A 72,089-nucleotide genomic window follows, 5' to 3' on the forward strand; every position below is an offset into this window, starting at 1 on the left:
TCAGAGCTGGACTGCACATGAAATGTAGTATGACTATCAGTGACATGGCTGAAGTACACGTAGCTGTTTTTGTTTGAATTGTTCCGATGTGGTTCTTGATATATTGGTTGTAGTTATACCAATATAGTTTGGTTGTGAAACTGCACATATACTGTTTCGTCACCTGGATATTCCTTGTCACTTGTGCAGTTTAGTAGGATTCTTTTAATCATGAGCTAGTGCCAGCTCTTTTAACTTGCTGCTTTACTTATAGTGACCCGCCTAAAAGAAAGGAATGTCGGCAGTGCCTAAACAACAAACAAAATAACTGCTGCGCTGCGGAGAACGAATATTTTATGGCTACGTTTAAACTCAACCTGCCATGTACACGGAGCAAGGTTGTTCATGCGGCAGGTCAAAAGAGTGCCTTTTTTGCTGTTAATTTTGTTTGGGAGACGACAGGCTGAAAAAAACCTGGCCCGAAAGCTCAGCTGCACTGGCAAACAAACTGGGCTGCCAACATAAAACGCCAGCTCTATCCTCATAGAAAGGGCGGTTCCAGCCACAAAGCACATTGCAATAACCACCTGTTCTGAGCAAAGTGTATTGTGGGTGCGTATTATTTCAGGCGTGAACGAGAACGTCTAGTTTTCTTGATGCTTAAGACCTGCATTCATAAATTAAGGAGCATCGGCTACTGTGCAGTGCGTGTGTTCATACTGACAAACTGTCATTTTTGCTGCTTGTAAAGTTCAAGGTTATATAGGATGGAAAAGTGCCATTGTTTTAGCAAACTCTCCAAGTGAATACCTAGAATACATTCCTCTTAGTAGAGCGTCTATCCTTCGTGCTGTTAATCATTTCTGTCATGTCTCATATGTAACTCAAGTGCAGAAATGTTTTTTAGCCATTTGTTAGCAAGAAAAATATTTTTTGGCTTCTTTTTCTAGTAGACTGCTCTTATTTGTGGCCTCTTCTACAGATTTTCAGAATGGGCCTTTTGAAGCATTCCCAACACTCGTTCATTTCAATTGTGACACTAGCGCTTGCAATGACTGTTTCTTGCACCCGTGCACAAGACTGCCAGCAAAGTCCTGAAAGCTGCGATAGCGAGGAGGTAAGAAAACATGAACTGTCTTTTTATTATCATGATAATTATGTGTGTTTTAATATTATTATTTTAGGTTTAAAAAAAGAAATGTGCATTAAAACTGGACTTTACAAACCTCTTAGCCTCTTGATTTCCTCACCAGGGATTAGTGTGCTATTATTTCATTTAATCAACGTATTCAATGTGGTAATCGTAACAACATTTAGCTAAAGATCAAGCATTGTGCACAACCTAAAACCTTGCGCATTTGCATGAAATATAACACTTCGCCTTAACTTCTACCTAATGTTATGTTAGTTAACTGCCGCAGTTTGAAACATAAGGTCGACGAGGTTCCTGCTTTGCTTTCCTTTGGCCAACCGCACATAGTGAGCGGAACCAAATCCCGGCTTCATGAATCAGTCGCCACTACCCAGGTATTTCCGTGTAGTTATGATCTTTACTGCTGTGACAGAAAGTCACTTGGTGACGGTGTTCCCTTTCTCATTAAGGAATGCCTCAAACTTGTGAACTAGCTATTTATTTAAATTATTCGGAATCCACACGGTGCCGGGTTAGAATAAGCTATGGGAATTGCCTCGCTACTGGGTCTTTTTACCGGCCTCTTAGTTCCGGTACTCCGAAATAATTTACCGAGGTATCACGCTCTTTAACTACAGTAAAAAGTATACACTTGAGGAAGACTTTAACATGCCTGCTGTTGTCTTGAACAATTTAAAACCTCCGTTCACAGGTTCGTCTGCCCTATCTGTAGCATTTGCATAGTGTATTACAATTATTGACCTAACCAATTTTGTGTCTGAATGCACGCGACGAGCTAATATTTCTGTCAGCAGTCTCGATTTGTTTTTGCTAGCTCTGAGTCGTTGATCCAAATGCAGCTTTCATTCCTGGTATCAGTGGCCACGATTGCGTTGTTGTCCCGTGCACCGCCTCTTCAGTAAGATAAGCCCATAAATATTCAATAAAGGCTAAAATGAAAACTACATACCTTCCAAACTTTCGACAACTATGCACCGGAATTATAACTCTTGGGTAGATAAAAGATTGGCTAGGATGGATGGATGGAATATAGGAGCGTCCCCTTTGAAACGGGGTGGTAGCAGTAGCTATCATGCTCATTTTTCTCCATTTATCTTAATTATTGATTTAGAATGGTTAACTAACAATCATTCTATTTATTAAATTTTGCTCCTACAATACTAACATTATGTCACTTCTCTGCTTTTAAGCCACCAAACTTCCAGCCGTTTTTTGCTAGTTTCCACCGCCGGTTTATTCACCCGGCCACTGTTGTCTCTAAACCCCAGAGCTTCAGGAACAGTGATTGCGCCTGCATCAACTTCCGGATGGATACCATTGCATTCGAGTATAATATGGTCAATTGTTTCACTGGAGTTTACACATACAGCACATGCGTCATCTCCATTGTTAAACTTCTTTTTGTAGCTGCGTGTTCTAAGGCACCCTGATCTAGCTTCAAAAAGTAGGGCACTGCCTCTTGAGTTATCAAAGAAATCTTCCTTCCTGATCTGCATTTTCCACTTTCGGTATAATTCCACACTGTGTTTTTTTACCATCGAATTTATCCAATTTTTACCTTCTGTGTTTTTCACCTGTTGCTTAATGCTCTTTATTTCTCCGTCCTTGTTACTAGCATACTTACTAGTTAGTTTCCTAGTTCTTTTCCTCCATTGTGAGCCAACGCTTTTTAGGTACAGGTATTTAAATACCTTAGCTGCCCATCTGTTACTGTCCAATTTCCTCAGGCGTTCCTCATATAATATTTTACTCTGAGCTTCCCGTACTTCGAAAGATGCCCAGCCCATATCTCCCTCTACCACCTCATTTGTAGTTTTGCCGTAGGCACCTAGTGCTAATCGTCCAACGGATCTCTGATTTGTTTCTAATGTCGACTGTACCTCTGATATTAGGCACAAAACCGCATTTCCGAAAGTAAGTCCGGGCACCATAACTTCTTTCCAAATACCCCTCAATACCTCATACCTATTGTATCCCCACAATCCCTTATGCTTCATTATCCCGGCATTCCTTCGCCCTTTGGCCTTAAGTGATTGCTCATGCTTTCCAATGTATGCAAATCCTTCGTTTACCCATACCCCCAAATATTTATATTCTGCTACTCTAGGTATTTCAAGGCCTTGTATTTTAAGAACCTGATCAGTTGAGCCGTTGAAAATCATCAGACCCGACTTAACTGCGCTGAAACTGAAGCCTAGAGCGCCCCTTCGTCTCCGAAATACTTAACTAGAGTTTGCAATTCTTCCAGACTCTCAGCTAGCAGCACAATATCGTCTGCATACATCAAACCGGGGAGGCGCTGCTCTACCGCCTTTCCACCTAATGTATATGACAGGTTAAAACCTAGGTTACTGTCTTGTATCCTCCGTTCCAGGTTTCACATATAAAGCATGAACAGCACCGGGGATAGAGGACAGCCTTGTCTTAATCCTTTGCATACTTTGACATCCTCCGTGCTTCTTATCCCTTCCCACGTGATTTCTACTTTGTTATCCCGGTATATTTCCTGTAGGAACTCTATTATCTCATAACCGATACCTTCTTCTTTTAGTATGTTCCACAGGAGTTCCCTGCTTACGTTGTCGTACGCCCCGTTTATGTCCAGGAAGGCAAAATACAAAGGTCTATTTTCCACTCTAGATATTTCGATGCATTGGGTAAGCACGAACAGGGCATCATCTAAGCGCCTACCATTTCTAAAGCCGTTCTGAAGTTCTTCGAGTATCTTGTTACTTTCAACCCATGCTTGTATCTTTAATTTCACCGCCTGTATGGCTAACCTGTACATTACAGATGTTATGGTAATCGGCCTGTAGGGTTTTATGTGCATCCTGTCTCCTTTCTCTTTATAAATCAAATTCATTTTACTCTGCCGCCAGCTGTCCGGAATTTGCTTATTCGTTATGACTGTTTCCAGAGCTTTTAACAACGTTTCCTTACTTTTTGGACCGAGTTCATTAATCAGCTTCATCGGAATTCCATCTATTCCTGTAGATGTGTTTTTAGGAATATTTTTTTCTGCCCTTTTCCAGTTTAGATTGGTCAGTTCTAAGGTGCTTTGTATTCTAATACCTTGTGTTGCTTCCTGATTTGCGGAGATTACCCTATCATCGCTCTTAAATGACTCGGCTATAACTGATGTAATGTAGTTCACGGCGTTGTCTCCCTTTAAACAATTTCCCTCGTTATCTTGAACCCGTATGGTTCCAGGATTTTCTTGCTCCGCCTCTAGAGGCATCGTGTATATCAGCCATCCAGCGATCGGTGGACTGTCTTATTTTACTTTGGACGAGGGCCTGCACTTGAAGTTTCTTTTGTCGATATGATTCCCATTTTGGTCGATTTCCTCCTGAAAGGCCAGTGCTTTCTTTGCCATTCGGTGTTCCCTTGAAGCAGCCCGTCGTTGTTCAATAGCTTTCCTGATTTCCTTATTCCACCAGCTCCGTGGCTTCCTCTTTCCATTCCAGCGGTTTGCTACTTTAACCTCCTGAATTTTACTCCTTATGAGTAGTTCTACCTGTTCATAATCCCAGTCTTCCATGGGGCTTTTCTCTATTGCTTCCTCTATGTCTGCTGCTATCTGCGCTATTTGATCGTCGTTCAAATTTGCGTTTACGTTTTATCTAAGTTCCATTTCTATTTTCATCAAGGGCCCCATCTACAGACTAATACGTTTATGATCACTTCCCAGACTACACTCCCCTTCTTCGTCTATTTCCATTTTTGTGACCTTGCTATAAATTTCCTGCGACATTAGACAATAGTCAATGGTCGTCTGCCTGTTGCGGAATTCCCACGTGATTTGGCCTTCACATTTTTTTTCTCTATTTACTATAACTAGATCGTGTCACTCGCAGAAATCTAGCATTAGCTTCCCGTTACAATCCGTGTATCCATCCAGATCGTCGATGTGGCCGTTCATGTCCCCCAGCAGAATAATATTGGCCCCGCTTCCAAACTGGCTTATATCGTCACTGAGACATTCAACAAGATCCCTGTTTTCTTGCCTGCATTGATGTCCTGTTCCTAAATAAACTACCCCTAGCCATGTCCTTATGCCGGCAATGGTTCCTGAAACCCAGATATGTTCTTTACAAGATGATTTAATTCTTTGCCAGTTTGTTCCCTGGTGTATCAACATACCTACTCCTCCACCCTTTCTTTCCGTTCTCGTTCTGTTGCACCCTTCCCAGACGTAGCCTTCTATAAACGGCGGATCTTCTAGATCCCTGAGATGAGTCTCGCAAAGAGCGTACACACCTATTTTTTTATCCTTCAACTGCTGTTCTATCTCTAGCCATTTCTCTCTTTTTCTACATCCTTGCATGTTTATGTAGCTGATCCTAGTGTTAAATTTCTTTTTTGTACTTTTCTTTCTCGACCTACTCTTTGCCATTTTTGGGGGCTCAGCCTCCATTATTACACTTTCTTCTGCTTCACTTCTAACTACCTCTGTGCACGGAGTCCTCGCGGACCCCCTAAAAAAGCTACAGCCCTGCCTGCCAGGTGCCAGCCGATCTCTGCTCCCACCCTTCTGTTAAAATGAATGCCATCTCGCTGAAAAGCCCTACCAAAACCTGCTTTATGTACCTCCCTGTTTATCTCAACCACTTCGAAACGCTTCTCCAGGCTTAACTTTCTTATGTCCTGATTAACTGTCACCACGTCCTTTTCCATCTTTCCGTTCAATCCTAGCACCTCTGGTACTGTGCATACAACTATCTGCGTCTGCTGTGCTATCTCCCTGATCTCGTCAACTCCCTTAGCTAAACTTTCAACTACTCCTGCAGCGTCACCATTTAGGACATCGTTTAGACCCGCGGCTACTATTACCATACTGCGCTCTGCGGAATTCTTCAACAGCCTATTTTTACTCTCTTTTAGCACAGCCCTCATTGTTCTCCCTGGGAAGGCTCCAACAAACACTCTCTTATCACCCCTTACACGTTCCAAGATATCTCGCTTGCCCCTGTTCATGTTAGAATCTCCGGCGATAAGCACCTGGGCCTTCTCTCTCCCTCTCCCAACTGTTGACTGCTGCTTTCGGTTATCTGTGTCCTTATATCTGGGATTTTCATTCTTCCTTACTTCTTCCTTTTTTTCCGGCGTCTTAGCTGCTTCTAAATAACTCTGACGGTTCGGATCCGCCTGACCTACTTTGCTTATGCCTTCCATGCCAGTGCTGGCCCCAGTCACGAGGCCCGCATTGGAATGTTCGTCCTTGTTGGTTCCAAGGACAAAGTCGGCCCCTTTCTTTTCAATTTGAGTAAGCTGTCCAAGCAGTTTCTGATTTTCCGTCCTTAGCAAACGTACTCAATTCTCTAAATCCTCCACACGAGACACTAAACTGCCCCTTTCTTGATCAAATCTATCTAGACGTGCATTCAGTACGCAACACCGACACAAAAAGTCGCTGCCTTCCGCTTCACCTACAGAGTCAAAACCCGTTTCTTTGAGATTAACCTGCGCCTCACACTGAGTACACTTTACCTTCTTTTGATTGCACATCTTAGGCGCTCATCGACTGAACTATAACTATCACGTATTCTTAGAATATACAAATTGCCAAAAGAAGACACAAGAAACGACTAGCAAACACGCGTTAAAAACAATTCTGCGAATGCCAATAGCCTAGAAAGAAAAATATTTATCTAAACAAGATAGCTAAACAATGAACGCCAAGAAAACCTAGCTGCCAGCACGAAAAACCAGGCCGCTAGGACCAAGAACTAAAATCTATTCTTTAGGCTGCACCTAACCTAACTAGCTGAAAACGGAATAAAGTTAATAAAAGAAAGAACTCATCTATTTGACGCTTCGGAAGCTCCCGCTGTCGCCAGTCCGTCCGTTTCCGGTAGCCACGTGCAATCGGAGGAGCGATGGAACACGCGTCCGCACCACACGGCTGTCAACTGTCAACTGCCACTAATTAACTAAAGCGCCCTCTGTATGCTTCGTATTTAAAGACTCGCTATCAGTCTGTTTTCCAAGAAATGCGTTACGTGAACTATAATATTTGGCAAAAAAGGAAAGTAAAAAAGAAAATGGTATTTCATCGCTTTGACACAGATTTGAGGGTTAATTCTACAGACCTTTCAATACTTGTTAAAATCTATAGTAAATAGGCCACCACTGTCCCTATAGTTTATCAGTTGGCAAGAAAACAGTTCTTGATGATTATGATAAGGCGTTTTCTCCGAAATGCTTTTTTTTTCTGAGACATACATTGGTGAACTGCCAGAAATGCAGAAATAGTCTCCGAGAATATGCCTAGTTACTGGCACATATAACGGTGTTCTCAAGTTACTTTCTAACCTAACCAACAAATTGGCTAGTGGTCCTGATGGCACTCCATGCCAAGTATTAACATCCTGCTTGCAGAAAATTTCGCATTTTTAGTAGCTTTGTTTATAGATAAATACTATTTCGTTACCTGCTGAGTTGTAAGTAGGCCACGTCGTTCCTGTTCATAAAAAGGGTGCCAAAAATGTACTAGAACACTACAGGCCTATTTCTCTAACATGGATATGTTGCAAAGCAATGGAACAGATTGTATAGAGTGCTGCGATGAAACACTTTCAAAGCAATAATTTATTTTCGAATACTCAACATGGGTTCAGGCTAGGCTTGTAATGTACAATTCAAGTGGTAAAGGCCTCCCACGGTCTTTTTTACATATTTAACCTTATATTTCGGCCAGGCTACATACTTATGGATTTCCGTAAAGCTTATGACACCGTTGCTCATACTTTTCCGTTGAATAAATTACAAATTACTCTGTCGCAATGTACACACTTCAATAGTGGATTAGATTAGAAATTACTTGTCTGGAGGAAGACATCATGTTTTAATAAACGGATGTAAATCAACGCATGTCACCACACCCTCTGGCGTGCCCTAACAGTCTATTTTGGGGCCTTTGCTATTAGTCTTTATTAACGACATGGTCGAAAATCAATAATGCAAAGGGACATTGCCGAAAATCAATAATGCAAAGTGAGCTCATATGCATGATTGTGCGAATATACATCAATGTAGGAAGTGATTATGAACATAGCAGTTCCCGCAATGATCTGGACGAAATTCATGCTTAGTTCACTAAGTGGGGCATGTCTTTGAACAGCGCTACATGTTAATTTTAGTCGTTCACCCGTAAACACTATCTTGTGAGATCAATGTATAATTTGGACCCACTACGTCTTGATAAGGTCCAACATTACAAATATCTGAGGGACACTTTTCTAGAACATTAACTATGAACGGCCATATTGAATACTAAACATTAAAAAAATCTCGTATGCTAAACCTCGTTAATAAACTTTTGTTACATAACAAATATTCCTCTGATACTCTAATGCGCTTGTGCGTTAGAGGACCTTCAAAACTTTAACCTTACAGCAAAGCTTGAACGCGTCCAAAACCGCGTTGAAAGATTCGTTTCTGGTAATTATAACTTCCGTAGCAGTATTACATTTGTTAAAGAGAACCTTGGTTGGAAAACACTAGCACACCACCGCTTAAGAAAGGAATTTTAACGTTTTTGCCGAATTTACCCTGGTCTCACTGGAATAAATAAGCACTTGTACATTTTTCCTCCCCACTTATCTCTAAACAATGTGATCACGAGCTGAAAGTTCTCAAAATGCGCTGTCGACCTAAGGCCTACCGCAATTCATTTTTTTCCGCACACTTCCGCAGGTTAGAATAGGCTTTCCAAGAGCATTGATGAATGTAAATCGTGTTCACAGTTTCAGTCTTTATTGTTACACAGTCTGCCGTAGATTCATATCATACCGTGCACTTCATGTATTTTGGCTGGCATTGTGCTTTATGTGACAGTGTATCGTTTCCATTTACTGTGTTGTGAATTACTGTGTACCGTCTTCTGTCAAAATCACTTATCGATATTACGTGTTTTGTTGGATTCTTGCTTTTTGCTAACTGTGCTTAGCTGTTTTAAGTTTTTGGTAAATGTTCATTTAAGACCTATGTTTTCGTCGAATTGACACCCCTTTGCAACAGTGCCATTGAGATGCTGCCGGTACCTCTACAAATAAACAAATATAAATAAACTTTACTATATTGAAATACTGCCTCCCCCCTCCCCCCCAAATGTTGAAATATAAATAAACAGGAGCTGTTAAAGGACTGTTAAGACCAGTAGTATGACAAATAAAGCTGAAAGTTATCACAATGCGAGGCCGGGGGGGACATGATCGTCGTTTATCGCCTTAAACCCGGCAACCTTGACTCAGATGTCATCGCAAACTGTGCCACTGCAATCCCTGCCGATCATGTCACTTTTAGCCGCGTACGGTTCACACTCCCAGTGTCCGTTTTTCGCCATTCCCCTTCGCTCATGGCTTAATCGCTAGAGGGGCGGCCCTGTGGCATGTCATCGTCGTCTCGGCGAAGAAGAAGACGACATCCTCAGCTCCTTTCAAGCACGCGCAATTTTTTTTTTTTTTTGGCGAAGTTTATTGCCTCAGGGCATAAAAGGAATGTTATGATGGATGAAGGGTGTGGTCAAATAAATGAAAAAAGGTTGGCTGATGCAATGAAATCGAGGAGTGAACGATGATGCGGTCCCAGTGTCCAAACAGCATATGACTGCGGATTATGGGGGGAGAGGCCAGCTGCCACCAGGTGCCGGATCCGCGTTGGCTTCAACGCTGGGCAATCCCACAGTAGGTGATGGATGTCAGCTTCTATATTTCTTGACTTGCAGATGGGGCACCCAGGGTGTGGATATAAATACCAAAATTGTGGCCACTTTCGGATCACTGCTGGTGTTAGGGCCACCCCAACTCGAATCCTCCGAAGCGCCACCTCCTCTGCACGGATTAGACCGCGGGGGAGGCTTACCGTACACGGAGGTATAAGAGCACGTGTACGGTGCCGGAGGTGCTCCTTTCTTGTTAAAAGCAGGGTGGCATTGTCCAATTTTATGAGGTTTGGCGATGTCGATGTTGAATTTGAAAGGCGGGTAGCAGAATCTACTTGGCTTTGAGCACTTAAAAGGTCACGTGGGGTCCATTCAATACGAATTGGATTTGGTATGCGAGCCGTTAGACTGTGTATGTTCTGGCAGATTTCCGGGCTACTACTAACTCGTCTAAGTAGCTTTGTCACCTGGAGAGCATCTGTACGTATGATAATATGGGCCGTGGGAAGCATGGGAATGGCGGTCACAGAGCGAAGCGCCTCTTGCACTGCAAGCGGTTCCGCACAAAAAGAAGATGGAGGTTCTGGTAATTGAAATGTTGACGTCTTGTTCAATGAAGATTTGCTAGGACAGTAAACTGCTGTTATCACTTCACAGGCTTTGATGCTTGCGTCGACGTAAATTATAATGGAACCATGTGGCAAGCGGGCGTCTTGTTCCATAATTCGGTCGCGAAGTGACGACGCCGTTTCCTGTGTTCTTGGTCGGCGTAAATCAGTTGGCTTGTTATTGCTCAGCTGTACAAAACGCCAAGGAGGAAGAACTGGCAGTGGCGGTGGTAGTATTGAATGTTTCGAAGCATAAGCCTTCAGAGCGCACGTTGCGTGAGAGAGTGTGGCCTTAAGCTTGCGTGCATCACGTCGTTGTTGCACCAGTTCATCTATTGTGTTTAGTTGTGCGTTTTCTTGGAGCGCCACAACTGGTGTTATGCGAGGGAGGCAGGTGATGACCCTCATTGCCTCTCGATTTATAGCCTCAAGTCGATCCCATTGTGCCCTTGTCAAATGTTGAAATTGGGCTTGATAAACAAGGCGCGGTTGCACAACTGCCCTCACCAACTGTCTCGCAACATCTGAGCGAGCGCCACCCATTTTTGGAGCAATGCGTCTAATTAAACCCAGTGTCTGTAACGCCTGTTTTTTAGCGCCAGACAGCCATGTAGTTCCAGTTCCTGACTCATGAATTGTTAAGCCCAATATTTTTACTGTTGGACTTTCCTGAAGTGGGGTTCCGGATAGATGTAGACGAATAGGAGTTGCCGATAGTTTACGGCGGCCCCAGCGGTTGGCGACTCATATGAACGTAGTTTTACTGGCGGAAAGTTCAAGGCCAATGGAAGATGCATATGTGCACGTAATATCTAAAGCTGATTGCAGGGCCGATGATTGAGTCAGTAGGTCGTTGTGTCTGCTCCACACCGTGATGTCATCAGCGTATATTAAGAATTTAACATCAGAAATTTCATGTAACCGCCATGCAAGTGAGATAAACGCAATATTAAATAATGTTGGTGACAACACCGATCCCTGGGGCACGCCGCGAAGAGGAACAAATGATCCTATGGCCTAGTTATTGAGGCGTATTGCAAATTGTCTACTTTCAAGGAAAGATTTTACAAAATTGCGTACTCTAAGTGGTAAACGAAGCATGCCAATTGAATCCAGAATGGCAGCATGACTGATATTATCGTAAGCCTTTTCTACATCCATGGCGAGGACGGTGCGTACATTGTGGCTGCGTGTTGAAGATAATACGGATGACGCCAAGACAGCCAATCCGTCTTCTGTGCCTATAGATGGTCGAAAGCCAATCTGGGCCGGGTGGTAGAAACCGTGATGTTCAAGCCACCACGAGATTCGTGTGGCGAGCATTTTCTCAGCAATCTTGCAAATTGTTACCGTTAAGGAAATAGGTCGAAAGTTGCTTAGGTCTGTTGGGGCTTTCCCCGGCTTTGGAATAGGGATCACAATAGCCGATTTCCAGCTGTCTGGTACATCGCCGTCTAGCCATACCTTGTTAATGGTGTTAAGGAGTTGAGGAAGTGCATCACCACTGAGGTTCTTGTAAACCTCGTACGTAATGGAGTCCGGACCGGGCGCTGTCTTTCGGTTGGCTTCATCTATAGCTGCAAGCAATTCGGGCATGGAGAATGGGCTCGCGATTCCCTCGGTGTCGGCAGCAGATGGCAGCTTATCGACATGGGCTGGCATGCCCCACAAGTGAGGTCTTGTAACTGGTGCAGGCAACACGTCGTACTTGGGGAAAAACTTGCTTGCTGCTTGTCTTGCGAAATCATTCGGAGACAAGTTTGCTGCAAAGCATGCTGTGGCCGCTGCATCAGGACGACGACAACCGTGCACCATGGCATTGAAAGTTCGCCAAAGATGGGCATTCGATGACTGTATGGAGAACTGCTCGCACCACAGGTACCATTGTCGTCGCGAGAGATCACGCTCATACCTTCGAGCCCTAGCAGTAATGTAATTTAGTCTTGTACGTGCATGCGCAGAAGTTGGGTCTCTGGTTGCAGTCAATTCCGCTTGTCGACGAGCAGCCCACAAGTTGAGCAGAGGCACATCCGGTGTTGGTCGACCAACCTCCACCCAGGTAATGGTTGTAGCCTCATTTAGTGCTCTTTTTATGCGGTCTAGAAGCGATGGTGCCGACTCCACAGAGTGTTTTGAAGAATGGCGCGGAAATTGTCCCAATGGACAACTGTACACTTGGGCGTAATCGTCGGGCCTGTGATGGATAGAGACCGATGACAATAGGATGATGGTCACTGCCCCAGCAGTCCGGCTCTATGTGCCACGAGGGGGTGCCGGTTCCTAACCACCACGTAAGATCTGGAGCGTATGTTCCACTTCTAGTATGAAGCACAGTCCTTGTTGGTGTATCTGGATGGTTCAGGAGAATAAACAGCGCATCCGTAAAGGCGTCTCGCACTCGCCTGCCGCAAGGACTTAAGGTGGGGTATCCCCAGTCCGGGTGAGGCGCATTGAAGTCACCCCCAACTAAAACTGGACATCCCGGGTATTGTTGCCTAACATTCAGTAACCATCCCAGGTTTATGCGGGAGGGAGAGCCACCACCAGGTCTTACATAGACTGACACAACTACAACAGTTGCCTTACCAAATTTGACTGCCACTGCAACAACCTCCTGATATGAAGTACACCAATTTTCCAGAGCAAGGCGTACCTGAGGAAACCGTGTGTCAACATACACAGCCACCTTTCCCGGAGGAGTATCCGTGTGCACACGTCGGTCTTGCATGGAAGGAGACACGTATCCACTGAAACCAGGAATGGGTGGCAACGCGTTCGTCTCCTGCAGTAGCATGGCCCATACATGAAGTTTGTTCATGCGAAGACGGGATTTGAGCTCTCCAACCTTTGTGGAGAGCCCTCTACAGTTCCACTGAAGCACACCGCGATATCTTGTAGTCGCCATCTTGATTATGAGTCCAGATGTCGCAAAAGCACAGATGTCAGGTTAGATAATTGAGTTACCATAAACCTCAGTAACGATTTCGAAGAGTTATCAGGCAGGGCAGCAGAAGACTTTTGGGAATCAGTGAACGGCATGGGAGTGTGGGTCATAATCGTTGGCGAGGCAGCCTTGATATTCGCGGTCTGAGATTCCGTTGCTCGCCTACGACGAGCAAGTAGTTCACGATGTTTGCGGAGCTTATAGACCTCTGCTAAAAGCCTTTCAATTTGGTCGTCAACTGCTGTCACATCGTCCTGCGGAGGTTCCGGCATGTCCTTCCCGTTTGTACTCTGTTTGTGACGACGTTGTGCATTCACATTAGCGCTGTAAGCATGTGGTGTACAGATTGCCGGTGGCTCTGTCTCAGATAGCTGTGGCCATTCATCGTCATCTAATTGGAGAGCCTCGAATCTGTTGAATGTCTGAATCGGTGGCGAAGTACCCTGTTGAGACCATTGCCTTTGTATTCCACGACGGACCTTTTGAGTTGCTTTCTGCTTTGCTGGGCAAGTTGGAGAGGTGATGTCATGGTCATTAGCTTTGCAAAGTCCGCATCGGTAAGATACTGTTTCTTCTGGCATAGCGTCATCTGGTGTTGTAAAAGGACAGTACCTATGCATATGTCCAGGTCGGAAACAGGTATAACAGTAGACGACACTTGGTTTATAAGGTCGAGGGCGCAGAATGCAGCCATAATAGTATAGGCGAGTTGGGGGAGTCACGGGGCCTTGCAAGGTGACGATGCAAGAGCGCCCCTTTCCCACGCGACGAGCTTGAATCACACGATGAGTAGGGCAGTAGAGCTCACGCTGAAGTGTAGCCTGGTCCTCGTCAACGTCTACGTTGTAGACAATGCAGCGTTGTAGATCGGAACCATCAACAAGGTAAACCTGGACTGGAACCGAGACTTCGCTTGTTACTGAAATACATTTAAGTGTTTGAAGACACTCAACAGCAGCCAAACTCGGGAGCCACACAGCAATTGTATTCGACTTCTTCCTGGCCGTGAAACCACGGAAACCCTTGGTTCCAAGACACGCGTCCAGATTCGCCTGAATAACTCTGTTCGGTATCTCAGTAAGGCACTTTGTTGCCAGAGCCTTAATGGTCACTTTATAGCATGGTGATCCGGGTGTAGAAAATACCGGGTGATCAGTTGTTGTACAGGAGCGCTTGCCTTGTGAACTGTTGTTTGTGGTAGATGATCCCGGTGCAATGTCTTCTGAAGGACGCTTCTGAGCACCGCGCTGTGCCGCCCGTCCAGAAGGTAGCGCTGAAGACACATCCATTGGCGTGCTCGGCTGCTCACTCACATTGGTGGAAACTCCATCACCAAGTGGAAGCTGGTTAGCCATTCCCGACCTCCGCCCTCGGGACAGATCACTCACGGGCTGATGTGCATTTTGAGACGGCAGGATATGTGCTGCAGCCGATGCACCAGGAGCAGGAACCAGAAGTTGGGACCCAGGCTCGGATGTCAACTGTGCGGTCGGTAATGCCGTCGAGACAGGCGGCGCCGACGAAGGTACCTCCGCCAGCGTGCCACGGACGGCACTAGGCCTAGTCCCAGAGCGCAGTTCAGCTGCAGGAATTACGTGATGAACGCCACTCTACCAGATGATACATGAGCGGTCGGAACCTCCTCGGACTCTGAGAAGTCAATTCTCTTGAGGTAACGATCGTATTTACGCGAAAGGTAAGGTTTTCACTCAAGCGATGAGCAGCCACCTCAGCAGAGACACTTCGTCGTCTTTCAGATATCTATTTCGCACGCGCATTCAGTCCTGCAGCCACGTAGAACAAATTGCGCACGCGCAATTTGTTCTACGTGGCTGCAGGACTGAATGCCGGTGGTTCGCTGTCTCGTTGCGCCTGGCACAGCGGGTCGTGCCAAAATATATTGATAGAGACCCGATGACGAGTGTCTGTGGTTCGTCTCCACAAGCCTTTGGGCATCTGAGCATCCGGGCCGTTGTTGTTTGAAATGTTTCTGACTGTTGAGTACGGATCGGATTCAGAGACTGGTTGAGGATGGCCGTGCTGTCTGATTGATGCGCACTGCCAAAATTAGGAAGCTAGCGTTTATGGGGCGGAAGAAAGGGTGGCACTTTCTTGGAACTGGGCGAAAATATAAAAATACCAGTAAAGTTACGGAGGCTCGTTTGCTAGAAATTTTAAGGCGAAAGGCTTTAATGTCTCATGACTCGGCAGCAAATCTGTCCGTGCATCAGTGAGAGCTGTTCCTCTGCCTCGCGATATTCCGCAAGATTCCACTTCCCAATCATCCTGAATTGACATCATCAGAAAAATAAAAATCCTGTCTCAACCGGGTTCCAACATCCATCCCTCGGATCCCCTGCCGAACGCTTAAGCCAACTGCGCCACGGCCAGGACCTTGACACGCATGTCAACATTCTATTTGTCTATCCCAAGGATAGCCGCGATATTCCGTGATTTACGGATACTGCGCTTTTCCTTTATTGTACACCAATTATAAAACGCCGGTGAACTTTGATGCGTTCATCGGAACGCTGGTTGTGTTCGACAAGGGGCGCGCGACGTACCGTGTGCAGAAGAAACGCCCAGACTCGCATTTCTCCGCCGCAGATCGTGCAATGCTCTCGGAATTAATACAGTGCTTCTCATGGAACCCAAGCATTCCCGTAACCAAACAGCTGTAACCTCACAAACCAATGGGGATATTGTAAACGGTAAGAAAATGCAAGCGATGTGCCCTGAAATTTGACAACTGTCGTTTTTACACATCCAAGTCAATAAGGCGCAAGGTTAAAAAGTTCAACATTATTTGCCATGCGCGCCGGCACTTGTTCAGCCACCCTAACATGCCCTGAACTTGCCCTCAATGATGAAAGTTGATTTTTATTCCTGCTTTTCTTTTGCTTATTATCTTGCCACTACTTTGTTTTCAATGCGGAAATGCATTTAACAGCTACATTTTCAGCTTGTATTGTTCGTCGCGGCCGGTTCACCACGGTAGACGGACATTCCGACGCGGAATAGTTACTATCAGACAATTTCAAGAAATTATATTGTGTTTTTTAGCTCTAGTCTAAAATACTGTCTGATGAAGTATTTGTACTTACTGCCTAGAATAAAGAGATTGCGAAAGCACAAGAGTGTTAACTTTCAGCCTGTCGCCAAGAATTGCCGCTATAGCCCATTTTCGGCCACCCATTGAACCAGTCGCGCCATCTGCAACAGCTACTGTGCACCGTAGCTTTTTTTTATTATTCGGGTTAGGGCACCAGATGGGTCATTGTGTATAAAGTGGCCGGATACTCCACTATTAAGGTCTTCGTGCTTGAACGATCGTTTTTTGATTCTGCGTATCCTCTGGTTATATGCCATTTATATTGCTAAGACACTTTGATCTAAGATTAATTTAAATAACCCACTTGAATTCCTTACCAGAGGTTCATTTTGTATCGATGGCACCTTGGATGATACGTCGATGTACCTGCACGGACTATCTGTGTTACTTCGGTTATATTCTGTTGTGGCTACTACCACTCTCTTTTGAATAGGCCTTCTTTCCAGCTTCATTGATTATGAACGACTACTTACTCATTCACTTCGGGTATGACATGTCGCCACTCGCTCTCGAGCGCGAAAACACAGAAGCACACATTTGGTGGAAGCAAAGTTTCCCCGCAATCTGTACTTTGCTTATGCCAGCAGAACTTGGGCCAGCACACATGCATTCCTGCAGTGTAATAAGTTAGAAGTAGCGCGAGTAGACCGCATATTGGTCGCGTGCATGATACCCCGTATTCATTATAGGATCCCTGGTTGGAGATTCTTCAATTTATAGTTTCGTTTCCTTTGTACATTCCCTCTTTTGTGTTCTAAACGGGGTTCTTTCTGAACAAAGGATAAATCATTTGCCATGAATACGTACTGACTAGCCAAGCTTCTCACTAGCGGCGAAGCATTCTGCAAGGCGTCGTGCGAAATTCTCTAGCAATATAAGCAGAATTAGTGGAGAAAATATTGGCGCGAAATACTGATGAAGTCGAATGCCGTAAGGAAAGTTCAGAAAACATATCCTTATTTGAATTTTGGTTTTGCATGCTTTCCGCAATATAGTACATTCTTTGGTGAGTGCTGTAGCTTGACCGTGTTTAACAGACACGTAAGCAAAAGTAATTATAGCAGGGACCTTGAAGCTTTTCTGCATTTCAAACAGCACATTCCGAGCGCACAAACACAAATAGATGCCAGAAAGGCACATGTTATTCGATAAGCGCTGAAAATGGTCTGCAGTGTTGTCCCTATATCAGAGTATTTTCTTGGAGTATCTAATTGTTGGCGACAAAATATGGTACGGGAACTTTACAAGGTCAAAATATTCAATCTCCCATTTCAGCAAAAAATATTTATTTCGTCCAACAAGACATATGCATAGAACACTTATGCCTGCGACGTGTCGTCTTGTACTGCCTTGTAAGATAATAAGAAGCAATGCAATAAGTGTGACCCCATTGTAAATACACATGAAGCTTTTGAAATTTTTGTAATTGACAAAAACCCAAACAAACGAAGTACTCGCATAGCCATCTGAGACCGAGTGCACATGGAAGTTTCCTACGTCGACACCACCAAAAGCATTGTTAGGCGTTGGTACCTGAGCCTATGGGAATACCATTGACAAAATAAACTGTGAAAACGAACGAACAGTCACGTTTGTCGTAATGCTCTACTTTATTCATTAAACTGGCCCATTTAAAGCTTCCTGATATATATATATATATATATATATATACACATATATATAGATATGCAGACAATTGAAGGGAAAATGAGGGGCTCATTAATATAGAATTTAAAGGGGCCGACAGTCTACGAGTCCAAGGCAAACGCTGAGGATTTCTTTTTCTTATATTCTATTGTTGTCATTGACAAGAATTAGTCTTTTGATAATTTTCAGGGATAAAGAACATTAAATAGAAAGCGGAACCACCATCGGCGCGTTGCGTTTCTTTCCGCTTTGCATTTAACATTCTTTATACTTGTAAATCCTCAGAAGGCTGACTCTTGTCAATGAGAACAATAGAATATAGCAAAAAAGAACCAAAGTTTGCCTTAAACTCGTAGACTGTTGGCTCAATTTATATATATATATATATATATATATATATATATATATATATATATATATATATATATATATATATATATATATATATATATATATATATATATATATATATATATATATATATATATATATATATATTTTTTTTTTTTAATTGTTAACTTTAAAATGAATTTGCTTGACCTTAATCGCAATTTAAATGCGGCGAAGTATTTTCAGTAGTTACAAAAAAGACATTTTTTTATCAATAGTCCATGTTTCTTTAAAATCTACACCATCACATAACTGTGCTGCTTCATTTGGCAAGGATTCTAATAAACTTTTATATTATTTCTGCTTTACCAATGCGAAGTGGAATTCATAGAAGGCGTGCTTCGCAGTGATCTTGCCTGGACAGCCCACTGTGTAAAGGGTGAACTGAAGAAACATACATCTAACGTTAAAAAAAGATTAAGGGCATGTACATTTAAAACTGAACTATAGACTGAACATTTTATTACCGTGCAAAAAATAGAATTCCCATCTTGAGAAAGTGGGTTATGAAACTGGATTAAAACGAAAGAAGCTCTAAAAGCAGCGGAATTAGAAATTTTCGTTCTCATACATAAATATGTTAAATTTGTTGCAGATTCTTTCAAATTACTTATGGCTCAACGATGTCGCCACTTCCTACCCGGAGAACCCTACTAACTGCGAAAGGTATGAGAGAACGTCGCTGTCCGAAGATGGCAAGACGGCCCACTACAACTTCGTTTACACGGAACGCGGCGGGGACACCACGCCGTGAGTTGCTTTCATGGGATGGCAGGAAGCTCGATAAAAGAATATCTCACGTCTTTATAGAGCGCTTGGATGACCAAGTGAAAACAAAATATGCTACGGGGAAAGAAAATTGCATGCCGCTCAAGATATAAGCTTGCACTGTTTCATATTGAAGGAATGAAACACACCTTTGTTTAAATTATTAGGACAATAAAAATACTGTTACCTCTCATTTTCGACAAACGTAAACCAACATGAACAAGAAACTGGCCCGAAGCTGAAGGACCTACGGTAGTGAAATCTATTTGAAATGTTTGCAAAAGATTTATTCAGGTGCAATATTCAAGACACTTCATTACAAGACAATGAAGATCGATGCGGCAACCAGCCACGTAAAAAAAAAAAAAAAAAACACAGAGGCTGCTTAAATTGATCATTTATACTTGGAACTGGGCCGTAGACAGGCTTACTAATATTGGTAAAACTCGCTGTGTATATTAAAATAGTTTGAATGCCTAGTCTGCAAAGGCAAGAGCAAGGCATATTAACGATTACAGGCTCCCTCTGCATGAAGTTCTCAACAGTCGCCAAAGAGCTTAGCTCATATTATGCACTCGTCTTGATTTCACGCAATACATTTCTTTCCTCTATTTTCTCTTTAGAGTTTCCCGACAATAGCTACGCCTCTGACTATCGAGGCGCACGACTATTCGCTTCCCAGTACGCTGTAGTGACTTCCATGGATTTTTTTCTGCTCCCTTCTTTGCTCACGCTTACGAGGTGTCGAACGAGCATTGGGAGGATTATAACGCTTTTTATTTCTTCAGAGACAATTTTTAGTTTATTTGCACTGTTTCTTGATGCGCGTGCATCTGGACGGACTGGGATCAAATATAACGTCTTAACCGATCATAGCTCTCTTTGCGGTGATCAATATTTCCTTTTTTTTTTTTCGAATACATAAGCACTCTCGTGCTGGCAAAAATTGGCAGTCGTAGCACGTTGGTTGGGGTGATGGCTGTGAGGGAAAAGTAAACAGGATGACAAGGAGATAACATAGATAAAAATTAGGTCAATGAATGTTCGCTCTTGCACCGAACCTCAGTGAGAACCCTTGCATAACTTTGGAAACATTTCTGGTGAGAGGAAAATGGGTTTTAGTTGGGATGTTGGTAGGATTCCAACTCAGGACCTTGCAGTTGTCAGCTGTATACACTGATCATAATCAATGACGTCCTTCTTCTATATATATCTTATTTTCGGGAAGTGAAGCAACACCAGTACTTCAAGTGTTAGTTTAGCAGACCACATGCTGGTAGTCTTTGATACATAGCCTCACGGCATGCAGCTATCATTTATTTGCAGATCAAAACTCAAGGAGACACGTACTTGCATCACGCAAAGACAGCCAGAGAGAAGGCCAATTATGCGCAGCATATTGCCGCGAACGAATGAAATGTTTTATTTGTTCTGTTTCGACAGTCGCCAGCATGCGGCCTTATCACTGTGATTCCAGCGCGCGGTTGGTTTCTTTATTCTTTGTTCACGCTCATTGTCGCGACACGCCGCTTTATCGGTCGGTTTCTTGTCGCTCAAGATGCGCCGAGATGTGTCTCAAAGGTTCCAGCCACTAGCGGGTGTTTCCGCAAATATCCCAGTTGTCCTAGTCACCGTTGCGGCTTTTTCTATATGTTTCCTCACCGCATTTCAATTGAATGTCGACGGGTACAGGGGGCATTCGTAGATCGACGATCGTCGAGCACGCTTGTTGATGTCACCTCCGTCGATTGCTTAGTATATTTAGTTACTTAGTCAAGTAGTTTATTCAAGCCAATTTCAAGCCGCATTTCTTGACAACGGGATTGTCACCAATGCGTAACAATATAATCTGCGCTGAACCTTACAGCTTTATGAACACTGGCTGCTCTGAACATCGACGATGTGTGTGGTGAAACATCACGCGGCTCTACCGTAAACTTAGAAATTTCTGAGCCCATCTTTCGGTCAGATTCAGCTTTGTGAGGAAAAGGGAATTGATTTAGGTGCCCTGCTGGTCTTAGAAAGCAATTTGTTCTTCGTAAAAAAAATTACATCGCGTCGTCTTGTTCATGGCCCAGAGCTCACCAATGCTACCAACGGCATAATTGGGATAAATAAAAATTTACTATTTGGACTTATAACGAGATGAATAATAGGAGGAGTTTTGAAAGATACTGCGTCCGCTGCAACAGCGAGTGGCATGCTCGAAATATTTGTTTCTATACTGAGCACACAAATTCAGAAAATAAAGGAAATCGTCTCTGAAATATGCTGTTTAACAATGTAGTTTTCTATGCGTGCGGCTGGAGTTCCTGCATGTACAGACATGCAAGAAGCACTTTTTATCCTTGGCCGTTGCACGAAATTTTAGTTATCTGAACAGAAGTAATCCTACTATACCGCAAGGTTTGAGCTCCTGAGTTGTTGATAACGCAGGCCTCTAAATATTTTGGTTTGCACTGCTTGGTCAGATAACATCAAAACGTAGGATGACGATGAGACAACGTCATATATAGCACAGAACGGACTAGGAGAGCAGAAGTGTAGTCAATAATGCACGTCAGGTGAACGGCGTCCTACCACTCTCCGAGAAGTCATGCATACGTTACAAAATTTCAGTCTGTGCATGAATGCCGAGGATGTAATCGCACAAAAAATGCCGGAAGCGACCAACCGATTAGGCCAATACAAAAACATAAAAAAACACTAGCCTGTGAATATTATGTGCTTCGTTTGCAAATCTTAGTGTTTACCAGCGAAATACAGAAAGCGGGAGGGGGATAGGTAATCCTCTTCTCTGGATCCGTGCAGTTCGATAGCATTCCAAAATTATTTACAAGGTACCTAGCCATTGATACAGCGAACAGGTTTATAACCATGCTTTGCGAAGATTTCCTAACTTGACCATTTTTTTTTATTCCAGAATCAACGATACGTGTACCTATGAGGCAGTGAGCAAAACTGTCATTGATGTCGGCTGCACAGATTGTAAGTCGGAGAATGCAAATTTTACGTCTGATATTTCACCAGTATTCCTTCTACTGTGACTCGGATTTTGTATTTTGAGCGCAGGCTATTCATTCTCATTTGGGGTTCTTAAAAAACTTGTCAAATTCACTAAGCTATAATGAACGGCATTGCCAGCTTTGTGTGCTACGAAGTTGAAATGAAAAGAGACAACTCTGACTCATGTTAGACGCAAGCATGAATATGGTCTCGCTTCACTCGATTTTCATGTAGGAACGCGAATTGGCTTAAAGTATAAAAAAACGCATATCATAATTGAAATTTCGTCATTACTAGAACTCTACACAGCAAACTGCTAAGAAAACTTAGAAAACGCAAATTAGATACAGAAACTTCTTGCTCTCGTGTAAAAAATATCTGTTTACACTTCATGAATACAAAACTTCGTGTATTGGTATAACAAAGAGGATATTTGGCTAACACTGCTTACTACTGACTTACCAATTTGCCATTAGTAAACGCGTAGCTCGTTTGAAAAAAAAATAGCAACAAAATTGATATACTCAGCGCAAAAATAAATTTTTTCCTTGTTGCGTGCATCTTAGAACCGTGAATATTCATGGAACTTCCCGGCTTCAAGGCACTGTGCAGTGAGGAATGCACGAAGGCCTTCAACTTGACATTAAGCGCTACGAACTAAAGCTCTTCAATAATTATCCATGGATCTTCGCCTTAGGATTTCTCCTGTTTAAGCAGATATTGATGGTGCTGATATCTCTTAACCGAAAACGTTGCTCACAGTAGAGGATGCTACAAAAAGAACCAGATGATGTTTTCCGGCCTAATCACCGTACATATCTCAGGATTTTACTGTACTTGGATAAAAGCTTGCGAACGGGTACTGGTGCTTCTATTTTTGATTGCGAATCATTTTAAGAATCGCGATAAGAAATATAACTTTAAAGCCCAAGAATGGTCATGTAGTGTAGAAGGCTACTTGCTGAAGTTGACGAAGGAAGTTTTTTCCTAAATGATTCTTCTACACTCCGCCTGAAATTTGTGACCGTCTTATAAATTTCTTCATTTTTTTCTCATAGTTGCTCCCACTGTTTACCACCTCACCTTAGACTACGTCAATGAAAACAATTGCTTTGTCGGCCACGCCAACGTGGACGATAGCAATCCGACCCGTAAGTACGCATGCTGCATCTGTGGTTGCAGTAGCGATCACATCAATATCTACAAACCCAATTCACTATAGAGTCTACATTAAATACATAAATAGATCATACGAAAAGCGAGGGACGGTAGCTTGATCGGCATTCCGGATTGACCTCGTTCGATTCTGGAGATCCGAGTTAGAACGGCTATTATATAGACCTACTTTTATGTACCGATGTACAAGCTCTCAAGCCACAGATGTCGCAGCGAAAATGATAAAATAGAGCATGTGGACCCACCCGTAAACGCATTCGAGTGGTTTGCAGAAATAAAATACAAATGAGAAAATAATAACCATCATTTTACTACTCCAAGATTGCGAAGCTCCCAGCGTGCCTTTTATCACCATCGCCTGCATCTCGCACTGATCCAGGATATCAAACATCTGCATTCTATGCACGAGATCATTGCGAAAGTGAAAACTATCAAAGAAACGTTCCTGAGAAATCATTTTTACGAAAGTGGATGATTGTCAGCTGTCACTCAGTTTATAGACAGCCTGGCGCGGAATATTGAGATTTAGCGACTTGAAATTGTTTTTCAAAGAAAATGTTGTGTTATATTCAGGGAACAGAAAACGCTTCAACCAGTCAAAGTTTTAAGATTAAAAAGTTTTCAATACAATAATTTCAAAGGACGTACTTTTCAAATATAGTTTTTGGACTCATTGCCGCAGTTGGAATCTACCCGGCTCAATGATTGAGCTCGTAATTATTATTTTATATTTGTTTTTTCTATAACTGAGACGGCAATTAAAGCAAAGCTGGGATATTTTATGGGTGTACATGTACACTTATCACAAATATAGCGCGCAGAATATTTATGAAAATTCAATAAATCACTTAAGACTGCTGAGGTGCATTGGATCGGAAGTATTTTATTTCTTTTCATTTGTTGCTTTATTCAATTTTATTTTATTTTGTTAGTTTTTTTAGTTTTTAATGTTCTTAACTGTGCAGTTCAATTTATGTACTTTTTACTCGAATGTTTTATTTCAAAATTTATATACCATTTGGCTTCTGCATTGACTGATTATGTTACTACTGGATTGGATTCTGCGCTTCAGAATAGATGCATGACCTTTCTTAATTTGTGCGTGGTTTTTGGTTATTGGCAGGTAATGTTTAGATAATCCTAATTAGCCGGACCACACCCGCTGTAGGCGAAAACTTCTCTCATTTTCCTCCAAATAATCCGGTCGTATGTTATAGTTTCATCCACTTAACCACTGCGATATTTCCTAACCCCTATCTTGCACCCAATTTTCTGCCTTTCATGGTGTAATTTTCGTTCCCTATATCTATAATGGTTTCGCAGAAACTATAGTTCTGTATTAGGAAAATGATAAAATTCCAGTTGTGAAAGGTGTTAGGCATGGCGACACAATCTCTTCAATGCTATTTACAGCTTACTTAAATCGTGTATTAAGACAGAATGGGATCTGTTACGTATCAGGTTTAATAGAGATTATTTCACTACTCAGTGATTCGCTGATAAAGTTGGCTTGTTAAGTAGCTCAGGGGAGCAAAGAAAGGACTGTTTAGTGACCTAGAAAAGAGAATTAGAAAGGTAGGCCGAAAACATTCTGATGAGAAAGGCCAAAGTAATGCAGAACAGCCTAGGAAAGGAACAGCAATTGAAAAAAGATATTCTAGGGGGCACTTTGGACAAGTAAACTGCAATCAGGTGAAAGCCTCTATGAAGCAATGTTTCGAAGACCTCCACTACCGACAATCCTTTCTCTTTATTCACTGCTACTTTCCTCGTTTTCCTCACGGCTCGATTAAGTTGTCCGCGGAAAATTGTGAGAGAAACTGCACCTTTTCGTTTCTGCAAAAATATTTTAAACACAGCTGATGCTTGCTGTACTACGTCAGCTTCTGAATGCTGTTTGGTGCAGCTTTCATTGAAGCGCTAAATTAAAGGCGCCGCACTGACGCTTGGGTCGGACGCCCACTGTGGTCAACTTCGTATGTGCGTAAATCGCTTGGTGACGCCACATTCGGTCATGACGTAAAGAGGCGATGGCGTCATAAGCGCAGTCATGGTTAGGCTCTCTCATTCGACGGTGCATAAAGGGGGCCCTGGGCTTACCAATTACCACATCCACAGAGAAGCTCCTTTCTATGGGAGTGCACAATAGCTGGGACGAAATAGCGGAGGCTGTCAGAGTTTCGCAGCTGGAAAGATTAAGTCGAACGACCACGGGTAGAACTATACTCGACATGGTAGGCCTGCAGACAGATAGGGGACTACGAGAAAAATCAAGTATCCCACAGGATTGCCGAGAAAATCTAATCATTCTCCCCTTCCCTCGTAACATGCATCCCATATTCAACACAGATAGGAGGGAGAAGAGAGCAGAAGCACTAATCAGACGCTTCGATTCGATGAACAGCAAGTCGGTTGCGTACGTGGATGCGGCAAGTGGCAAAACGGGGCGGCGGTCGCCTCGGTGGTCGACGGCAGAGGTGCCCCGGTATCAGCCGCCGCCATTAGAAGCCGCAACACTGAAACGGCTGAAGAAGTTGCAATAGCGCTCGCTTGCGTCGGAGTGCAAGCCAATTTCATAATCAGCGATAGCAAAACCGCTATTTTGAATTTTGGAAAGGGTAGGGTCTCGCCGGAAGCGGCAAAAATTCTGGCCAGCAGACGACTAAACAGGAAAATTCGCCTAATTTGGACCCCTGCACACACGTCCGTTCCTGGCAACGAAGCAGGCCACGAGTTAGCCCGAGCTCTGTACTTCCGGGTAACTGTGGAGCCGCCCGATTGCCGGAACATGGACGAGCGTCTGCAAAATTATACGGAGATTAGTCCAAATTACAGGTTAAGCAGGAGACTGGTGCCACCACCGGATAAAAGTCTAAACAATAGGGAGGCACTCGCATGGTGGCGCCTGCAAGCTGGGAACTTTGTAAACCCGGTCTGGGCATATTATGTCCAAATGGAAGATAGGAGAAACGATAAATGCAAGCACTGTGAGGAGAGAGGGACCCTCGACTATATAATCTGGGAATGTACAAGCTCCCCAGGGGCTAAAACAAATATGAATTGTAGAGAAGCCTGGGAAGCCCTGCTGCGGAACGAGGTCCCTGCTCCACAGCTACAAGCCATCCGCCTGGCGGAAGAAGCCGTGAAGAGCCAAGACCTCTTTGCCTGCCTCTGATAGCGGAGGTCTCTGCTCCCGTCCCTTAGGACTGCGTGCCGGGGGCGGGAATTGGGGGCCTCCTTATCTGGTGTAAAACAAAGTTATAATCATCATCATCATCATCATCATCATCATCATCATCTCTGTCATTATTATATTCAATCTCACTAGCTAGCACTATCATTATCGTTCACTATCTACCAATTACTAGCGGTTGCGGATTCCATGGTAACTGTCCAGGCAGGACGCAAGACAAGGATAATTAAATACGTTTTTCACGTGCCCGGCGTGGCTGTCAGGATGATTGAGAGGTAAAGTGTGACCGAACGGACGAATGTTTGAGCCAATAAAGGCTTGCGCCTTAATAAGTAGCGAAGCACTGGCCGCGGTAGGCGATTATGTCTATCTGTGTATGTGATATGGAGCGCATTTATATCCCGTTTCATACATCAGGTGCAACGCAGCGAAAGCTACGCAAGTAGTCCGTAAGAAACAAAAACAGGAATCGTATCACTACGCGCTCCTTCTGTAGCCGAGTGGTTCCTGCGGAAACGGGCTCTATTCCGAGCATACACGTTTGCAATAACTTGCTTCGCATGCCTAGACATCTTCGCAGAGCGGATCTTATAAAAAACGTGCACGCCAACGAGCCATTTTCTCAAAAAGAGATGCGCAGCGCGGAAGGCACAGCCAGCGCCATCTAGTGGCACAGCTGGCAAGGTTGCGAGGCAGCGAAAACGCGGCACGAACAAAAACGACATATAACATACAAATTCACCGAATCCGACCATTCCTCCCTAAAAAAGGTGCTTTTTATGAAGTTGATGGCAAATGTAAAATGTAATAAGCTTGCAGACACAGCAACTATTATTTTTTCTCGTCAAGAGCAGGCACTATTTTTCATCGCGGATGCGGAGAGCGCAAACAAGAGCTGTAGCTTTGGTACTGTTGCACTTGATGTATCAAACGGAGTATAGACCTTATTCGCACAATATAACAAGCAGCTTATTGGTAACGTTGACAAAATTGTATAAAAGTTGCATCTCATCCATACGCACCACTGGGATTGACATATAGAGGCTAACGGAAAGGGTTTTGCTTAGTTGAGAACAACGCAGATAACTAATGAACGGAAATTGGTAGGTGTATTATTAAGAGATAGCGTGGAGAGTGCTTTCACAAATAGCTTGAGTTGCTCACATTCTGTTCACTATCAAGAAGTGGGTATGGGCAGGTCATATATTGTGAAGAAAACATAACTGAAGATATCAAAGATTAACACTTTCAATTACAAAGGAAGATAATTTTAGATACTTAAGCAATTGAGCCAATATTGGATATTTAGGTTGCTGCTGGATTGCATTCTGCAGTTTTGGATCGCTTTACAACCTTTCTGTATTGGCTTATATTTTTCGCCCATTGATTATGTTTACATACTTTGTGGGGCCCTGCACCACGTATCCGTAAGGCCCGTGCGCGCCGCGCATTCGAAGGCCGCGCCACTATCCCAATGCTCCCTGCGCGCGTGCCTGTTTCCCTCTCCCCGCTCGCGCGGGGATAACCGGTCCCGCGCAAGGGGGCTTTAAAAGAAGGCATGCGCCGCCGTCTCCCCTATCTTGGTGCCTGGCTCCTCGTTCCTGCTTCGCTCCTGGCGCTCTCCACGGACCCGCAGGCTGCAGCCCCCCGGACGACGACCTAGCACCGACTTCGACGATCCCTGTGAGATTAAAGATGTTTGTCATACAGCCCACTGTGTGTTTGTCGTGCGCATCCCTCGGGCAGAGGAATCGCCCACAACTGGCGCCCAACTGGGGCTGAATTAGCACCCCTGTGGACGATTTTTCTGCCAACGTGGCAGCGCACGGCAACACGACGGGCCGGTTCTTTGTATGTTAGGCGCGACGCCATTTTGAGTTTAGGGCTATCGTGTGTGTAGATGACGCGGAGTGTAGTATAGTAGTGTTTGTACAGTGCTTTTTTTTGTTTTGGGTTATGTGTGTGTTTGTTAGTGTCGGGCGGTTTGTGTTTTAATTTTTTTGTGCATATGTTAGTTTTATGAAGTGTTTAGCCTTTGTGACTAGCCTCTTGATGCGGGCTAGGTGGTAGTCGTGCGCGTGTAGGCTCCCGGCCGGCCTTAGTTGTTGAGTGCAATGCCTCCGAGAAAAGACGTGCCAGATAGGGCCGCCGCTTCGGACGCCAGTGCGTCCGGAAGTGAGTTAAAAGACGCGCTAGAGTCTGCGCAGGTTACCGATGCGGCCGCCTGATGAGGCAGATGAACGAAGTGTTGTCGGTGTTCACCCGTCAGCTCGGTTCGGTGGCTAGCGCCAACCAAGCCACAGCTGCGACGACAGTCTCGCGTCCGCGGATAAATGTAGAGGTTCCCTCCTTTTCCGGCTACACGGACGTGAAGTCAGTCCACGAGTTCTTGCAAGAACTCGAAGATTATCAGACGGCACTGGGTTCCCCAGACGACGTGGTGCTAGCGCAGGTAATCCCCGTGGCACTTGTTGAGAGCGCGGCGCGGTGGAGACGCTGCCAGCCGGCCTTCCAGTCGATGGCAGACTTCACAGATCGCTTCCGCGCCGAGTTCTTGCCGCCCGATTACGAACGCCGGATGCTTGAGGAGCTAGCGTTGCGCACACAGCACCCAGAGGAGAGCCTCCTCGAGTATGTACGCGCAATGCAGGAGCTCTACAAGAGGGCAGATCCCACGGCAACCGATCTAGAACAGGTCACGCGCGTGATGAGGCAATGCCATCAGCGCTTCAAGCCGTATTTGCGGGGAAGTGGTTTTACAAACCTCGAGGCCCTAGCACAGGAAGCGAAGGTAGTACAGGCGGATTTACTCGCTGAATTGCGCTACCAGCCACCCCCCAGGCCAGCCGAATCGCTAGAGCCGCGATGCGCCTGGGCCGGAGGCCAAGACTCCGCGCCGCGCGCCAGGGGCGCAGACGTAATGACGGTTGGGCAGGAAAGGCCAGCGCAAGGCTCCGATATTCCTCGCGCTCTTGACCCGTACGCGTTCGAGCAGCGGCGTCGAGCTGGGCTCGCCAGCGACATCCGCACAGGCGCGGAGAGAGGGGAAAGATGTCCCCAGCCGCTTCGTGGAACGCGGCATCCCTCGACCGCGCGGCAGGTGAACGATCGGCTTTGCTGGAATTGCAACCAGCCGGGCCACGTGGCACGAGAGTGTCAAGCAAGGCGTATGCAGGGAAACGCGGACCGCCGGCGGCAATAATTGGTAACACCAGCCTGTCGCCGTCGGCGGGAGAATTTCGTTGTAGCCACGGCGGAAAATGGGAAATGTACTCCCACGCCGCGTCACCGGGCGACCGCCCCGGGGGCGCAGAGGCTTTTGTCCCCCTCGCCTGTAGAGCGCAAGGAATGTTGTCGCGCTCGAGCCCTTTTATGCTAGTGCGGTTAGTTGGTCAAAGCTACTCGGCACTCGTTGACACGGGCTCAACTGTGTCACTGGTCGGTGATGATGTTTTCGAGGCCTGCCGTAGATGTAACATCCGTGTCGGTCCAGCCGAAACCCCTTTGAGCTTACCAGCAGGGAAGACAAAAGCGGCGGGAGCGGTACGTCTGGTCCTGTGTTTTGACAGCAGGAAGCGGAGGCATCGCTACGTCTATCTGCCTGGCTTAACCATACCAATTATTCTGGGAAGAGATTTTCTTTCGAGCGAAGGCATTGTGTTTGACATGGGGGAGAACGGCTATCGCTACAGCCCCTTCACCCCTCTCATTCCCTTTGTTAGCGCACCCAAACAGGAATGCGTCGCTGAGCGAGCGAGCGTTCACGCTTGTGTGGCGGACAGCTCCCTCGCGACACTGAATGGTAGCCCATTAGAAGCAATTATCGCGTCCTTCTCAGGAACCGGTAGTCAGCGCCGAAGGCTCCTGGAAACCTTACTCCCGTTTTCAGATTGCTTCACAGAGAAACCAGGCAGAACCGACTTGCTTCAGTACGAGATCGAAACGGGTGATGCGAGCTCTTTCAGATGTAACCTGCGGCCGTTAAGCGCGCATAAGAGACAACTTCTCGACAGCGCCCTTGACGAGATGATAGATACCGGCGCGGTGAGACCCTCACAGAGTCCTTGGGCGTCCCCAGTGGTTCTACCGCCAAAGAAAGATGGTTCGGCCAGGCTGTGTATTGATTATCGAAAGCTCAACTCGCTGACGCCTACGGTTGCGCACCCTTTCCAGTCGATCGAGGCTGTAATGTACGCGTTAGGGAACGCAAGGTTCTTCATAGTCCTGGATGCAAGCAGATGGTACCTGCAGATTGAGGTGGCAGAAGGTGACATTCAGAAAACCGCATTCACCTGTCACCGCGGGCTCTTCGAATTTACTCGACTCCCGTTTGGTTTGTCTATGCACAGAGCACGTTCATGCGATTGATGGACATCGTGCTGGGCGATGCAAGGTTCAACTACGCGATGGCGTACCTCGACGACGTCGTGATATTCTCACAGTCGTTCGAAGAGCATCTCATTCACCTGAATTCCGTTCTTGAAAGAATGAGACGTGCGGGTATAACGATCAACCCAAAGAAAGTGCAGTTGGCATCAAAGAGAGTGAACGTCTTGGGATTTGTGGTTGATGATGGCACTTTGAGACCGAACGATGACAAACTGCAGGCAATTCTGAACTACCCCTGCCCGACGGACGTGAAAAGCTTGCAGAGGTTTTTGGGAATGGTTGCCTTCTACAGACAACTCATCCCTAGTTGTTCAGAGCTCGCTAGGCCGTTGAAACAGCTGTTGCGGAAAAGCTCGAAGTGGGTCTGGGGCAAGGAACAGAATGACGCTTTTGTTGCCTTGGCTGGCACGATAGCGAATACCGCTAGTTTGCGCCTCCCCGACCTGAACAAGCAGTTTGTCTTGCAGACAGATGCTAGTGATGCCGGTGTAGGAGCTGTTTTGTTGCAGGAACACGAGGGCAAGCTTGGCCCTGTCGCATTCGCTAGCCGCACGCTCACATCGGCGGAGCGGAATTACTCCGTGACCGAAATGGAATGCCTGGCGATAATGTTCGCATTGTCAAAGTTCGACATGTACCTAGACGGAGCGGTTTTCACCGTGCAGACAGATCACCAGGCACTTTCGTGGTTAAAGAGGCTGAAAAACCCCGCAGGCAGACTCGCGAGATGGGCGCTGACGTTGCAACGTTACGCGTACGCCATTGAGTACCGCCGGGGCAGCATGAATAAGGGGGCCGATGCGTTATCGCGCGCACCGTTGAAGGCTGGCAGAAGCGCAAAAGAGGCGCAGACCAGCATTGCTGAAAGCGGCGTCGCCGCTAGTGGAGAGGAGGAGAGGGCGGACGCGAGTGTCGCGCCCTGTGTAGTTAAAGAGAGAAAGGAGGCGGACAGAGTTGCCGCACTGTGCTGCGAGAGAGAGAAGGCGCAGCAGCTGGTGGCGGCGACTACTCGCCTGCCAAGAAGCGAGGCACAGAGAAATCTGTTTTGGGGAGTAGCGGTCAGTGGGGAAGAGCTAATTGATGCCCAGAAAGCAGACGGTCCATGAAAGCGGGTGCTGACAGAGCTTGCGAGTAGTGCAGCTTGCACCGGGAACGCTGATGGCAAGTACGACGCGTATCTGCTGGGCGATGATGGCTTACTGCTCCGCTACATCCCCCAACTTGACGAGGAAGAGGCGATTACATCCCCCTTCCGAATCGTGGTCCCGAGGAAGTTGCGGAAACGTTTCCTCCAGTACTTCCATGACTCAGCGCTGGCAGGCCATGGCAGTGGCAGTAAGACTTATGACAAGTTATGCCGTGTCGCGACCTGGCCAAGTATGAGAAAGGATGTGCTGGGTTATGCCCGTTCATGCCCTGTTTGCCAGGTAGCCAAGCCTCGGGCGGGGAAACCCGCTGGCATGATGAAGCCGGTAGTTAGCAACTATCCGTAATTAGTGGTCGCGTGCGATATCATGGGACCCCTCCCTCGCTCCGCGCGCGGAAACCAATATATCCTGGTAATAACGGACCACTATTCCAAGCGGGTTTAGGTTTTCCCCCTTAGGAAGCTTGTGTCAGAACGGATTTGGGAGAAACTGTTGGAGACATTCACTCGTTTCGGTTTCCCTTCCGACCTGATTACAGACAATGCCTCGTATTTCACAAGCAAAGTCTTTGTTGATTCCTGTCGGGCGCTTCAAATCCGCCACAGGAAAACGAGTCCCTACCACGCTCAGAGCAGCATAACCGAGAGAGTGAATCGGAATGTTAAGATTATGCTGGTCGCGACGACCGAGCAGCACAGAGATTGGGACGCACGGCTGTCCGAACTGGCTTTCGCCACTAGAACAACCGTGAACAGGTCGGTGGGTATGACTCCTGCTTACTTGAATTTTGGGAAAGAGATCGCTTTTCCGCTAGAGAACGCCCTACTTGACGCGACGGGGCCCGCGCCCTCTCCGCTTACGCAGTACGCGGCAAAGCTCTGCGAGCGCCTTGAGGCAGCGCAGCGCGCGGCTCGTGAAAACCTCGATGTCGCGCGCATGGAGCAAGCGGATCAGTACAACAAAGGTCGTCGTCACGTCATTTTCAACACGGGCGACTTGGTACTGAAAAGAACGCACCCGCTTAGTAACGCAGCGCGTGGTTTCGCCGCGTCGCTAGCGCACAAGTGGGTTGGACCGTTCGAAGTTACGGCACGGACTACGCCACTCACCTACCAGCTGCGGTTGCTGGCGAGCGGTGAAACCGCTGGTCCGGTGCACGTCGCAGCCTTGAAAGCTTACCACCTTCGCAAGGACGATAACTGCGAAGCGGGGGAAGCTCAAAGCGATGCAGCGATCTCCCCCAAAGTAAGGCGTACAGGTAGCAACCCGGTTCGCAACCGACGTTATAACCTAAGGCCAAGGTAGTGCACTACTTTGTCTAACGTCTTTGCTTCTTTTAGAATGCATTCTGATAAGATTTTGCAGCAGTGAGATGAACCACCGTCGCTGGGGCGGGAAACCGCACCCAGCGCTTGGTTCAAGGAGGGGCCACTTAAACAGGGGGTACCCCCCTAGTTTGTAGTGGTTTGTGGCCCATTATTGTGACCAGCGCGGCCATGCTGGCCGTCTTCACCGCGTCTGGAGTGGAGCCCGCTGCCCAGGCCTGGAGTACAGGCCCAGGAAGCCAGGTGTGCCCGGGCCGAAAACGCCTGCTGAAATGTGCATCCAGCATGGCGCCACGTGGAAAGGGGTCAACGATGTAGAGCAGCAGCTCAGGGCCGCTGCCAGGCGTATCCGTGGCCGAGCCCAGCTGCGCTGTGACCCCGAGGATGTGGCCGCTGCCGGAGAGGGACCAGTCGGAACAGTCCCGCCATGCCTGCTGCTTCTCCCGTCACACGAACCAGCTGAGAGGGCATCCCGCCAGAGCCAGGCGACAAGCCTCCCTATTTTACACCGACCCGGGCTCGGACATGGACATGGCCCGGCTGTTGGCGTAGCCCGGGTCGGACGCTGAGGGGGGGGGGGGGGAAGATGTGGGGCCCTGCAGCACGTATCCGTAAGGCCCGTGCGCGCCGCGCATTTGAAGGCCGCGCCACTATCCCAATGCTCCCTGCGCGGGTGCCTGTTTCCCTCTCCCCGCTTGCGCGGGGATAACCGGTCCCGCGCGAGGGGGCTATAAAAGAAGGCACGCGCCGCCTTTTCCCGCTCTTGGTGCCTGGCTCCTCGTTCCTGCTTCGCTCCTGGCGCTCTCCACGGACCCGCAGGCCGCAGCCCCCCGGACGACGACCTAGCACCGACTTCGACGACCCCTGTGAGATTAAAGATGTTTGTCATACGGCCCACTGTGTGTTTGTCGTGCGAATCCCTCGGGCAGAGGAATCGCCCACAACTTTAACCAATTTAGTCAATGTTACCTTGGTAAGTCGCTACGATTGAATCTGCTAAGAATTTTTTTCGTTTGACACATTCCTCTGAACGCTACTCATCAGCTAAAGAAGCTTTTGACTAATAAAGTTTTGCTAGTGTCGGACTTACTGAGAATTCGTGCTCTTTCGAGCTGGAACGATAAGGAAATGGATTGCAGTATTACCCTGACCCAGTTGACATCAGCCGTCGTCGAGCCACCGAAGCGAATAGTGGGACCGCGGCGCGCACAAATATACCCCTAAGACCGTGCTGTCTCCTCTTGTCGCGTCTGGCACGACACGTCCTCAGGCAATGCAACGCCTCCGTGTGGCACAAAATATTTCCTATTTCGACACCTTGACGCAATCGCGTTTATGGAGCGTTTTCAGTGGCGTCACAGAATTTCGCGGCCTACCAGTCATGCATCATTTAGTCTAGTTTGCTCTAGGCATTTCAACTGAAGTATCTACGTCGACTGCATGCCTTATGAACTTACTATATAGCGTAATCTAGTACAGCGTACATTATCATACGAACAGGAGTGGAGTGGGCGCTGTTAAAGGAAGGACAGGTCAATTCGTGGCTCCAGGAGGTCGCCCATAGTTAGAACCCATGAAGGACCCTCCTGCATATTTTCCGACAGATGTGAAAAGTTTGTTTGTCTCTATCTATTTCACTCGCTAACTGTTGGGTAGGGAAGCTTGCCGCAGGAGGAAGAATGGGAGCGGCGTCGCGTGTAGCCAGCCACCTTTAATCTTTTTGATGCAGGTGATCCTAGCACCCGTGCTAAATTCTGAAGCCAATGTGGTGTGATTACATTTCTGCAATCTACCAGAGACGTCTCTTCTGTTCATTGAAATTATAAATGAGTATACGGGGTACGTCTTTCATGCTTTGGAAAGTTTTTATCGTGTCTTTCAGTGCAATTACGAGTGGGGTATTTTCTATAACTCCGTAATAATAAGTTTCGTATTGCGGACTTCTGGTTACCGCATTTCATTTCTAAACTTAACCTGGTCTGTGATGTGCACTTCTCCCTACTGGCGTTGTATTTATTACTTACTAGATGTGAAACGAAGTGCGATAAATTTTTTCGACGGTCTTGATGCATCCGAAGTTTTAGGCACTTTGGAAATTACCAGGGCCGAACATCAAAGTTTGAAAATGCTGTCTTCTTGTCAGGTGGATTCGATCCCGTTGCTAGTGATGTGACAAGGAGCTTTCATTTGTTATTGTGAGATATCTTCATATTATGATTGCGTGGCCATAGCCTCGTCTGCTTAAGTATTTTGATATTTGGATACCACTCCCAAATACAACTAGAGCACACGTACCATGCCTCCAAATCGCCTTGTCGCTCCTAGGTTGCTTAGATATATCTAATGGCAGAAAGGAATTCTAGAACTGAATATATTATTTTGCTAATGCCCCGAAGACCGACCAAAGATGATCAATAATGGGGGCTAATTGATGCAGCTTTTTTACTCTTATATAGCCCAGGTGCATTCAATAAGCTCTTGTGGCTCGCAATAGAGAATGCAAGTGTAACTGGGCGCATATATATATATTGAATTTGTAGGCATAATATAAAACACTGCCCAAAAATTAGTACTTTTTATTTATTTTGAAGGCTATAAAGCGAGGTATTCGGTTTAAAATCGATATGCTAGTATTCCATGTGTTCGGTGGCACTCCAGTTCTTCTCTCAGGGCCGAGCGGCATACCGTTATCTCTGGCCACAAAGATGTTCGCAAAGGACACACCGACCCATAAGCACCGGGAGAAGCTGTTTATTCAATTTTCTCAATAAACAGCTCATGAAAATTGATTATTCCGAATTACGGAATCAAACCTCATTTCTTCGGTTTTCCAAACATGCACGCAACCACTCAGCCAATGACACGCGTTGCTTCTGTACAAAATAATGTGGAACTAATGTAAGCATTGACTTACTCCTGTCAGCTAACGAGCACGTTCTTCGTTAGAAAAAAACTGACACACTCGGAATATTTTTTAAAGTATCCAAATATATTTCGACTGGTCTACTCGGTTAACTAGGTTTTTATGAATGAGACTGGGTGCTCACCATGGAAATCCCTTGAAGAAGTGGAACAGCCGCAAACGGTAGCGCACGAGGAATCTTCATTTAATTACGCGAGGACATTTCTTTTGCTCCCTGTAATAATTACAAGGTAGAGAAAACACCAGTACCATTTCCACCTAATGCTCCAAAGCGAAGTAGACCGGCCTGTGAGTACAAAGCGAAGCAGGCGGATTGTGAGATAGTAAAGGCAATGGCTTTGGCTGAAGTGCGTGAGAAGCGAATGAGAGCCAGTGCTGAAAAACAGCCGGTGGTGCTATCGCGTTCTGCTCTTAAAGGCTAAGGCTAAACATCGTTGTAATATTTCGCTTCGGCTCGTGTCTCAAAATGAAGAAATAGGCTTGCAATGAAATTGAGCAGTCACATATAGCCATTTGGTCGTACCCATTAAAGCTTGATATAATATATTTGTTTAAACATTTTCATTGACTGACTTTTCGCCATTTTCTTTTCAGAGTACTACTTCCTCTTCACCAATCCTGACTCAAACGAAGAAGAATACGAATCTTGCTATAACAAGCTGAACGACTACACTGGCGGCAACTATATTTCTCTGCGTGACGAAGAAAAATGCAAAAATGTCCCTCCTAAGACAGATTGAACAAATTCAGTTTACAAATGTATAGCGATGTGTTTGAATCAGCGAAACAAAAATTCATTGCAGAGAAGTTCCTGTATTTTGCGATACAGAGCTGCATGAGTTTAGTGAGTGTTTTTAACGATGCATATTTCCGCCAATCTAATCACATTATCGTTTGAGGAATTATTCGTAAAATAAATAGTTCCTCTTCCAAATGAGCAATTGGTTAAAATGTGGTGGTCTAATGACTGCACACACAAACACACACACACACACACACACACACACACACACACACACACACACACACACACACACACACACACACACACACACACACACACACACACACACACACACATATATATATATACACGTGTGTGTGTGTGTGCCTGGTTTTCAGGTCTGCAATAAAACCTGATCCCCCAAGTCCGACCTAGTGTTACTTTACGATATATATATATATATATATATATATATATATATATATATATATATATATGTATATGCTTACCAACTGCCGACGGTGTTGGCGAAGAGTTTTGTACTTTGGGCTCTCCCGATCCCGAGATGCTGCTGCTGCCCTAAATTATGAAGGCAGCTTATTTTCTCTCAGACTTCATGCCCCAGTATGACCGGAAATCCCCGCAAGGTTACGGCCTCGTAGCCGTTACCCACCGCTCATCACGTTTTTGGTACAGGGTATAAGCAGCATCGAGGATACCGAGGGTCCCTTCATTGTCACAAGGTTTTGGAAACTGCTGTGCTTATGCAAAAGCTGTGAAATTTCTGTGGTTATTTGTGAAGAAAGTGAAAGTAATGTTTAACTTGGCTACGACTGCACCAACCTGATTGCATGTGAAATATGCATCAACTCGTTCTGAAACTCAGCATGACACAGAAAATCAGCTTTTGCGGGTTTCGTTTTTGTTAACGTTTTTCTTAAGTTGAATACAAAAATGTGCAGCATTAATACTTATCCGATGCAGGAACAGGGCCGCTGGCTTCAAAACAACTAGAAACAAAACACTGTGCTAGCTTCTGGTTTAACCGATGTGATTCAATAAATGTCGTTTGTCATAACGCTAATCTAACAACCTTGTCTTTGGACCCATTGGGTGTAACACACAGCTAACGCCGTTTGCCTTCAGGGTCATTTGAGCCGTCTCAGTCAAATAAATATAGCGACACTAGCACCAGAGCGCATATTGTCCGTAGCGATTTTTGCGATCTCATTAGACTTGATCAGCAGTGCAACGCAGCGCAACTGCTGTCTATTCTGAGTTGTGAACAATGTTACCCTGGGTAATAGTGCCAGCACGTGTAAGAACGCGATCTTTCGTGCATCATACATAGGCTGAGGTAAGTACAATAAGTGGCATTGGTTCAAGGGAAGCCTCCCTCCTGTCATTGTGACTAAATTTTCATAGGTGGTCTAAGTACAAGGCTTATAATTTACACTACTGTAGTAAGGTAGAGAGGATGCTGGACATCGATTTCCGGAATTAATTTTAAAATTGATGACACTAAACGTAAAAGCGCAGAACTGTCGTAGGTATGTATGTCTTGTGTTATGTAATTTTAACAAACAGTTTTAAGTTTGCATGATACAGAAAAACTGCATCCTGACTGAATTCACGGTGTGCGTTTTTCTAGCCAAGAAATAGTTCAAAATGTACGCTTTGACAAAAGAACAGAAAACGTCAGCAACATATCGCAACAATTATCTCTGAACGTGTTGATTTAGACAATTAAGAGGTTTCTTTTTCTGGATCGCCTTGCTTGGTACTGTATGAAGTAATAACGAAAACTTCGTAACAAAAAGAAGCATATATCCTGGAGCTAAAACTCTGGACACAGCTCATAATTGCAGCCCTTCTATCCCCAAGATTCATATAGTAGGTGTACGGACAAGTAGGTTATTAACTGCAAATAACATATGTAAAGGAACATTGTTTATATTCGGTACTTATATTCCTTTACTTGCATATGACGGTGTTCATTGACTGTCTCATGACAGCTATAGAGACCGAGCACAATATTGCCTTTACAGCTAGTGCTCAGGCAAACTAGCTGTCATAGCGACTGTCCTTAGCAATTGTATTGCTCACCTGAAAGAAAAGATATTTCTGCATTCTAAGGTAAAAATGTTTATGCCATTTTTCCTTCATTTTGGTGAGCAATAAAAAAAGACAAATGTACAAAAATGCTGCAAATGCGAAATATGTGAAAAATAAACATTTTGGTCTATTTGTTTCTTATTGTGCTACGCTGCCAAATATGTCGGTCGCTATAATCCTTCCAGTGTAGCAAAAAAGCATCATGACAGATGAAAAGACAAGCAAGGCACGCGCCTCCTACATGCAATCTAAAGCTCAATCCTGATTATCCGAATTAATGTGGTAGAGGACTGTAAAAACGCTGCTCTACCGAAGCAGTTGTGAGCACCGAAATAAATTTATTGAAGACTTCGCCAAACGTGCTTAGTTCTTCAAGTAGAAAATATGTGACACATTTATGTCACCGTACTCCTTAGTGGGGCAGAAAGGCAGAGGCAAAACGAAAGTTTTGAGCATAAATTGTAACCAACGATCACAATTTAAGCAGCCATGATAGTAAGTGCAACATTAGGGCGTAAAGCATGCAGAGTGGTCAGGAATTGAAGAGTGGTCAAAAAATTATAGCTGAAGCCACGAAGATAGGGCCATGGGCAGTGTACGTACAGTAAAATAACCGATGGTTGCTCAAGATGTAAACCTGCTTCGGTTTGGTTTGCGGGCTTTAACGTCACAAACTGACTCACATTGAGGTCCCGGCTTTCGTTTTTTAGGCCTGCATGCCAGGGGCGAGGACTGGGGGTCCTCTTTAAAGGATGGAAAAATAAATTTGATATCGCATCACATTACAGGCTATGAGACCCGCCGTTAAACAGGGCTCCAAAAAGTTAAGACCACCTATGTGTTCTTTACAGTGCGCTGGCGTCGCCCAGAATATGGGCACCTTTCTTTTACCTGCATCGCGGAAAGCGGTAGACGCAAATGCGATCGCGCATCCATGGGCACAATAGTCGAGCGCGCTGTGCACTGCACACTGCGTCTAAAATTTGATTTCGTAGGATTACAAGTGTCTGAGAAGTAGGAAGCTTCCTGGAGAAAATACGAAGTTAGCGAAATGAATGTGACTGAAACAAGATCAGGCATATTCAAGATCCGTGGAAGATATCTCTTCTCAGGATGGAAGTGCGAACATGATGACAAAGCGATGATGGTTTTTATCACGTAGCACGAAGCAACGGTGCGCAAAAACATTGGTGTTCCTCACTATCGGCATATTCGTATAGGTAGCAGATAACAAAGAACATTTTGCCTCTTCATGCTTTTCTATATTATATATCAGAACCTTCGCTGGTTTGCGAATATTTATCGATTAAATTGCCATTGAAACATGTTTTCTAGAACTGTTGTCCCTTTCAATAAATAACAATACTTAAAGGGCCAAATAAAGGTTAAGTACTAAAGATACGAACCACGCACGATCAATATGTATCCCATCAATTCTCTCTACAGCGCAAAAATATTAAGGTAAGCTTTATTAGCCCCGAGCATATCTGTGATCGAAAATGATGTGCATCTTCTCTTCCCGCCCCCCTCAACTCAACCTATGTTGTTGCACTAAAGAAAAACAAACTACTCAGGATGGCGCCCACGCCCATCTCACCCGCGTAGCCTGGAAGCGTGCGTTGACCGGGCGCAGCCAGCATTGATGTCGGCGGGAAGGTCTGCGCGCGGAGGTGGGGTGCCTCATTCGGTAGCGAGCGGTTGCCATGAGCATGTTTTGAAAATTATTCACAGATTATCGGCTCTACGCAAAGTTTTTCAAATTTGGCTCCATTTCTCAGAAAGAACATTTCTATGGTTTACTTGCGTCCAACCTTAGGGTGGCAGGGGTCTTTAAAGCTTGTCTCCCATATCTGCGTTTTATGCATTTCGCAACAGTGCTTTCCAGCTGGTAAAGTGAGTACGAATGGTTCAAAATATATTGCTGTAACCAAGTGACAGGCTTTAGTGAAACCAATTTTTTTTTTCAGTACAAATAATCTGGGTATCGCTAAAAGGTTTCTCGGTTTCATGCTGTCCTAAAATTATAAAGCGTTTCGATATCTAAGTTTGGACGTTCCTGTTGATCCAAAGAGCACTGTGAAACCAAGGAAAAATCCTGGTACACTATCAGAACGACAGCCGCATGTATCCGAAAATTGGATACTGAACATGAAATTCCCCCAAGAGCAACATGCACACTCTGCATTGCAGTTTAAGCTCAGCAGATGTTTCATTTAAACTTTGAAATTCTCTGTGGCTTTGCTCTTCTTATCGTTGTATTCCACTGCTGTTTCCGCCGGACTTCGCAGCTGTTCTCGTGGGGTTAATATTATTTCAAAGTGCGCCAAAACAGTGCTTTAGCCCAGAAATTCTAGCGCAGTACTTGTGATTTGCAGGGTGAATGTCAAGCAGAGATAGGTGTTCGCTTGAGCCATTTTTCTTTTTACGTTGCCTCTCAGTTGAACGACTAGCAGATGTTGCCCTATCGCAAAGTCGCATTACTACCACGAAGAAAAAAAAAACAAAAATTGTGAAGTGAACTGAGCTCCACGTGTTGCGAACTCCACGTTTTGTTACCTCGTATCCTTCTCTCGATGGCAGAGCAGATGATACTATTAGGAATATGCTTTTCGAATGAGTAGTGTCGTCTAAAAAGGAAGATGAGTTTGCAGTTGTCTGATTTGTGATGATACTCAAAACCTTTCTTAGTCTCACTTCTTCATCGTGGACGAACCAGTTCTAGGAACTCTGTCACACGGGATGCTTTAATGCACGAAAATTTTTCATGCCATCCGCCACGACTCACATTCCTTATCTTGCGGTGACCTGCAGGAGCCTAGTAGGCTTAGAAGTAGTGAAATCGTATAGCTGAAGCCACGAAGTAGTCACGTGGTAATATTTGTATTTCGCGGGCTTTCTTTTGAGTCTGGAAAAAAGAAACACGTGAGACTTTTGTTATCGCAATTAATGAAAGGGGGAGTTTCTGAATGTGCTCTACAACTTTCCAATTGACATTTCTGGTCTAAGATGAGTATTTAATAAATTAGAAAAATTAACATAATTAGATAAGTAATTGCAAAACAAAAAAATGACTGTAGTGCGCAAGGAGGCTCGAAGTTGTATGCAACTGGTTTCACTGACCTACCTCAAATATATTGTTTTGTAACCCTTGGTTCAAGTTAGCTGGGACATCCGGTATATATATAGCAGAAATATGACGGGGAAGCCAGTTTCTCGTGATGATACAAGTAAGGGAGCAAACAGTCTATCAGAGTCCAATGTAAACGTGTAGGGATACTATATATATATTTAGTGTTTTGTAGTTGATCTTGACCAGAATTAGTCCTGTGATGATATTAGGATGAAAGAATGTAACTGAAACGCGGTAGACAAAACAGCGCGCCGATGGTGGGAGTCGAACCTACGACCTCCGATCGTTGCGTCACCAACCCCGAAAAAAGAAGCGTTTGTGTCCTTTCAGTATATCGTTCATGACCAATTTTTGTGGTCATTGTATGACTACATTTCTTTGACAAATACACGCACGACGGTAAATTTTATTTTCTGGTTGTGTTAACGCTTTAGCAAGCCCGTTTTCTTAATGTGTTAATTTTTTTCGAATTTCAATTTTACAGCACGGAGTAGCAGTCTATAATAAAAATTAAACCCTACGAAGCATTGCGTTATATTTCTTACACTGAACGCCAACAGCCAAACAATTGCATTTGGCGAAGCCTTCAAGAGCTGACGCCGCTAACACTGGCCCATTTGGCTGCTGGGTACAACCACTTCATCATTCACGTTTCCAGGTTACATAAAATTATCAGCATAAGGGCCATGAAACACGCAGCCAGTGGCTCAGGTCGGGAAATCTGCATGATTAAATTTGCCTTTATCTAAAGGTATCTCGAATCGTAACAATTGTGGCGGTGCCTCATTTAATAAACACGCATGTGTCGCTGCGATTCCACCAATTCATGAAGGAACACATTCTCTTTGATCAAAATTTCCACTTCAGCAGAAAAACATCTGCAAAGAGTTTTTCTTCGTGCGTACGAGAAGACAGGAATTACTTTTGTAATGCTACTTTTCCAGAAAAAATGAAAAGTAGATACTCTAGAATCTTTGAAGGACCAGTTATTGCGTGTTGAATTTCACAGTGTCAAAACCCTTAAGCAAAACGCTTGGGGTTTTTACCTGCGTTGAAATTGGAAACATCTTTGACGCGACGTACATATAAGCAGCCGTTCGTCGTCAAGGTGTGCAAGTGTTAGTGTCGGCGATTTCGGTGTCTTTGAATCGTCGTTCGACGGTTCATGCGTATAAAGTCTGCTAAAACCCTAATTTCATTAAAAAAATATGTATTTTGTAAAGTTCATGAATTGAGAATTAATGCAATGCTTAATTATTGGCACTTATTTTCGTCTTTTAGTTGCATGCATCCAATCTGTATCATCACCAATAAAATAAGAGTGATGTTTTCGTGTTTCTCCATGTGGTCGCGTAGCTCTGTTGTCACCGAAAACGTAGTCCCTGAATTTTCTGCACTACGCCAGGTGTTGTTTCGAATAGTCAAATAAAGTTTTCATGTAATTATACCTCTGGCTTTTGCCTCTGCAGGTTCCGTTCTATGACATGCTCAACCCACCCATGCTAAGTTTACTGAGCTCAGCGAAGCTTAAATGAATCCATTGCGTCCAACTGTAGAACAGTCATGAAAGATATGCAAATTATTTTTTGGCTGCCAATAGTCACAACAGGAAGACATTTGGTGCTAACATGTGCGGCGATGCATTTTCTCTATAGTGCACTGCTCCAGAACATATGGGTGGGGCTTTATCAATACTTTTATGCGATCCTCACCGCGCATTTAGGATTGAGGTCATCGCAAAGAGAAAGCGGTCGTTAGGAGAATAAGTTTATTTAATCACCCTGCCTCCATTCAGAGTCCGGGGGAAATTATTTGTATTTCAAATGCGTATATCGTTTTGCTATTTCTGAGATTCTAATCTTCACAGCGCTTAACGTATCACTAGACCATATAGCGTAAATCTGTCCCTAGGGATGATCTACGAAGGACCTAACTTGAGGTTCATTCTAAGTTTCCATTATCTCGCCTATGTGCGTCCTGTTTGCCTGTTGCGAACGTTGTTTTGATATTGAGGCTTAATTTCGACGTAAACGTGCTGCAGACACGTATTCTTTTGACGGAAACTTCCGTGCCTTGGTCTAATCGGCGATGCAAATAAATTTTGGCCACTTTAATTTTTGCCCTCACCCGCCGAACTATGAAAGGTGGACGCGTATTGTCTTGAGGGAAACTTCCGTGCCCTCGGCGATGCAAATAATTTGGGCCACTTTCATTTCTGCCCTCACCTGTCGAACTATGAAAGGTGCACCACTGGTTCTCCATTTTTTTGTGATTGCATTATATCTGAAACCAGTTTATTTCAGCGAGAAGCGCCCTTACTTTAGACGTACGTTTCTTTGGACATATTGCACAATTCCCAGTGCATTGACGCATGCCAGCTTCTTGCAAATGTCGGTACTCGTTATTAGTGTTCTGTTCTGGAGTAATTTCTGAATATCTTTTCATATCTGCTGTACTTGCAATGGTCTGTGCAGGCATTAGAAATTATTGTTTTCTTATTTTTATTATAATAGTAATTTGTAATTTATAATACTGTAGCTCCTCATTTTATAGATATATTAGCTGCACTGATAAGGAAGATACATCTTGCTCGCTGATGTACGACAACGCTATGCCAACCCGCATGGCTGCTGCTTCAGGAATCCTAGCCTTACTGAAACCTACAAAAGGGACACAAACGGGAGTATTTTGAGAATTTTTATGTTAGCGAAATATATATTGTTACGTGGCGACAAGCAAAAAGGACGGCGCAACATGGCGACCGGATGAACGATTATTGAATAGTTGGCCTATAGCGAGGGCTCCTCTCGCGCCACTGCCTATCATTTTCTTCGTAACTCTTCCCGGGGCCACCGAGCGATATTCTCAATGGTTCGCTTGAAGTTGATGGTGACGTGGCGGCGAGGATATTTAAGGAAAGACAAGAGTGAATGACTTGCTTGCAACCACGATGTCTGATGCGGGGTTAATCCGCCTCCCCTGGAGCGGTTCAACCATCCGCCATCGGAGTCCATGGGACCGATGGCTTGAGGTCACGTCGGGCGGCTTGGGCGGGGTTTCGTATTCGTGTCCATCGGTTCCTTCGGGTCATTCGGATCTTTCGGCTCCTTCGTCTCGGTTTTGGCTGGCCTGTCTGTTCTCCTTGTCTTCAGGTCTGGGCTGGGGGCTGGGCCGGGGTAGTTGGTCGGGTCTGGGCTGGAAGTGCTGGGGCTAAGCTGCTCGGCGATGTCCCTGGGACCTCGATCGATGGTCCCGGCTTACAGATGGCGTCGATGATCCAAGGCGAGGTTGGGGATAACGTACGCCGCACCTCCAACCAAAATGTTATGTGGCGACAAGCAAAGAGGACGGCCCAACATGGCGACAGGATGAACGATTATTTAATGGTAGGCCTAGCGCGAGGGCTCCTCTCGCGCTACTGCCTATCTTCTTCGCAACAATATATGGCATTTCATGACTGTTGATGCTCGTCTGGCAGCAAAGGACAAATTTTTTTCGAGATATTCTGACTCAAAGTTTTATATGTTTTCCAACTGGCGATTGAAACAGTTATTCTCATTTACGCCGTTGCGTAAAATAATGTTATGAATGACGTAGCGCAGACTTCGTGATAGCTGGCGGATGGTGATTTTTCACTGTAGCAGGCGCCAATATTTATTTTTTTGCAACATACTACTAGCCTTAACAGGTTCTTGCAGAACCGGGCGAAGAAAAACATAACCACATAATGAATGCAAAGTAGTCGTGAATCAACAAGGATAAAAGCAGGCACGTCGGGGAGGCCTAACGTATTGGCCGTGGAAAGGCAACCCGAGATATATTGCCTCTACTGGGCCCCATCCGGTGGCTTAATCTTCCGCTTGGTGTACCGAGGCACTACTTCACCGACCCTGAAAAACTCTGACCACCCGAAGCGTCTGCACAGGCTTCCCCCACCCGACGACATGGTAAAATTTGATAATTTTGGTTTAGTCTTCGTCCTACTTGCTCGTCATACTCTCGTCCCGTTCATGTGTGTAGATGAAAGTATCCGTTGCTAACTACGCCAGTCTGGTTGTGTATTTCAATTGGTGTCTCTGAAGAAGCCACGAAAGAAGGTGGCAAGTAGATCTAAAGAAAAAAAACCTCACACGTTACTGCAGAGACAAAGAATAATCACATCAGCAGAATAAAACGATTGGTTGCCTTTGTAGATACACCGAACCTCTGCCTGCGAGAATGTTACAAGAAAGGGCCTTAATTTTCTTCTTGGTTTGTAACGAAAAAGGCTCGTGAAGCGTTTAAAAATAAAATTCCGTGTACAGCAAAGATGATGACGGTAAGATGTGCTTTGGCAGTATTAGAAGTCAAATTCAGACGCTTGGGAAAAGGAATCAAGAAAGAAACTAAGAGAAAGCTTCATTTTTCGTTTTTTAAAAAGAAAAAACAAACATATAGCCCTGGAACTGCCGAGCTCAGCTTCATTTTCTGTTACAGAGGAATATGACTTTGTATTGCTTCATAATTGTTTCAATAGCACACGCCCAACATTCTAATGAAGAACCCATACCCAGTGGCCATTTTGAAGGCCCTGTATCGTTTTTGCAAAATAATAAGCTTGTGTCTGCTCAATTTTTAGCGTTGAAGTAGAAATTTTCTATTGCCTTTTTCTGATGTATGTTACAGAGCATAAGTATGTATTGTCGAATTGAAAATTGCATCCAATCTTTAACAGAGTGTAATGTAAATGTGAGAGCTTGTCTGGCATTGCAGGTATGTACCGTTTAGGAACATGCTTCAGGGTGTTTGAGACCTTCATTATAAATTCAGAACTTTGCATTGGTGCTAATGTGGCGCCAGTAGACCAGGACATTTATCTCTTTGAAATACATAAGGTTATTAACTGTAATTTGAATATATTTCAATGGCTGCACGGTATGTGTACTAGTGATCACTACTGACAATTTTGATGTTCCCTTTCTGGATGACAACGTGTGCAGTTTTATCATCAACGACAGGTATGAACGGCCTGCAAAACGTGTTCTTGAGGATGTAGATATCACTTTGAATATCGAACGTCCTCATACTTGTCGTCACTTTAAGACAAAGGCACAATGTTCTGCTTTGTTGTTTTCATCAGGGCACTTTAAGTTGCAAAACTGAATCAAAAGACTGGCATCCTTTCGGTTGCCCTAATGATTTGATTTGGCTTATGGGGCTTAAGGTCCCACACCAACACATGTTATGAGATGCAGTAGTGTAGGGCGCTCGATACTGCTGCCGACTGGATTTTTGTTATTTGCTGCCAGTTATTTAGAACTAAATAACTATTGTGAAATCTAAAAAATATCGCTCACATCATCATTGATGTTGTGAGAAGGAGGGTATAATACTATCTCAATCAGCACTAATTGTCTAGTAACCTTAAGAAAGCACCGCATTTTTATCTGCATAAAGTTGCCTATTTGTGCTAATTTAGGAATGGCCAGATCGTTTCCCGTGTTCAGGTAAAAATTGATGTTTCAGCATATACATCCCTTTCAAACGTAATAATAATCACACACCACGATATGTAAAATTGTTACCTGCGGCTGTGGATAAGTTCCCGTCGTAGTATTAAAGAATGTACGCTTTACATGCGGGAATTGTTTGGAGATCCGTTTAAAGAAAGATTTGGGTGCTTTATTGCCCAACCCATATTTGCACGCGACGGTATACGACAGGAAATGTAAAGGAAAAAAACCTATAAAATACAAGGCTTGGAACCGCTGTTTTCAAAGACTGATGTACTTTTTCCGCCATAAGTTTCGTATAACACGACCAGTCCAGGTGGCCTAATTTATAAAAAGAAATACATTAAAAATCTATCAGCAAACGTTTTGTCACACTTGCGCTCAATGATGTTTCGCAATTGCACAGGACGTGAAATGCAGTACGAGTGTCAGTAACTTCCGGCAGTTCCCGTATCTATTTTGGTTGTGTGGTTCACTGATGTTTCTTGATATATTGGTTCTATTTATAGCGACACGTATTTTATTGTTAGACTGCGAATCTCCTGTTCCTCACCTGGATATTCTGTCTCTCCTGCAGTTTTTATTGTAAGAATCGTTTATTCCTGAACTAGTACCAGCGCTCCTAACTTGCTGTTTTACTTAGCTAAGGTCTGAAATAAGGGAATGCGGCTAGTCCTCGAAAAATCAAGCAAATAAATTCTGCGCTGCGGGAACAAATATCCTATAGTAAAGTTTATACCTGACCAGGTTAGTACAAGGAGCAAGTTTGTTCATGTGATAGAGTCAACATGTGTTCCCTTTTTACCCTTTCTTTTATTGACTGTGCGTCGACAGGCAGAAAAAACGCCCAGCCCAAGAGCTCAGCTGTAATAGAAAACTAGCTGGGCTGCTAAAATAAAAAGCCAACTCTATCACAGATCGAGTGTGTGTTGCAGCCCAAAAAGCACATTGGATGAACCATCTGCTTCTGGCAAGGTGTATTATAGGTGCGTATTACTTCAGGCATGAACAAGTACGTCTGCGTTCCCTTAAAACATAAGACCTGCTTACAAAAGATTAAGTAGCATCGATGCCTGTGAATTGCATCTGTTCAAACTCAGAAACCATCATTTAATTGCAGCTTCTAAAGTTCACACTTATATAAGATGAAACTGAAATTATTTCCCTGTACTGTCCAAGTAAATATCAAAAACACATTCCGCTTGTTAGTCGAGGGCAGCCCACTTCATGCTGTTAACTATTTGTTTGAGGTCTTTACAAATATTGTTTCTAGTTTTGTTTGCAATTAGATAATTTGTGTGCTTCTCTTTCCAGAAGACTGCAATCGCTTCGGTGCCTCTTTTATACATTTTCAGAATGGGTCCTGTGAAATTCCAACGTTCGGTAATTTCAATTCTGACAGTGGTGCTTTCATTGACTGTTTCTTGCACCCGCGCACAAGACTGCCAGGAAAGTCCTGAGACTTGCGTTACGGAGCAGGTAAGAAACAAAACGTGATTTGTTTTTGTTATTCTTATTATTATGTGGGTTTTTACATTCCTATTATTAACTTTGAATTAAAAAAAATATCAACGGAAACTGGTATCTAAAAAAATTGCACAACTCTTAGCTTCTTGACTTACTCCCCAGCCAGTAGTGTACTATCATGTAAATTACTCAGTGTATTTATTATCGTATTAAGATACTGACAATCGTCGAGATAAACCTCAGGAGGAGCTGTACATCAAGGACTCAAGAGGGACTTATACCATAACAAATACAGCTGAAAATAATCGCAGTGCGCGTGCGCCACCTATGAACGAACAGGACTAGTGGTACAAATAAATAATAGCAGGCTCGGCGAAGCACTAAAACTATGCTGCCAATAAAATATTTGAATCGCCAGTTCGATTTTCTTAGATTACACATGGAAATTATATGTAATGCTTGTAGTTGGATGCAAAATTGTTTCTGTGTTCTGGTATTTCATCTCATGTATTTATTTTGATGTTTGTCGTGCGGGCTTTGCACTTAAAGTTTTCTGTAACTTGAGAGCCTACACGTGTTACAAGCAGCCACATTTTCTTTCGTGCATCCACAATCTGTGTCATTTAGTCTATGTACAGGGAGGTACAATTTTCTCTTTTAATAAGTTTGTTAGGTTGTATTCCCGCTACTTACCAAAGTGTTGTCTGAAGTTCTGTTCTTGATCCAGTAACTTGTAAAAGGCGCCATGGCCTCGTTAGGCTTCTAGCCTTTAGTCTTGGCCTTTTATTAGACACTGTCTTAGGAACAAATAAAGGAAAACAAAAACGTAAGTAGAACATAAATACGAATAAATTGTAGAATGTACATTGTAGATACATTGGTCAAAATTTAATGCTTCGAAAATGCATTTGAAACAGTTAAGTTTACCTCTAAGGTGTTATGCATGAAAGCGTCATGTTTGCTGTTAATGAAATGTTTAACTGATATAAGAAGTGTAAACTTCCCTGCTGACAATCGCAAAAATCTTTATGAGCAAATAAGTGTTCAACCCCATTATCTGGATATATTTGCCTGAGAAATATATGAAAGATACCATAGCAACCAAACACTGGCAGATTTTATGAATCAGAAAATGATTAAATCTCAGTTTACTTCCCAAATGAATTTTTTTGTTGTATGGTTATTATGCCATTAAGTCCATCAAGTTGTCAGGGCAAGATATCAAATAATGTGTATGCATTACAGGTGGAAAGAAAACTGAAGTGTTGCAAAATAATATGTCAGCTGCAGAAGATATGCATCTTTAGTACCTGATGAGCAATTGAAACATTGGTGAGAAATATGGGCTTAAGAGAAAAGTTTGTAGCACTGAATTTATTATTAACAAAATATTCCAAAACAATTGGAATGGAGCAAAGGGTACAGCCGCTACGATGAGAACCTGAGCTACCGAATACGAGCAAGATGTTCGAATACGCTAGCTTGCGTGAGCACGGAAGGAAACTTCATAATCAGCTAATACTGAACTGCCATCCTACATTTCGGTAAATGCATCATGCCGCCTCTAGCGGCGGGGATTTCAGTTTAGGAGAGCGTTACAGGAGCTATGAAGCTAATCTTGACGTCACCATATTTATTCCTGGTAATAAGACGGCACACAAGATAGTCTGAGATATTTACTGTTGAACTGATTCTTTCTTCGAACAGGAAGTTGAGCGCACATGGTAAAATTTAGGGAGATTCCGCAACACTACAACAAGAGCGCAGGGTGATGCCACCACCTGATATCGCTCGAGGCGCGTCCATTTGGTAGCCTAGAGACGACTCCAAACCTGTGCATTTCCAAATCCCCCTTTCATGTACGGAATGTTCCCGGAAATAAGATACGATCTTGGTTATCACAATGGTATCAGGGGGCCCCTTGACTACCTTATCTGGGATTGCTCATTTGCCCCGTGTGAGGCACTAAACATCCAAAGAAAAAAAGCCTCAAAAGCCCTGCTGCTGAGCTAAAATCTCGAACCTCTTAAGAAAGTAGTGCGAATGTCCGGGGAGGCCACCGAGAATAAATACATTCCGGCCAGCATCTAAATGGCGTCCCTACTATTATGTTCGGACTTTGGCGAAGTTTGTAGGGAACACAACTTTTCTTTTGGACAATAAAAGTTTTGTAGCGAAAGCTACACTGCGCTAGGTTTTGAGGCGGCCGGCATGGCACCGTGGAAGATTAAAAAGAAGACGAAGAAGAAGAAGAAGGAGAAGAAGAAGCAGGTGAAAAAATAAAAGAGGAAGGCAAGAAAGAAGAAGAAAAAAGAAGAAAAATAAAGAGAAAGAGATTAAGGAGAAGAAGAAGGAAACGAAAGAGAAAAAGAGGACGAGGGAGAAGACGATAACTCAGTAGTTGGTAGTAGCGAATAACAAAAGCGAGTTGCTAGGATGGAAGGTTAGTTCGAATGTCCTGACGGCGGCACATTAAATCGATATGCCTGCAGAACAAATACGCTGCAGCACTGAGAACTTTCGCTCTGTCAGGAGATTCAAGTCATGCTTGAACCCCCGCAACTGTTTTCTTTCTCCCTCTTTGACCCTTCTTTTCCTGATCTGAATAAGCTTGATATAAGCAAGGAATAGAGCCAGTTTGGTGCCTGAGGTAAAAGCAAGAAAATGGTATATCGGAAAACGTCAGCGTTTTGCGAAACACGGCAAGAAGGCATCGAAATTGAAAACTTGAGGCTATTAATTACCTTCCTTATCATTATCGCGCGTTCACTTCAAACGAAGAAGCTATCTTCGTCATTATGGCGGTGGCATTTTTCTCCGATAATGCCTAAGGAGCCGTTACAAAAACATTGCAAGGCTGTGTCTCTTCAGCCTCAGAAAGAAACGAAAATGCCATACAGTGGCTAAAGGATAAAAATTGGCTTTCATTGTAGCGTGCCATTAGAAAGACAAAATGAACTCATTTTCGTTTCTTCAGGATCAATCTCAATAATCTACTGTACATTTTATGTCTGTTTTTTAGTGCAAAACCTGGCAGCGCACCATAACCAGATACCTTCAGAGGCATCTTTCGTTGCTGAATTTGACTAACCTCTTTCTTGTTCGAAACTGTGGGCATGATGTGCAGTTCTTAACAAACGAACACCAAGGAGGATATGCTGGCTTCAGTACAGATATCGAAAAAATATTTTGTTCTGTCCCCATCAGGTATTGCTGAATCCGACCAGCTCTCCTTCATTGGGGTTAACAAGGATCAACTTCAGATCTAAAAGCAGCTCTACAGTGGAGTATTTTCTTGATTTCCTGTATTTTTATTTACGTCAACCACTGTAGGGCGGTGCAGTTCATTTTATGATCAAAGTGGTGGTGTGTATACTTGCTTCAAGGTCGTGCTACACTTTACAGTAATTTCTGAGCCGCAATAACAGAAACACAAACGAAATCATCACCAAAATTCAGCCTTGCTATTTAGGTATGTGGATGACGCTTTACTGTTCACAGATATAGACTGCAAAAGGAGGCTGCTGGCATTTTAAATGAGTTCAAGGAACATAATTCTGGACAGTCACGTTGTGGAACTTCCAGAAGGTCAAAAATCTAAGATTTTAATCGTTCACTTACACTTTTAGCTTGACCATTCCTGTTGGGTTTCTGCGCCAACATGGCTTTATCAGTGATGGATTAATCTTCAATTCAATTTTAGCCTTTAAAATTGAGATTGAGATTTCCAGTCTGGGAACGTACCTCGTAAAATCATGTTTACATAACTCTCAAAGAGCAATTCGTTACCCGACTACCAGGTTGAGAAGGTCTGGTTCCCCGAAGACACTCTACCAAGTGTTTGTGAGGGGATTCGTTTCTTCCATCATTTCCCACAGAGTCAGCCCATGCGTCACCGTGAAAAAAGAATGGTCGTCGTCATCCCGTTCATAGGTGCAGCTTCTCATTGGTTGAAAGAAGTAGGTGAATTTTCTGAGGTTGATTTCGCTCCTCCCGCTCCGGCCAATCCGTTTCGTCTCTTTTGTACTGCCAAGGGTTTTGATCTATTTCCATAATCCTCTATCTTGTGACCGGGCTGCCTATTCCCTTCGCGCTATCGTTGAATCCGAGTTATGCGTCGATGAGATGAACAAATACCGTATTTATTCAATATGTAAAGGGCATTATACTAAACAAAATCTGCACAGGGGCCTTGACTAATAGTTATACATGACTTCTTGCACAGCGACGGGCCGGAAAGACTACGCCGCGTCCTTTCCCTGCAAGCGACAGTGCATTCGACCGACACTAAAGAAGTCTTCGACCTAAAGACGGCAGTGCTTCGGGTTAAATATCACGGGAAACCGTTGCCACTCAAACTGTGTAATTAGGAGGAAGCACTTTTCAGCGGCCCGAGAGGTCCTATCAGCGATCGCGCTTGTCAGCCGCATCAAATCAGCCTTCCCGCAAAGGTATTCCGCCGCCAGAGGATAAGCGTCAGGCCACCTGAGATTTCACTGATGTCTCAAAATGAAGCTCGTCGATGCTTCGTTTAAGGGCGCTGCTTTCTACCGGCCCAACACTGGAACTTGCAAGGGTGTGATAGTCGGAATAGTTTACCATTCAGCCCGGCTGGAATACGAGTGTCTTGCCCGGGCACAACAGTTTGTGGCCGCACAAAAACGTGTGGCAGCTTCAGCCGGTTTCGTGAGCACAGCATGCGACATTAGTCATGTCAGCATATGTCTTGAATGATACCAAAACGCTCGTGTCAAAAATTGCGATGAACTGGGGCCACGAGTGTTCTGGATAATACCGCCGTTGTCGAAATGTACACTACAGTTTTAACTCTCCTAACTTACCGGAAGTGGAGGAGGGAGATTTTCGGGGTCGGAACCAAAACTTGAGCTTATAACGAGTTTTCGCACCAAAGATATTGAACGCAGTGAACATTGGTTTAAAATTTTATTCACTCTGATCGGGGCTTTCAAGCTCAGCAATAATGTGCGTCGAGAGGTTCGCAAGCTGTTTTGCAGTGTGTTATCGTTGCGGAGCCGACACAAACTGATCAACGCCCGCCACTGACTTTTTTCTCGGCGCGGTTTTTAAACAATTAGCGAGCGTATTGTTCCTTTACGTCACCAGTTGCTGCATACACAGCTTCCTTCATCCCTTAGCCATGTGTTATTTATCCTAGCCGTATTTGTTTGTGATGTTTTCGAGAGCTGAGATTGGATTGGATTCTTGTACTGGATGATGCTGGCAGTGCTGCCTAATGGAGCTGCATTACAGGGGTAGGGATCTGGGCGGTGTGGTGCAAAAACGAGACCTTTTTCCCGCAAATGTGAAATTAGCAGTAGAGTTGGGGGGGGTTGCTCGGTATTTTACGGTACATCTCATGGAATTCGCAAATTTCCTTTGCCGAACTACTCCGACATGACTTACCATTGCCGAGATTGTAAAAGATTAGAAAACTCACGCGATGCACCGAAATTTGAAAATACCACTCATATTTTCATACATCCGATTAAATCACACGCAAGTTTAAGAAGTGCATTATACTCCAAAATAATTTGCCGCGTGCTTTGGCACTCATTTAGCCCCCTTAACATGCCCTGAAAAAGCTATCCTTAATATAAGTTGATTTTGCTTCTTGCTATTTATGTGCAGATTATCTTTGTTCTGCTTTGTTTTCAATGCGAAAATGCATTTAGCGGCCGCATTTTCCGCGCTCCCGCTGTCCGTTCTAGTACCAAGGCGGGTGGAAATACTTACGTAGAACGGCTACTACCAGATGATTTTGAGAAATTATCATTGGTATAATAGTCTTACTTCAAATATCGCATGAAGAAGTACTAACAGTGAAATAACTAGCTCGAATAACAATGTTGTAAAGGTGCATGATCGTTAGCTTCTAACCCGGCGCCAAGACTTGCCTCTACTGCGCATTTTCGAACACTTATTGGACCAGTGGCGCCATCTGTCACATCTACCACAAACCAAAATTTGTTTGAGACAAATAACGACTCCAGATACGCAGCTTGTCCATAAACCCCCAGCAAGCGTGCAGACCACCAAGGACAGGCTGCTCCAGTGGTGGCGGCTGACAAAGCACTGACGGTGATGGTATAGTGATCAGTATTGATGTGCTGCTGCGAATGTCGTTGCAACTTTGGACAGTGCCTATTTTCATTTTTGTGATTGCCCTTTTTCTCTTTATTTCTCTTTCGTGTGATCGTCTTCAATCTAACCTGCTAGGATATGTATGCCGTATCCGCCCATTACAAAGGGGAATAGGCCCAAGTCATAATTATCATCAGAGATATAAGCTCCGCTATTCACGTCCATCGCGTTTGAACGACCTTCGTTTTTCCCTTGCACATCCCACTCGTCAATTGACGCATATATTGCTAAGGCGATATAGCGTAGGTTATTATAAATAATCCTCTTCGAGCCACTTCCACACTTGCATCTTGTATGAATACGTACTTGCACTACGCGTGGATGTAGCGAGCATGAGTCATGTGTGCTACCTCGTTATCACATATCGCTGCGCGCGGCCCTGCACAACAGCACGGGAACACACGCGTGATTAAAATTAGGTTTCTCACATTCTCTGCTTTGTTTATGCCAGAAATATATGTGCCAGTACGCATGGATTCCTGCAGTGGAGTTGTCTAGGTGTAGAGCCGATTAGACGGCCATTTTGGCCACTTGCGTGACACCGCGTGTTCATTAGGACCCCTGAGGCGGGGTTATTCAATGTACGGTTTAGTTTTATTTTTATCTTCAACATCTGTTCTCAAGGATGTTTTTTGCGAGCAAAGCATTCGTAATTGTCCACAATTCGGTGCCGACTAGCTCAAGTTCTCGCTAGAGGTGGAGCATTCTTCAAGGTGCCATGTTAAATTGCTGTAATACGGAAAGTTGAGCTAGTTGCTTAAAAAGTTGAGCTAGTTGAGTAAGGAGTGAGTTGAGTGAGTTAAAAAGTTGAGTAAGGAAAGTTGAGCTAGTTGAGTTAAATTGCTATCGCAATATAAACAGTGTGGGTGTGGTAACGTCCTTATGAAGTATTGTTGAAATACAATGCCGGAATGAAGTGTTTTCTGGAAGTATTTACCTATTTACACTTGGGTTTAGCATGCTTTAGCATAATAGAACGTACTTTGGCAAGTACTGTCGTTTAACCGTTTTTCAATAACGCTAAGCTATAGTAATTGTAGCAGGGGTTTTGTAGCTTTTTTATAATTTTAAACACCACATTCGGATCTCACAAACACAAAAAGACGCGCAACAGATTATTCGACAAAGACTGTAATTAGGAGGTATATTTTTTCACAATTTCAAAGTATCCTCTCAAGAGTATCCAAATCCTTGCAAAAAATGATTTGCGAATCTAATCTTATAACCACGAAATGTGTAGCCCCCCATTCTAGAAAAATTATTTTGCGTAGCGATACATAGGTATGGAACATGTAAGGGTACAAAAAGTGTCATCGTGTACCTATATTTTACCCACTTAAGATACACAGCAGCATGGAACGATAGCGACACTGGCATAACTAAACTTGGAGCTTGTGTAATTGAATAAAAGAATACAAACAATGCACTACTCCCGCCACTACATATCAAGTGTGCATGGAAGCTCAATATATCGGCGCCGAGAGCAGCAATTTATCCCCGAGCTTGTGCTAGTGTCCACCGCTATAAAATTGTGTTTTTATATGAGCAGCATGAACATTTTTCTTGACGTCGTTACCTTGTATTTGCTCAACGATACGAGGGTCGTTATATATGTGTGGTAAAAATCAATTAAACATCGTACGTTTTCTCAAAACAATATTTTCGACATAGTTCCCTCCCAGCTCCGCACATTACTTCCAGCGGTGCTCGAAGTTTTCCATACCCTAAAAAAAAAGAATTGCTCAATACCCTTGAAGTAGTCGTTCGCGATTGAGACGACCTCTTCGTGGGGAAAAATGTTACCGTCCATTTCTTGATGTTTGGAAGCATGTAAAAGTCCCAGGGGCCAAATCTGGAGGATTGGACGGATTGGGCAAAACATCGAAGAACAACTCGTGGAATTTCCTTATTGCAATGTGTGATCTGTGAGGAGGAGCACTGTCTTGGAGAAAAAATTGTGTTTTCCGTGCTAACCGAGACTACTTAGTGCTGAATTTTGTTTTCAGCTACACCATGAGAGTTGCATAGTTAAGTTCTGTTATATTTTTGCTGTTTTGCAATTAGAGAACAACGATTTTTCCTCTTGAATCACACAAGACAGTTGCCATTGCCTTCCCGGCTGAACAAACAGGTTTCGCCTTTTTGGAGCACCTCATCTTGCCCAGGACATTGCTTTAAATGGTGTTTGGACTCTGGAGTGAGTTATGCACTCACGTCTCATCAACTGTCGCAAATCGATCTCAAAAGCCCTGAGGATTGCAATCAAGCATCGATAAACATTGCTTTGAGATGTCGGTTCTCATGCGCAGTTGGTCGACCGTTAGCAGTCGCGGCACCAAACTTGCCCAAATCTCTTTCATATGCAATTTCTCGTGAATAATATTGTAAACTCTCTCTTCTGAGCTGCCTACAACTTCAACTCTCTCACGTACTTTCACTCAGCAGTCTTGCATTATGAGTTCTTGAATTCCCGATACCATTTCTGGCGCTGTGACTTCCCCTGGACAACCAGGACGTGCTTCATCTTGAGTCGAAGTTCGGCCCCTATTAAATTCATTTATCCAGTAGTAAATGGTCTTCAATGAGCTCAGCGCCAATGACTATAGCATGCTTATTTACTCTCGGCATAAACCTAGACATGTTCCGTCGACTTGTGAAGGGTGATTCTTACGCGCGACCCACAAGAAAAAAGACTTGTAGCGCCATCTCTTCTATTTTTACCACGTTTATCAAACGACCCTCGTAAGTCTGGTTTGCTTGCGCCAAAGAATCTTCTATAGTGATAGAAAGAGAAAAGCCTGTTTTTATTCAACGACTACAAATTCTACGCCCCACAAAAATACACAAAGTACGAAAGAGCAGTGTCGACTACATAAACGGAAATATAACTTCCCTTCACCCATTCTACCGTAGTGTAGTGGTTAGAGTGTGAGCTTGTTGATCGTGATACCTTAAAATTCTTGTGCTGGGGTATTTGGAAACTATGCTACTAGACTGGTTTATATATATATATATATATATATATATATATATATATATATATATATATATATATATATATATATATCTGTTTTACCGCTAAGAAGTACTATTTAGAGAAGGCGTACTTCGAATAAATTTGCCTGTACTGCTGAGTGTCTAAGATGTGAGCTAACAGGGACATATATATGTTAAAAAGAGTTCAAAAGTATGTGGGTTAACATCAAACTGTTCCGTTGCAAAATAAAACATTAATTTTGGCTTTTATTTAATAATATGAAAACAATGTTGCAGATCTTATCCCATTACTCGTGGCTGAACAATGTAGCGACTTCCTTCCTGGAGAACCCCACCTGCTGCGAAAGGTATCAGCGAACTTCACTGTCCGAGGATGGAAAGGCGGCCCAATACAACTACGTTTATATGGAACGAGGCTGGGGCACCAAGCCGTGAGTTGCTTTCACAGGACGTCGGGAAGGTGGAGAAAATAAAGATTCAGTCTTGCATGGAGCTCTTGATGACCCAGGGAAGACAAAATATTCGACAGTTAAAACAAAATTGCAATGCATGCAAGATGTATATTTTAGCTTTTCTATATTGAAGGACTGATATCACGGATATGCTAAATCTATTAGGAAAATAAAAATACCGTTAGCTCCCATTCCCGACAAACATTTGCTCACATAAACGGGAAGTTCAGATGAACCCGAAAGCGAAAGACCAGAAGAGGAAAATCTATCTGAAATGTTTGCAAACCTTTCAAGGGCAGGGAGATATGTGTGTTGGTACACCACGCGGATATACGACGAGCTAAGACAATCTAGCGTGTGTAACGGGACTTGCTTCCTGCGCATAGCTAGCCGTCCGTTTCAGCTTCATGAGATAAGCGAATGGATTTTTTTGGGCTCCCGAGCTTTAGCAAATAATCGTTTGGACTGAAAAAAAAATTATATGATATCTTTTTACTCAACGCTTCGGACTCCCGAAGGTACACACAGCCCATCTGCGATAAATAAAAAATATATATATTTGAAATATTAGTGAGCTTAATGATCACGCGTGCTTTAAATAGATTGAGGCTGAGATGATGTTCGGTTGATTGCCATGTATATCACACAACTGACGGGGGCAGCATCAATGCAGTTATGCAAGGCAGGCTAGGAGAACGAATTGCTGCCCCTCTACCATCATGTATACGCTGCGCCCTTTTACTCGGTATAGTGTATGTTGTAGATACAATCATATAAAAATATACTAGCACTGACTAACCGACTATACCTATGCAGGAATGTTAAAAGCACTATTTTGAAACGAATATATATTCTTTGATTGCAAATCTCAGTGTTCAGCAACAAAATATCTTAGGGAAGGCGAGATGGGGGGGGGGGGGGGGGAGGTAGATCGAGCGTCTTCTCTCGATCCTGACAATGTGATGGCATTCCAAAACGTTTCAAAAACTTTACAGCCGATGTTTCAAGAAAAGGTTTATAAATAAGCAGCGTTAATATTTCCTGATATGACCATTCTTTTTTTTTTCAGAATAAACGACTCCTGTACCTTTCAGGCAGTGAGCAGTATTGTAATTGACATCAGCTGCACAGATTGTAAGTCGAAGAGTGCGGGTGTCACCTTTGACATTGCACCAATAGTCATTCTGTTGAGTTTAAGATATTTAATTCTGCACAAAAGCTTTTGATTGTAGTTTGGGATTCTTTAGAAACTTGTGAAAACTACTAATGTACGACAAATTACATTGGAAATTTTGTGTGCTGCGAAGTTGAAATAGAAGGGGGCAATTTGGACTCATGTCAGCATATTTTCTGAGGCCCGCAAGCAAGAAAATGCCTTGTATTCACTCAATCGTCTTGTAAAACGCGAATTGGGACATACTATAGAATAAAAATGATATCGTGATCAATGTTTTATCAGTCATAGCAGTCTACACACCAAACAAGCAAGATAACTCAGGAAATGCAATTTAAAAATAAAATTTTTACTTATGTGCAAAATATCAGTTTACATTTCACGAAAAACAAGCGTACTGTTTTGTCCAAACAAAAGAAATAATTTGGTATCACCGCTTCACCATTGACTTGCCAATTTCCCCCTTTAGCTAAAGCGTAGAAATGCGTAACAGTGCCAAGCAGTTGAGGACAACAGATAATTGAGGAACACAACAGCTCTGTATAAGACAATCAAAGATATCAAAGGAAGCTTCTGTGCTAAGCTGGGCGTAATAAAGCACAAACGAGGCAGGGACCTCACTGAAGCCTCAGAGATAAAGACGAGGTGGCAGGAATAAACAGAACTGCACAAGAAGGACCCAGATGTGCAAACCCAACATAAGACGGTTGTGATTACTCATCTCGCGCCGGGCATCCTGAGGAGTGAAGTTGAATGGGCCTTAGCCAGCCTTGCTAAGAACAAAGCTAGCGCAATTGATGGCATTCCAGCTGTGTTGCTTCAAAACCTGAACCATCATCATCATCAGCCTGATTATACCCACTGCAGGGCGAAGGCCTCTCCCATATTTCTCCACTTAACCCGGTTCTGTGCTAGCTGCATCCACTTGACCCCTGCGAACTTCTTAATCTCATCCGCACTCCTAACTTTCTGCCGCCTCCTGCTACGCTTTCCTTCCCTTGAAATCCAGTTTGTCACCCTCAGCGACCATCGGTTATCCTCTCCTCGTACTACACATCCTGCCCATGACCATTTCTTCTTCTTAATTTACACTAGAATGTCGGTAACTTGAGTTATTTCTCTGACCCACTCTGCACCAAGACGCAGAGTGGGTCAGAGAAACCTGAACCATGACGCTGTTAAAGTTCTGTAAACATTGTGTCAGCAGATTTAGACAACCCTGCAGTGGCCACAGGATTGGAGCAGGTCAGTTTACATCCCCATGCCAAAGAAAGGCAGTGCCAAAGATTGTTTCAACTACCGCACGATCGCGCTCATTTCGCGTACTAGTAAGGTGAGTTTGAAAATCCTCCAAGGTAGGCTACAGCAGTATGCGAATCGGGAGCTTCCGGACGTGCAAGCTGGGTTTCGCAAGGGCAGAGGAACTAGAGACCAAGTTTCCAACCTTCGCTGGATCAAGGAAAAAGCAAGATAGTTCCAGAAACTCATCTACTTCTGCTCTATTGATTATGAGAAAGCGTTTGACTGCGTAGATCACAGCAGATTGTGGCAAGCTCTTCACGAGATGGGAGTTCCAAATCACCTCATTTGTCTCCTCAGGAACATGTATGAAGGGCAAGAGGCCCCAGTACAACTAGACATGGCCTTACTGATTGGTTTCCGATTGAGAAATGAGTGAGACAAGGCTGCATACTGTCGCCCTGCTTTTTTAAGATATATGCTGAGTGCATCATGATGAAGGCCGGTCTTGACGAGTCTTCAGCTGGATTGAAGATTGCTGGAAAAGGTATCAACAACCTTAGATATGTGGATGATACCAGTTTAATGGCAGAAAGTGAAGTGGAACTCATGAGACTTTTGATGCGCGTACAAGAAGAGACTGAGAAGTTTGGGCTTAAACTGAACATTGAAATGACAAAGATCATGGCATCTTGCCCTATCAAGTCCTGGAGCATCAAGGGCCATAAAGTGGAAACTGCGACAGATTTTGTCTTCTTGCGCTCCAAGATTACCCCGGAAGGAGACTGCAGCCATGAAATTAGGAGACCCCTACTTCAGGGAAAGCGAGCCATGGCTAGCCTTCACCGCCTAGTAAAGAGCAGAAACATTATACTGTCAACCAAGATCTGTATAACTCATGCTGTGATCTTTCTAGTTGTGACGTGTGGATGCGAGAGTTGGAATGTGAAGAAGACTGACCGCTGGAGAATTGGCGCGTTTGAATTGTGGTGCTGGCGGAGACTCTTGAGAGGTCTTTGGACTGCCAGAAGATCAAATCAGTCGATATTGTCAACCATAAACCCTGACTGCTCATTGGAGGGTCAAATTCTAAAGTTAAAGCTCAGGTACTTTGGTCTTCGGATAAGAAGAAAGGTGTCGCTGGAGAAAGATTTGATGTTGGAAAAGGCTGAGGTTCACCGGAGAAGGGTTAGCCAGCGAGCGCGATGGTTAGATGGCATCCTCGAGGCTCTGCAGATGAAGTTATGTGATGTTAGGAAGATAGTGGGAGACCGGAAAGCGTGGCTTGATATGGTCTATAGGGTCACGAAGAGTCGGACACGACTGAACGACTCAACTGAACTGAAAGAGTAAACTGTAGAAAAAATGGCAAAGTAATTGCTGAAACTAACGCAAAAATATAGCCTTCTTGGTTGCGCATTACTTTGAGCCGAAGAACATCCATTTAACTACGCTATCTGAATCTAGTACAATGCTCACGCTTCAGAGCATTGCACAGTTACTATTGCCGAATGACACTCCCGGCCAATCTGCCATGACCCGTTCTTATCTTCTACTATAAGTTCAAGCTCTTACATTTTTACTCATCCTGAAGTGCAGATATCTGCGCCTTAGGATTTCAGATGTTTAGTGAAACTTGGCCTTTGCATTGGTAGTGCTGATGTCCATAAATAGAATACATTGCTTACATTATTGGATGCTATAAAAAGAAAGTGATCATGCATTCCAGGCTAATCATTTTGAAGATACTCTGGTTTAGTTTGCGGAAAGCTGATGGTTCTTTACCCTGATAGAAGCTTATGCCAGGATAGATGCAAACCGGGATTGTAGCTTTTATTCTTGAACTGCAAACACTTCCGGAATCTCGTTAAGTAAGCACAGATTGCAGGCAAAAAAATATCCACATGGTGCGAATGTCCACTTGCGGAATCGACAGAGGAAGTGCGCCTTTAAATCGTTCTTTTAAATTTCATCTGAAATCTGGTACCATCTTGAAAATGTCTTCTTTTCTCAAAGTTGCTCCCACTGTGTACCACCTGCACCTGGACTACGTCAATGGAAACAATTGCTTTGTCGGCCACAGCAACGTGGATGAAAGCACACAAACCCGTGAGTATGCATACTGCATTTGTTCTTGAAGCTGTGCTCACGCCTAGCTAAAAATCCCGTATCGCGCCAAACAAGTTTTAACCGATCCTGTATTTCGGGTGAATATCATACCGGTGTGACCAGTCCTTTGTAAAGCATAAACAGGTTTATTCCGGACAGGTTATGTCCGGCGTGGACACTGAACTGTATTCATTGACGCGCTGCTTCGCTGGCAGCTTGTGAAGCTAAAACGCGCAGTATTACAAGCATTAGAGCACCGGATATCCCTGTATGTAGGAAAGCTTACAAGCGTTAGAAGACGATGACAAAACACATCAGCATTAGTAAATTATGATATCGTGAGGTTTGCCTGCAATAAATTGACGTTTTACAAAGATACGGTACATTGGTGAACAGTCGTGATAGCCTGGTAAAAGATTCAGCGTGTTTAATGGGCGATGGGTGAATTACGGGCAAAAATTCTATAACCAGGGAAAATATACAAAGTACGAAAGAGCAATTTAGCTACATATACAAAAATATAACCTCTCTAACATAACCTGTCGTGAAGTATTGGCGTTTATTGCATTTCTTTAATAAATACTTCTACCACTACCACTACCAGTAGTGGTTAAAACATCCATCTCAAGAGCGTGAGACCAAAGTTGATATCCAAACTTGTGACCGTAGGGTTTTATTTTTATTTTCTTAAAATTTTTATATTTTGAACTGTAGTGTTATTTTATGCTGTTGCACGCTTTTTCCAGCCTGGTGACGTGTTTGTTTAAGAAAACGAGGGCCATCAACCATACAGGAAATTCCTGTATCAGAGCTCCGCGCTGTTTCATTCCGCACTTTACTGTCAGTACAGGAATATCTTGTAATATCATAGAATCCTGTAACCCAGATGCTGTACAATAAGTCTGTGTACGATTTCTTGTATAGAGTTTATACAGGATTTTAGTAGGGACGTCATTATCTGCAAGCGTACATCATTATAGAGTCTACATAATAGACACAAACAGATGTAAAAAATAGCGAGAGAGGGTAGATGGTGAGCGCTCCGGATTGTCCTCATGCACTTGTGGAGAAGATCCAAGTTAAACCGGCTTTATATAGGCATAAAGTTATATACCCATGTACAAGCTTGCAGGGCACAGTTGATCGGAACGAAAATATATATTAGGTTATGTAGACACGCCCGTAAACACATTGGTGTGGTTTGTAGAGAAACAAAACAGTAATGGGTGCGGTTGTACTTGTTATAACATCATTTCTCCGCCCCAAGATTGTGAAGCTGCCAGCTGGCCTTTTATAACCATCAGCTGCATCTCGCACTGATCCAGGGCATGAAACATATTTTCACATCCCAGCTTGAAGACAAGACGACAACCGCGACGAAGATCAGCAGGCAGCAGCAGGAACCTGCGTGACGGCGGGGAGCCCCTGAAGGACCGTAGAACCGCCCACACCAGCGTCTTCTAAAAACGCTCGCACTTCCTCTTCTTCGGCTACAATACGTCCCATCGAAACCAAGCATCGTCCCGATGCTAAACCCAAATTGAATTAACCATGCGCAGAAGTACACACTCTGGGTCTGGGTACATTTGCTAGTAGAAGAAAAGGTTCTTGGTGATCACTGCATGGTAATACGGCTTAAGCCGCACTACGCGCACAACGTCAGGATGCGAGTAACGGCCTGCCGACGGTTGCGTTACACTTGGAAACGCCTTGTAATTATGTTCACCGACGCAACGAACCGAAGTACCGCTTCATGAGCTTTTCTGAAAACCCTCGACAGCGAACTGGTGTCCACACCCAGACATTCTCTCTTGGGCGGAAATGTACGTCACGTCTCCGTAGGTTGTACTGGTGAACATAGGTACGCTGTTGCTGCGGCCGTATATAGAGTCTGGCGAGTAATCTAGCCTCCTCCCTGCGTTGACATACTAGCCGGGCATCATAAGCTATAAATTTACTGACATTCCAGTCGAAATAAAGAAGTAGCATGGGCAGGATTTGCAGTGCGAAGAGGGAATTTGATGATCTATAAGAGTAACCAATTAATTTCCATGGGAAGGAATTGTTTAGGTAATTTAGCCAATTTAGCCAATAGACTTTTTGTTTGGTTTTGTTATCTTGTTATCTTCCTACTGTTATGTAGCGCGCTATAAATCTGGCTAGTTTAGCACATTCTTCCTGATGCCACTCAAGAAACAAGAAGCATTCGCCTAATAAGCTTTTTCAAGTGCAGAAATTATCGAAAAATCGGGTGCTTTCAAGCTGAATTCTTAACAAACCGGCTTCCAGCATTATAAAGTTTGTACACTTCAAAATTCTGGTTGTCCACTAAATCCCACCTGTCCACTAAATCCCACCTCCAAACTGCCGTCGTATGTATCTCGTGCCAGCTGACGTCAGTCGTCGTCGAGCCACCGAAGCGGCTAGTGGGACGACGGCACGCAAACGTATACCTTCTGATCGTGCTATCCCCTCTTCTTGCCTCTGGCAAGACACTTCCGCGTGTGTTGTAACGGTCCTCTATGTGGTACGAGATTTCTATTCTTTTAGTATTGACATTTTGACGCAACTTTGCTCGTGGAGCGCTCTTAGTGACGTCAGAGCATTTCGGGGTCTACTGTATTCCTCGTTTAGTCTAGTTTGCTATAGGCATTTCAACCAATGTATCTGCATCCATTGTACTGCCTACTGATCTTGTTATTTATTGTCATCTAGGATGGCGTAGGTTATCAGACGAGCAGGAGTGAAGCGTGCGTTCTTAAAACAGGAACAGATTATTTTGTTGGTCCATGAGGTCGCCCCTCTTGAGATCCACTCAGGGCACACCCTTTCCAATTCCCGACAGCTCTGACAAAGTTGTCTTTCTATATATTCCTTGCTAACTGTCGGGTAGTGGCTGTTGTAGCAGAAGGGAGCGTGAGAGAGAGAGAGAGCGAAAGAGAGCGATAGAAATTGAGTAATTTAATGAAACGTTGACAGTTCAGCCGGCGGTAAAGGGACCCTGGTCTACTACTACACACTGCAGAAGGGCGGAAGAGAAAGTTAAAGTAGAGTTCGGGTGTGAATGAGGGGTGCTAATTCCATCGTACAGTGAGGTTTCACTTGTGGTCCATGCTATTGACGAGCACATGCTCACACTTAACGAACTCGTGAAACGCAACATGCCGCACATGTCTATGACACATACAACTCGTCATTGAATAAACACCGCAACAATTGGAAATAACTGCGTTCTAACATGTAGCGTGGGAATCGGCGTTGGGGAAAGCCATTTTAATGTATTTATAAAAGTGGGTCTAGGTACCCGTGGTAAATTCTGAAGCCTATGTGCTGTGATTATATTTCGTCAATTTTCAACTGAGCTCTCTTCAAATTCTCCAAATTTCAAAAGTGTGTTTTCTAATGGGTATATTATTTGTGGATTAGAACATTCAACTTTTTTATGAGTGAGTAATATTCAATAGCTGAAGTGCAGTATTGGGGACCGCTGGTTGCAAATTTCCTTTTATAAACTTGGCGCAGTCTGTAATGTGCACTTCTCCCCACTGGCTCTGGCATTTTATACTGCATACACCTGCGATAAAGTCAGATATATTGTTTCGCCGTTGTCAATCTCTGCGTAGTTGTATGCGCCTTTGGCGTATAAAAGGGCCGGAAATAAAGGCTTGCTCATGCTGTTTTTTGTTGAGGAGGACTCTGCCATGTTGCTACCGTTGTGCCCAAGAGCTTAAATTTTGTGTTGTGAGATTTCTTCGGCTAATATTGTCACGGGTTATTTCGTTACCCGGAAGGCAGTGCAGAAGGACAGGGTTGGGGCGCTGAGACGCAGGAGGCAGAGAAAAGGCGCTTGACCAGGGAAAGCAGCAGTGGCCCTGAACCCCGCGCACTCCACACGCGGGTGACAATATTTCCATGACCGTATCCCATCCTGGAAAATATTTTGATATTTGGATGGCAAACCGAACCATAATAAGAGCACACTTTCCTGTACCACTGCATCGCCTCGTCAGTCGCTCTTAGGCTGCTTATATATATATATATATACATACATACATATATATATATATATATATATATATATATATATATATATATATATATATATATATATATATATATATATATATATATATATATAAGCTAAACGGCAATCCCGCGCCGACCTCGTTGGTATGGGAGGGTCCAAAATACTGACCAGAGCTAATCATTCGCAGAGCCCTGGTGGCAAGCTGACGCAGTAACTTTTGCTCGCATATAGCCCATATGCATCAAATGAGCTGTTTTTTTTTCTCTGGAGAACGCAAGTGGATCTTGGCGCATTTATAAAGCGCGCGGTTGAAAGTTTGTTGCCTTGAAACACATTGCCCAACAATTAGTGCATTTACTGTAATCTCAATACTATATCGGTAATAGACTATTTAAAATAGCCCTACTAAACTTTGAATTTGTCTGGTTGTGGTCCGGCTGTGCTCTCAAAGCCAAACACCAAACCGTTGGCTCGGACAAAAAAGGTGTTCGAGAAGGTGGACACAGCTCAACGTAAGCAGCGCGAAAAGCAGTTTTTTTTTTGGTTTACCAAATAAAGAGCTCAAAAGTAGGTTATTCCAAAAGAAAGAGTCAAAAACTGTTTCTATATTTTTCGACGAACGGAGCACCCACTCAGCCAAAGATGAGATTCTCCTGCGGGAGAAAAAAAAAACTGGACCAGCTTATGCATTGCATTTCGGCTGGGAGCTAATGAGCATGTTCTTCATTAGAAAGAAGCTAAATAGCCAAATACTTTTCGACTGATATTCTGCTTAGTTTATTAGATATTTTGGCAAAGGGAGGCAGCACCACCATGAAAATACTGCATGGTACGGTGCAGGCTAAACAGATAGCGCGTAAAGAATGCCCTTTCATCACTCAAGAACACGTCTTTTCTGATTTATCTGATTTATTTATAGGAAGGGAAAGGCGCGGTAATGCTGTGCAACACGTCTTTTCTCCCACGCATTAAACGCCCGGAAAAACACAGCGTCATTATCATCGCATACACCGAAGCGAAATAGATGGCCTTCTGAATGTACCGAGCGAGGCAGCCGATCACGTGGCTGGCTCAACAGCATAATAAGCTAATGAGATGCCAATGCAAAAAAAAAAAAAAAATGGCGACAATGCTACCACGTCCACTCTTAAAGGCGAAGCCTAATCATCGTTGCAGTATTGTCTGTCACGCACTTGTAGCAAAATACAAAATATGCTTGCAAAGACATTAACTAGTTATTATAGCCGTTTGGTAAAAAAATTTAGCTTGAAATAAATTATCGTTTTAAAAACGTACATTAGCTCACGTTGCGTCATTTTCTTTCCAGAGTATTACTTCCTCATCACCAATCCTGATTCAAACGTAGAAGAACAAACGTCGTGCTACAACAAGCTCAATGACTATACTGACGGCAACTTCATTTCGCTGCGTGACAAAGAAACCTGCAAAACTATTCCTCCTAAGATAGATTACGCAAATGCATAGAAATGCCTCCTGGAGGTACATTTTGTTTAGTAATGTGTAGCTGTGGCTTTGTATTAGTAAACTAAACATCCATTGCATGAAAGCTCACTGTAAATTGCAATACTTTACTGCATGTATATTTTCATTGTTTTGAACGAATAAATAATTGTGCCTTTCTGTTCACATTACCGTTTTAGGAAATTTATCGTAAAATAAATAAATTACGTCTTTAAAACCAACATTTGGGTAAACAGTGGTCGTTAATTAACATCACATATATGTCTTTACCGTGCCTTCCGACGTAAAAATGTTTTAAAAAGATCAAAAAAGGCGGATAATAGAAGAGATGCAGCTGAGTGGGTGAATACAAGTATGAGAAAAAGAGGATAATAGCAAAATATAATTGGCGTATTTTTGATTGCCTTATGATGACGTATCTAAGTATATCTAAGTTGACCAGTTAACTTTAACTCTGGATTGCATAAATTAAGAAAGGAATATAATTCAGAATTCGCTAAGCTGAATTATTATAGAAAATACAACAACCTTCATCGTAGGCGGATATCGTTTTAGTGTCGGCACAGCCGTTTGAGCATGTCAATGTTCCTTGAATTAATATGTTGTTGCTGACAGCATTAAGTAGCTAGGGATAGGTAGTTTATCGGTAGGAGACGCAAATGTGAGATCAAGTATGTTAGAAACGCGTGTCGTGCTTCGAGTTGCCACTCTTGATAATCCAAATGTTAGACAGGTGTCAGCGGAATAGCCATGGTAGGTTTGCTTTGAAGCTGTAGCTGCGAGATTCCACCATGTAATTGACAGAAAAGTGAAATCTCCAAGCATGAGGATGGTTTCGTTCGAAAATTGCCAAGTTACAGTTTGCAGTACTTCGTGTCTGGGTAGAAAAAGGCAGCGATTAAATTGTGAAGCGTAGCATTAGATATGATAAAAGGAGTTTGTATCGGATATTTTGGGGTATCGGTTCACTGTAGCGAGGCTGACACAGGCGAGGACGCAATCGCATCTCCGGTCGATGCGGTCGCACCCAGGATGTCAAGTCAGAATTTATTCACTTTCTTTTCGGGTTCGGATTCACGCCTTTAGGGTTTGGATTAGGTTCCGAAGACAAATCCCGTTCCGGTTCGAACCGGTTTTACCCTGCCCGAATTGCATCAAAAGGGTTCATAAAGAAACGCTAACCATAACAGGGACACTTTCAGGTGCCCTTTGTTTTGTAAGTGGCCTCGCCCACGCAAGTGGAATTGTAATTATTTCTCATTTACCCTATTCTTACTAGTCCCTGTATGGCTTCTTCAACCTAGTCTAGGGAGGCCGCCTAAATCTACAACGGCAATCCTTTTCTGGCCGGAGCATCTTTCTGCATAGCGTGTGCGATGAAGAAAATGTTGTACAGACGCCTCCACACTTAATATGTTCAAATAGATCTATTCTTCGTGCCACAAGTCTAAATAATTTTTTTACGTTTAGACTCACATGATACGCAATGTCTGAAGAAGTCAAGAGTACCGAGATCACAAAATAGGACCGTTAACGTGATGAAAAATGGGCAGTCAAGTAAATGCAAAAGTACTGTGTTCACCTTCTTATCTTTTTTGTACACTATAGTAAGGCGATCGCGAGGAGAATCAAGGTTACTCAGGATTCAATAGCTAACAAAAATCTCGCCATCCTTCCGGCCTACAGTCATTCATAGCCGCATTTAAAAACCATAAAGTTCAGTTCAGTCGCTCAGTCGTGTCCGACTCTTCGTGACCCTATGGACCATGTCACGCCACGCTTTCCGGTCTCTCACTATCTTCCTAGCATCACATAACTTCATCTGCAGTGCCTCGAGGATGCCATCTAACCATCGCGTTCGCTGCCTACCCCTTCTCCGGTGACCCTCAACCTTTCCCAACATCAAATCTTTCTCCAGCGACTCCTCTCTTCTCATCAGATGACCAAAGTAGCTGAGCTTTAACTATAGAATTCGACCCTCCAATGAGCAGTCAGGGTTTATGGTTGACAATATCGACTGATTTGATCTTCTGGCCGTCCAAGGAACTCTCAAGAGTCTCCGCCAGCACCTCAATTCAAACGCGTCAATTATTCGGCGGTCAGCCTTCTTAAGAGTCCAACTCTCGAATCCATACATCACAACTGAAAAGACCATAGCACGAGTTATACGGATCTTGGTTAGCAGACTAATGTCTCTGCGTTTTACTAGGCGGTCAAGGCTAGCCATGGCTCTCTTTCCCAGAAGCAGGCGTCTCCTAATTTCATGGCTGCAGTCTCCTTCCGAGGTAACCTTGGAGCCCAAGAAGAGAAAATCTGTCACAGCTTCCACTTCTTGTACATTGATACTCCAGTACTTGATAGGGTGCTTACAATCACTATAAATGCAGAACGGTGCAGCTCGCGTAAAAAACACAATGATAAAGTCGAGATATGTGGCTTAGCGCATGAATAAATCAATGAAACGCTCCCGGCATTCTCTAGAGAGCTTGGCGGGTTCCAAGCAAACTGATAAGGCTGCAATAAAAGATTACACAAACGAGGACGTATTCAACTAGGTCAATATTGCCGACCATAAACCCTGACTGCTCATTGGAGGGTGAATTCTAAAGTTAAAGCTCAGCTAAATTAGTCATCTGATCAGAAGAGAGGAGTCGCTGGAGAAGAATTTGAATTTGGAAAAGGTTGAGGGTCACCGGAGAAGGGATAGGCAGCGATCGTGGTGGTTAGATGGCACCTTCGAGGCGCTGCAAATGAAGTTATGTGATGTTAGGAAGATGATGAGAGACCGGAAAGCGTGGCATGATATGGTCCATATAGTCACGAAGAGTCGGACACGACTGAACGACTGAACTGAACTGATTCGCTCAATATTCAGAGTAATTAAAGCACCTTAGCAATAGCCGGAAATGTAAACAATATAATGCTTGAATCTCAAAGCAATTATCAATGGGCGCAGATGGAACAAAATTAGAGGGACATTTAAGCTGCCCCGTTAATAATAATACGCGATAGCATTTGACGTTTATTTTTTCTTGACTTTATAAAATATCTATACACTCATTCATGGCATGAGTAATGATTTCATTTTCATTC

At 43.9% G+C, this 72,089-nt stretch overlaps 1 protein-coding gene across 1 annotated transcript; it reads left to right on the forward strand.

Moving 5' to 3' along the window:
- Positions 1-533: 533 nt before the first annotated feature.
- Positions 534-37,293, forward strand: LOC146177001 (uncharacterized). Its single transcript, XM_084581064.1, has 6 exons — positions 534-591; positions 962-1,096; positions 19,094-19,248; positions 22,190-22,254; positions 23,331-23,423; positions 37,021-37,293. The coding sequence occupies exons 2-6, from the start codon at positions 971-973 to the stop codon at positions 37,164-37,166; spliced, it is 585 nt and encodes a 194-aa protein (XP_084437190.1). The 5' UTR covers positions 534-591; positions 962-970; the 3' UTR covers positions 37,167-37,293.
- The last annotated feature ends 34,796 nt before the right edge of the window (positions 37,294-72,089 follow it).

The sequence above is a fragment of the Amblyomma maculatum genome, chromosome 10 (genome assembly GCF_055883805.1).
Source record: "Amblyomma maculatum isolate TAMU_Amacu chromosome 10, ASM5588380v1, whole genome shotgun sequence".
Lineage (NCBI taxonomy): Eukaryota > Metazoa > Arthropoda > Arachnida > Ixodida > Ixodidae > Amblyomma > Amblyomma maculatum.

Excerpts from the sequence above, each read along its gene's own strand:
- LOC146177001 (XM_084581064.1), top strand. The coding sequence starts at position 971 with ATGGGCCTTTTGAAGCATTCCCAACACTCGTTCATTTCAATTGTGACA. Across the intron at positions 1,097-19,093 it reads AAAGCTGCGATAGCGAGGAG|ATTCTTTCAAATTACTTATG; the intron begins GTAAGAAAACAT and ends AATTTGTTGCAG. Across the intron at positions 19,249-22,189 it reads CGCGGCGGGGACACCACGCC|AATCAACGATACGTGTACCT; the intron begins GTGAGTTGCTTT and ends TTTTTATTCCAG.